The sequence below is a fragment of the Panicum virgatum genome, chromosome 2N, assembly GCF_016808335.1.
Source record: "Panicum virgatum strain AP13 chromosome 2N, P.virgatum_v5, whole genome shotgun sequence".
NCBI classification, from domain to species: Eukaryota; Viridiplantae; Streptophyta; class Magnoliopsida; order Poales; family Poaceae; genus Panicum; species Panicum virgatum.
The window spans coordinates 66932075-67002082 of NC_053146.1; the positions used below are offsets into that span (position 1 = coordinate 66932075).

At 50.2% G+C, this 70008-nt stretch overlaps 6 protein-coding genes across 6 annotated transcripts; 4 read left to right on the forward strand and 2 right to left on the reverse strand.

Moving 5' to 3' along the window:
* Positions 1-11219: 11219 nt before the first annotated feature.
* On the reverse strand, positions 11220-13122 carry LOC120659020 (peroxidase 2-like). The gene is made up of 3 exons (XM_039937101.1): positions 13061-13122; positions 12106-12247; positions 11220-11972 (listed from the first exon to the last, which is right to left on the reverse strand). The coding sequence occupies exons 1-3, from the start codon at positions 13120-13122 to the stop codon at positions 11220-11222; spliced, it is 957 nt and encodes a 318-aa protein (XP_039793035.1).
* Positions 13123-24158: 11036 nt separating this feature from the next.
* LOC120661974 (peroxidase 2-like) lies at positions 24159-25429 on the forward strand. The gene has a single exon (XM_039941008.1). It carries the CDS (start codon positions 24224-24226, stop codon positions 25208-25210), a length of 987 nt encoding a protein of 328 aa, XP_039796942.1. The 5' UTR covers positions 24159-24223; the 3' UTR covers positions 25211-25429.
* Positions 25430-30215: 4786 nt separating this feature from the next.
* On the forward strand, positions 30216-31809 carry LOC120661973 (peroxidase 2-like). Its single transcript, XM_039941007.1, has 2 exons — positions 30216-30903; positions 31421-31809. The coding sequence occupies exons 1-2, from the start codon at positions 30216-30218 to the stop codon at positions 31807-31809; spliced, it is 1077 nt and encodes a 358-aa protein (XP_039796941.1).
* Positions 31810-56409: 24600 nt separating this feature from the next.
* Positions 56410-57647, forward strand: LOC120659021 (peroxidase 2-like). The gene has a single exon (XM_039937102.1). The coding sequence runs from the start codon at positions 56410-56412 to the stop codon at positions 57436-57438; it is 1029 nt and encodes a 342-aa protein (XP_039793036.1). The 3' UTR covers positions 57439-57647.
* A 995-nt stretch (positions 57648-58642) lies between these two features.
* LOC120661975 lies at positions 58643-62115 on the forward strand. The gene is made up of 6 exons (XM_039941009.1): positions 58643-59011; positions 59277-59366; positions 59455-59688; positions 59832-59934; positions 60704-60933; positions 61449-62115. The coding sequence occupies exons 1-6, from the start codon at positions 58689-58691 to the stop codon at positions 61657-61659; spliced, it is 1191 nt and encodes a 396-aa protein (XP_039796943.1). The 5' UTR covers positions 58643-58688; the 3' UTR covers positions 61660-62115.
* A 791-nt stretch (positions 62116-62906) lies between these two features.
* On the reverse strand, positions 62907-65803 carry LOC120661976 (heat stress transcription factor B-4b-like). Its single transcript, XM_039941010.1, has 2 exons — positions 65149-65803; positions 62907-63815 (listed from the first exon to the last, which is right to left on the reverse strand). Exons 1-2 carry the CDS (start codon positions 65404-65406, stop codon positions 63159-63161), a joined length of 915 nt encoding a protein of 304 aa, XP_039796944.1. The 5' UTR covers positions 65407-65803; the 3' UTR covers positions 62907-63158.
* Between the last annotated feature and the right edge of the window lie 4205 nt (positions 65804-70008).

Here is a 70008-nt window from a genome sequence, read left to right on the forward strand (position 1 = left end):
CCTCGCTCGAGGGCTACCCGTCGGGACCCTCGACAGCGCCCCGAGTCTCCGCCTCACTTGAGGGTAGCGAGCCTACCCTCGAGCACGCGGGTCGACTCCGCCTCGCTCGAATCCACCTCTCGACAGAAAAGACAAATAGCCACCCGATCACCCGCCCGCCGTACGGAGGCGTTAAATGCTCACGACTCTGCCGCGGCGCCCGGGTTAGACGGCGTCAGGCCACCACTCCGCACAGTGGCAGCGACCAGGGTCTTCTCCACCAACTCCGGTCACTGCACAGCCATTCCTGGCGCAGTGGCACCACTGTGGGAGCCTGCGATGCACTGTGCGAACGTGCGCGGCGCTGTTCCGGCCACTGTGCTGCCAACTCCTAGTACTTCCCTCGTACTTTCCTCGCTGCAGGCCTCTCGAGTGGCATGGGCACGACCCTCGGGCACGGCCCGAGCCTTGACCAGATCAAGACCCCGACCTGCAGGACCCTCGGAACGCTGCCACGCCACGCCTGGAGGACGTACCCTCTACAGGAGCCACCATGCTGCTCGCTGGAGCTGCCAGGACGCCGGCGCGATCTCCGCAGGACCAAGGACGACACCCAGGACAACTGCACGCCCAGCGTCTCACTCTCCAGTGCGGCACAGTGTACTTTCTACAGTATTATGCCACTACACGCCCCCGATTCGGGAAAGACGACGACTTCTCCCCCCTCCCATACAGTACACCGCCCCTCCTTGTGTCTATAAAAGGGGGAGGCGGTCTCTGTCTTATCCATCTAGGCTGTTCTCCACACTTAGCACAAATCACAAGAGCACACATGCTCTTCTGAGCCCCGATATTGGCACTTGCCTCAATCACCTCCTCTAGCAGGGACTTGGGAGCTTCTCTTCCTCTCTCGCCTCGCTTGTATCCCCTACTACAAGCACCGCCGGTGCAAGATAATACAGTGCCCTCGCACACCCCCTTGCTGGACGTACGGCCCCGCGGCCGAAACCAGGATAAACCATGCATTCCTATGTTGCCTCTTGCATCAACCATCCAGGAAGAGAGATCACACAACAATTTACTAGTTGGTGCCGGACTACCGGGTCAAGACACCGACAGTTGGTGCGCCAGGTAGGGGACGCGCTGTGTGACATCTTGTCTTCGTTCCCTCTTGTTCTCTAGATGGCAGACGGGCCACGCCCACAACCGGCGGGCACGACGCTCCGGTTCGGGAGTCTTGACTTCGCCGCGACCGGCGACAGTTACGGCACAGACATCCTCCCGTCCGAAGACAACCTTGACACACGCAGCGAGTGCGCATGGCAAGGCGTGGAGCGGCTCGCCTTACCTCCCCCACATGGGTCGAGGCAAGCGGGTCGCAGTCTGGCGCCGCGACGGAGGACGTCGTCACCTCACCATCACCGATTGCCTCCCCCACACGGGTCAAGGCTGGTGGGTCGCAGCCCGTCACCGTGGCGGAGGACATCACCGCTTCACCGCCATCGACTGCAGCAATGGTGTCTCCCAAGGAGGGCGCGTCTGGGCCGTCGCCCCTTCCCATTGAGACGCACACCCCCGCTGCGACCCACGCTTCACCCGTCAGCCCCCACGTAGGCGTGTAGGAGGTCTCGTTGGGTCATCATCTGATCTCGATCCGCAACCTCGTCGCACCGCCACCTGACAACTCGTACCCCGACTCCACGGATGAGGGGTACATCTTCGTGCACGAATGTGTCCCCCGGACTTCTCCGGAGTTCGCGATCGCGAAGCATTTCTGGCATTTCAAGCTGCGACGGACTACTGTTTCGCCTGCTCCGACGACTCCAACGAGGGGGACTACGATCTCACCCGGGAGTTCTTCATGATCAAGCTGGCGAAACAGGACGACACCGCGACGAACGACGCAAAAAGCCCACCGGCGAACTCACCAGTTGAGCCACCGGCGAACTCCGCCGCAACAGCCACTCCGACGAACGGCGCCCAGAACTGATGCTTGGAATGTTCAGCAGCTATGTTGCTTCTATCCTTAAAATTCCAAGCTTTTTGTATATAGTTTGTGCTTGTATTTCAAATTTCCTGGAATAATAAAAGAGTATGCTTTATTTATTTATTATTTGGGAATCATCCGAGCCCTCGGGGGCTCGGGTGCGCACAAACACTAAGGTGGGCTCGGCTTTACCCTCGTCAAAGCCAAGCCTCCCTCGGGGGCTACTACGGGGGGAACCCCCGAACGTCCCCGAAAGTGCCACCATTTATCCGAAAAATTTTCGTATCTAAGATTCTCGTATACTTAGAAAAATATATGCGAGACGTAAACAACTACGGTACAGGGCCGGCCGAGCCGCGGGACCGCCTATGCCTCCAGGATACGGCATCTCCACTCACCACCCTACGCCTAAGTTGCTTATGAACGCGAAGCTCCTTGCAGAAATTTATCTAAGTCACATACGAGAACACGAAAGCTTAGTAACGAAAATGGTGCGCACGAACGCACAAGGCCCCGAGCGGCTACACTATTAGTTTACATTAATCTGTCTTCTCGCATAGGAACATGTTTAAGGTAAATTGCTAATCCAACTACATGGGCTCTATGAGCCACCGACTTTCTATAGGTCTCCCTCTCCGTCGCGTGTACCCTCGGGCCCCCCCTCGGGTGCTACACCCTCGATGGCCACCCCCGGGGGGGGGGGGGTTGCACCCACGAACGGGCTAGCTAACGGAAATGAAGAAGTCTTCACCAATGCTTGGAACATACAGCAGTTACGTTGCTTCTACCCTTAGAATTCCAAGCTTTTTGTACATATCTTGTAATCGTATTTAAAATTTCTCAAGGCAATAAAGAGTATGCTTTACTTGTTTATTTTTGGGAACTTTCCGAACCCTCGGGGGCTCGGATGCGCATGAACACTGAGGTACGCTTTGTTTTACCCTCGGCAAAGCCAAGCCTCCCTCGGGGGCTACTACGGGGGGAACCCCCGAACGTCCCCAAAAATCGCCAACATTTTTTCAATAAATTTCCGTATCTAAGTTTCTCGTATACTTAGAAAGGTTGACACAAGGCGTAAGCGACTAAGGAACGGGTCGGCCGAGCCGCGGGACCGCCTACGCCTCCGGGATACGGCATCCCCACTCACTTCCCTATGCCTAAGTCGTTTATGAACACAAACTTCCTTGCCGAAACCTATCTAAAGCATATACGAGAACACGGAAGTAAAGTAGAAGAAATGAAGGCCCGAACGCACAAGGCCTCGACGGGCCACACTGTCGATTTACAATAATAGATTTCTTAATCAAAAAATATGATTATGAGAAAGTACTAACTTATTTACATGGGCTCCGAGGCCCAAATTCCCTACAGGTTATCCTCCCCCCTCTGCGGATCTTCAACAACGTCGAAATCAGCTATCGGGGGGATGTCAGCCTCGAGCTAATTGGTCAAGGCAGCGGCGAACTCCTCGACGGCGGCGTCGGCATCGTTCATGATGGCCGATGCAGTGTCCGCATCGGCGCCAGTCAGGACGACGTACCCCGATGACACCAACGGGAGGTCCATGTCGTAATGCGTCGAGGCCACAGCGAGGGCCCGTTGGACACCGAGGCGGAAGGTGCTCTTGGCGTACTCGATGACCCGATCGCCCAGTGCTCGCAGGTAGCTGGCTACCGAGCAACCTGACAGAGCACCCTCCCCCTCGAGTTCCTGGCACACGACCACGGCGGTCCGCTCCAGCTCGGTGTATTCGTCCTGCACCGCTGTGAACGCGGTGTTGGCTGCTTCCTTCACTGCGGTCTCGTCCGCCACCTTCTTCCTCAGCTCTGAACAGGGGAACCAAGATAAGTTGCGATAAAGTAGAATCGAACAACAGCAAAATTTTGATACTTACCCGCGATATGTCCTTGCGCCTCTTCCTGCTGGACCCGCACGGCTTCCTCGAGCGTAGACAAGGAGTCCTCCTTCTCTTTGAGGGCGGCCTCCGCGTTCCGGACGGCCGTTTCCTTCTCCTCGAGGGCTTTACCCTTCTCCTCGAGGGTCCCGGTGAGCGTGGCGATGGTCGCCCTCTCGCGTTGGAGCTCGGCCTCCTTGCGCTAGAGCTCGGCCTCCTTCTGCTCGAGCGCCGTCCTAGCATGCTGCAGCTCGGCAGTTTGTGCCTCGGCATCACGGGCCCTTTGCTCCGCCGCGGCCCTCTGGGCGTCATGCTCGCCGGCGGTCTCCGCCAGCTCCTCCTCTAGCGCACGCTGGCGCGCTCCCAGGTTGGTCACTAGGGTGTTGGCGTCGATCGTCCGGAGCACCAAGTCGGCGTTGTACTACCCAAGCCAGCGCACCTGGGAGCTGCATAGCACAGATACGTGATGCACATACCGTATCACGTATCTGACCCGTATCCGATATGGATACGCATCAGATACGCCAGGGATATGTATCCACAATGAATCGGGAATAAAATTAAAAATACAAATTCATGATACGTCCTCCGATACGTATCATGCTCATGTGGTCGATACGGCTCACTGGCTCAGCTCAGGATGCCACTGGTGGAGCACGCGTAGCCGCCGGAGTTGATCCTCATGGCCATGCCTAGGCCACAAGCATCTTCACGCCGCGGCTAGAGCGTGCGGGCCGTGGCATTCGCGTGCCTCGTTGCCTCCGCTTGCCAAGCTTGTTCCCTGCCCTTCCGTGTGGCTTGCCCTGCATGCACCTCCATGCCGCTTCTGCTCGCTTGCCTGCCTGGCCAGCTCGCTTGCGCCGCTGCAGTTGCTTGATGCCTTGGACCGGAAGGAACAGAGGAAAGGAGCCAAGTGACGGGAGAGAAGGGGAAAGGAAGGGGAAGGAAAGGGACTGACGGGAGAGAGGAAAGGAAGGGGAATAAAAGGGACAGAGCAGCACCACTCGTCTAAGGAGATAAGGATCGGTTCTTTTTCATTTTACCCGTTCTATTTTTCAATTATTATAGGACATATGAATATATGAAGTTGTGACGCATTCTGATCCCTAAAACTTCTTTTTTCTCTCAATATAGTCCCTATAACTTCAATTTCTCTCAACCTAGTCCCTAAAACTTATATTCCCTCACATTTTAGTTCCTAGAACATTGTTGCAAGGTAATTTACTATTTTTACAAACTTAATTTGTGCCATTATTTATTTATTTAAAAAATAATAAAACATATCCGTGTATCGGGTTTTTTAGAAAATTACCGTATCCGCGTATCCGTATCCTTCCGATACCGATACGCGTATCGGTATCCGTGCTGCATAGCCTGGGAGTACAATCGGGTCAGCTCGGCGCTCTTGTTGCGCGAGATTTCCCTCAGCCGCTGCAAGTGGAAGGACGTGAGTAAAGCACTCGAAAACAAGACCGGACACGAGCAATAACCTGGGGAAAGGCACCTACCTTGCTCATCTGGAAGTAGGCACGGTCGAGGTTATCCTGAATCTGAGAGCCGACCTCGTACTGCGCCTTCCAGGCCACTTCCTCCTCCCGCTCGTTGCAGAGAAACTCCAAGGGGACCCCGGACTGGATGATCGCCCCATGACGGGGCCCCTCAGTTGTCCCTGCGCTAAGTACCTCCTCGGAGGCCGACACGAACTCGGTAATCCGGTCGGTGGCGCTGGCCGCAGCAGCGGGGTCGACGTCCCTCGAATCCTCGAACTCGTTGCTTCTCAGCAGCAGCTCCACCACCGGCTCCATGTTCCCCGGCGCCGTGTGCGCCGTCGCCGCTGCAACAGCGCCCTCGTCCCCGGCCCTCTCAGGCTCTGGCACGCGGGACTCACCCACCACCAGCGCCCCTGGCGCCGACTCCTCCTCCGTGACACCCTCGACCCTAGCCCTCGGGGGCTCGGGTCTCCTCTCTTCGGCCAGCGGGGCGCTCCGATGCATCCCCACCAGCTCCTCCTCCGGCGACTGGCTGGGCGGCACTATCCGCGTCACCCCGACCGGCCTCGACTTCGACGTCCGGCCAGGCGGCAGCATCCGTGCCGCCCCGGCCGGCCTCTTCCTCGGCGCCAGCCCGAGCGGCAGTTACGACGCCGCTCTGGCCGGCATCGCCCCTACTCTCCAGTGCTCGGGCCAGTTGGGCCTCCTGGGCCCCTCGAGCCACAGCCTCTCAGAGCTTTACGACCTCCGCCTCCAGGACCGGGTCCACTCCGATCGGGGGCTGCGGCGCCGAGTGTGGCGTCGCGTGCGCCACGGTCTTGAGGGCCTTAGTCGGCGTGAGGCGGGTCACATCTTTGGTGGTGGCCCTGCAGCCGGGCAATCAGGGAAGAAACATTGAAGTCAGCAGGATTAGAGGGTCGAGTAAACGAATGCAAAGGATAAAATCAAGATCACTTACCCTGATCGGGCGTTCATGTTGTGCTTGCCCGTGCCGCTCCTCCGGACCCGCGGCACGCTGACACCCCCATAAAAATTGACCCGAGGGCGTCGCCCTCGGATCGGCCTGGCGCCTCGAGGACGTCTGCGCGGGCGTCTCCACACTCGCCACGGACCCTCTGCCGCCCGTCGACACCACGAGCGCGGGCGACCCCCTGCTTGCTGCCGGCATGGGCGACCTCTGCCCCACCACCGGCGTAGGCGACCTCCGCTCTATCCTCGCGGCGGGCGGATCCACCAGCGACCCCGGCGTGAGCCTCGCTTGGCCCAGCGTCATCGTCGAGCCCTCGCCGCCAGCCCCTCGATAGACTGGCGGGGAACACGCGCCCGTCGCCGCCTCGTCGTCATCCGAAAAGTTGAGCTCACCACCCGAGGAGTCCTCCTCTTCGGTGGACTCGGGCGTGGCAGGCCACGGAGCGCCCTCCGCTTCTGCAGTCTTGCACTCTTAAGCGTGCTTTTCCTTCATCCCCCTCTTCCTGTCGGCGGCCTTCTTCACCGCATCCTTCTTCTTCTTCGCCGCCTCATCTCGGAGGCGGTTGGCCTGACGTTCCTCCGGGACCGGGGGCTTCGAGACATAGCCCTTGTGGCTCACCCCGTGCAAACGCGACCGAGTCAGGAGCAAGGAGTGGGGAGGAAACAGCACAAATCAACAACGAATTGAAATTTAAACTCACCACAGAAATATACCCCGCCTCGGGGCGCATCTTGATCTCCCAGAGATCGTCTGGGTTGTCAGGGAACTCCGCCACCGCACTCTTCGCCCTCCGGGCAGCGATGTCGTGGTGGAACAGCACGTTTGACGTCCTCGAGCCCGTGTACAGGGCCTCGGGGGGTGAGGTCAAAGATTGGCAGGTTCCTCTCCATGAGGGGAATCACCCTCTGCCGATGAAAATTTGGGATGACGGCAGCCGTCGTCAGTCCCTTCCTCGCCAGGCGTTGCAGTGCGTTGGTTAGCACTTCAAGCTTGGCCTGCTTGCTCTGGGGCGACACCCTCCAGCCCCACTTCTCCGGCCTCTCCCGGAGCACCTTGTTGGTGAACGCTGGGAGCCGGTTGCCGTAGTTGCGTAGATAAAACCACCCCCGGGACCACCCGACATTGTTGGTGGTCATCCTGTTGGGGATGTATAGGTTCGACCTGTTTGTGTGCACAAGGAGCATAAGGCCGCCGGCGCGAGCGTACCTCTTCGGCTAGCCGGGGACCTCCTCGATGTAGAGCTCGCCATGGAACAGGTGGATCCACAGATCCCAGTGCGCTTCAATCCCCAGATACCCCTCGCAGTGGGCGACGAAGACCGCCACCTGTGAGATGGAGTTGGGGCCGAAGTTGTGCAGCTCCGCCCCGTAGTAGTCGCACAACGCCCGCATAAATCTGCCAACGGGGACGCCGAATCTCCGCTCATGGAGCCGCACGAGGCTCACGATGTAGCCGCTCGGAGGGTTTGGCTCAGTCTCCTCCGGCCGCGGGGGAATCCACGCCGGCCGCTCCGAGTTGTTGTTCATCGGCAGCAGCCTCTCTGCGACCAGCTTCTCCAAAACCGCCGCGGTGGCGGTGGACCTCCCCCACGGCAACGGCTCCTCAACCCCTGACATCGCTTCAAATCGCCAAGGAACATGGGGAAGCAAGCTCTACGATGGCAAAGGTGCGCTCTCGCTCTCTCCTCCTTCTTCCTCCTCTCGCTCTCGGCTCTGGGCTCTGGACGCAGGGGAGGCAGAGAAGGCAGGGGAGATGAAGGCAAGATGGCCAGATGAGCCAAACAATCCCCCCTTCCCCGCTTTTATCCATCACGACGGGCGGTTTTGCCGCCGCAGCCCGAATCAACCGCATTGAATGTGGTAGATTTTGCTATCGCTGATAGCTGGGCCGTACGATCGCGGAAGTTTCCATGCGAGCACCCAGGCAATAATTACGGCGCAGTAACTGGCGGGGTGTGGCGGGACTGTAGCGCCGTCCCATCTGCTAGCCGCCGCCCGCGCCTCTCCGCCTACCCAAGGCAACCGCCTGAAAAGGCGCGCCCGCACAGCCAGTGCGTACTAGGCCACGTCAGCCACGATCGGCGGTAGACTCACGCACAACTGGCGACATCGCGCAGTTTAAGCGAACCGTTATGGTATATTCCCTTCAAGGATTCCTTACCGTCGAAAGAAGTCGATTTCAAGGCCTTACTGATCAGGGGGTTCGAAGCCTGGCCCCTCGAGGGTTCGACAGGCGCCCCAGATCACCAGATCCAGGGATTGCACGGATGTGCCGTACAAGCTACCCTCGAACACGGAGTTCGAGACATCCTACGCAGTGTTCAAGGCCAGTCGAGGGTGCCTAGCAGGGGGGTCCCATCGAGGGAGAGCACTGAGCCCTCGGACCCTATCGAATGGGTCCGAGCCCCACCTAGTGAACCCTTGCGAGCGTTTATGTGATGTGTCCACAGACCACAAGCCGACCCTTACCGAACGGGGCACGGATGTCCATTTGAACCACCCGATAACAGCTCACCGAAGCAGCCATGGCTCGCGGCCCGGGCATGGGTAGCATGGCGCATTTCACCCTCCTCCCTGCGGAAGGGCGACGAGGGTCGTAACGAAAGTCGGGGGTCCCTAGAACGCCTTCACGCAGGCAGGGCTCGGGGGCTCCTCGCACACCGCGGCTCAGGCCGCACTCTCGAATGGATCGGCAACCGTCAAATGCGGAATTCCACGTGTTTAATCAACCTCCCGCGCTTAACTCGCGCCTGCCGAATTGCTCGATCAAATCACAGGCTGCTGCACCAGCATGAAAAATGCCGAGGCCAACTGAAAGGAACGCCTAAGCCGGCTGAAAAAGACGCTGGGCAGTCACCCCAATCAACCAACCATGCAGGGCGACGTTTATAGCCGTTGGACGAGTGCAAGCACTGCTCCAAGGGCTCGGGGGCTACACCCGCGGGTGCACGACGCGTCCCTACGGAGGAATCTCACATATTCGAGGAGCAAAACCCTCCGCAGACCAGCTCGAATGCCCTCATCAGCACAACGGCGACATCCCCAGCGGCTACGCAATGGTGCTTGAAGCGACTATGATCTGCATAGACAACTCGGAGTGGCCTCCCCATTGTTTCTCCAACAACGAACCCCGATCTTGGAATAACCTTCTCCGACAAAGATTGCCGAAGCACCGTCGCTCCCCCACCGGGCAACCCAAAATCCTCACGGTCAGCACCCGGGTTACGCCCTCGAAGGGTCAAGCCACTGCAGGGCTGATGCTCATCCCCACAAAGGCTTGGGGGCTACTGTCGGGTACCATAATTAGGGGCACCCTAACTAGAGGACTAAATCACCCTTAAAATGCAAAACACATGCCAGACAATCTGGCCCACGAAGGTCCACGGACTCCCCCCAATCCAAAGGAAAGGAAAGGACTCAAAGAAGCACAGTTCACGGCCCAGGAACACAATGCGGCCCATCCGAACCCCCTCGAACCCGCGGGGCGAACTCCGCCTCGCTCGAGGGCTCCCCGTCGGGACCCTCGACAGCGCTCCGCGTCTCCGCCTCGCTCGAGGGTAGCGAGCCTACCCTCGAGCACGCGGGTCGACTCTGCCTCGCTCGAGGCCAACCCTCGAAAGAAAAGACTAACGGCCACCCGATCACCCGCTCGCTGTACGGAGGCATTAAATGCTCACGACTCCGCCACGGCGCTCAGGTCAGACGGCGTCAGGACACCACTCCGCACAATGGCAGCGACCAGGGTCTTCTCCACCAACTCCGGTCACTGCACAGCCATTCCTGACGCAGTGGCACCACTGTGGGAGCCTGCGATGCATTGTGCGAACGTGCGTGACGCTGTTCCGGCCACTGTGCTGCCAACTCCTTGTACTTCCCTCGTACTTTCCTCGCTGCAGGCCCCTCGAGCGGCATGGACACGACCCTCGGGCACGGCCCGAGCCTTGACCAAATCAAGACCCCGACCTGCAGGACCCTCGGAATGCTGCCACGCCACGTCTGGAGGACATACCCTCTACAGGAGCCACCATGCCGCCCGCTGGAGCTGCCAGGACGCCGGCGCGATCTCTGCAGGACCAAGGACGACACCCAGGACAACTGCACGCCCAGCGCCTCACTCTCCAGTGAGGCACAGTGTACTTTCTACAGTATTCTGCCACTACACGCCCCCGATTCGGGGAAGAACTTCTCCCCCCTCACATACATGTGCACCTCTCCTTCTTGTGTCTATAAAAAGGGGAGGCGGTCTCTGTCTTATCCATCTGTGCTATTCTCCACACTTAGCACAACTCACAAGAGCACACACGCTCTTCTGAGCCCCGATATTGACACTTGCCTCAATCACCTCCTCTAGCAGGGACTTGGGAGCTTTCCTCCCTCTCTCGCCTCGCTTATATCCCCTACTACAAGCACCCTCGGTGTAAGATAATACAGTGCCCTCGCACACCCCCTTGCTGGACGTATGGCCCCGCGGCCGGAACCAGGATAAACCGTGCGTTCCTGTGTTGCCTTTTGCATCAATCATCCAGGAAGAGAGATCACGCAGCACTTTACTAGTTGGTGCCGGACCGCCGGATCAGGACACCGACATATAAGTTCTGTAAAAAGCCAGAGAGTTCAGGTTTCAATCCACCAAATGGTGAAATAGCAAAAGAGTGACAACAAACGAAATACACCAAATAAAATCCCAGGCATTTAATAAAAAACTAATTAAATTTCATTAGAATTTGTATATGTGTGTTCTATGGTATGAACATGTACAGTTGGTGGCTGAAAAAAAATGTATACGCGGCGTTATATTATCCTCAATCACATGCAGGCACCATACTTTAATAATGTGGCATGCATGATGAAGTAGTAGTACGTGATCACAGCAAACCATCCGATTAGCAGTGGATACTTGTTAGTTGACCATCCAGCACTTCTTTCTGATCTCGCCGTCGGTGCTGGTCTTGACTCCGGCGCGGCCCATCTTCACCATCGCCGCCTTGAACTTGGCCTCCCACAGCCCCGGCGTGAACGCGTTGTCTCTCACCATGCCCGCCGTCTGGTTCGACGCCAGCAGCGCGGCGTCCGACCCGAACAGCACCTCGTGGTTGAGCACGTTCCTGTAGTACTGGCTGTCCAGGACGTTGGGGGTCTCGAAGTCCTGCGGCACCGTGTTGTCTGCGCCGGTCGGCGACGTGCAGTTAGCCTGGAGCTCGGCGGCGAACGCCGGGTCCATGTCCGAGGCGTTGGGCGGGAGGCGGTCGGAGAAGGACGAGCAGTGGGAGCGGCCGACGGTGTGCGCGCCGGAGAGCGTGACCATGTCCTCGGTGTCGAGCCCCTTGGCGGCGAACATGTCCTTGAGCTCCTGCAGGCTGGCGAACGGCGGCGGCAGGTTGGCGAGGGCCGCGCTGTCGAGCGACACGCGGCCGTCGTAGCGCCCCGCTGGCATGTCGAAGTCGACCGCCTTGCCGCTGAGGAAGTAGGTGGCGTCGCGGCCGGCGAAGGCGACGATGTCCGCGCACGAGACGACGCCGGGGCAGGCATCCTCGAGCTCCGCCTTGGCCGCGTCGATCACATCGAAGCCGCGCAGGCTCAGGTTGGGCGCGCAGGCCCTCTCCGTGGGTTGGGCGGAGCCGGTCGTGTTGAGGAGAACAGAAGCATCGCATCCCTGAATCAAATCAATTAATGCAGGACGTAAGAACAGAGAGATTCAGAACATGATGCTACATAAGCAAATGGATTGACACTAGCCATCAATGGCCTTTTCTCTAAAAATAATGAAAGAGATGAGGAATACCTACCTCAACGAAGCAGTCGTGGAAGAACAAACGGATGAGGCCGGCGCCCGTGCCATTGTTACTGGCTATGGCACTCTTCACGGCCTCCCTGACGATGCTTTCCGCGTTGGCGCACGAGTACATGTAGTAGCCGACACTAAGCCCTGATGGAGCAGGGCTTGGGCCAGGGCTTGGACTAGTAGGAGGGTAACTGGGCGGACTCGAGATTGAGCTAGACGGGAATGGGCTAGGGCTTGGACTAGTAGGAGGGTAACTGGGCGGACTCGAGATTGAGCTAGACGGGATTGGGCTAGGGCTTGGACTAGTAGGAGGGTAATTGGGTGGACTCAAGATTGAGCTAGACGGGATTGGGCTAGGGCTTGGACTAGTAGGAGGGTAACTAGGTGGACTTGAGATTGATCTAGACGGGATTGTGCTAGGACTTGGACTAGTAGGAGGGTAATTGGGTGAACTCGAGATTGAGCTAGACGGGATTGGGTTAGGGCTTGGAGCTGCTGGATTGGTGGATGGAATTGGGGTCGATGGGCTTGGGCTTGGAGAAGCATATGCTGGTGGGTTTGCACTCGTAGGGTACGTGGTTGGGCTTGGACTCGTGTTGGGAGGGTAAGTAGGTGGGACCAATGGGTTGAAAGGACTTGCACTGGGAGGATTTGCAGGTGGAGTCGAGGCCACCAGGCTCGGACAAGAAGGATAATAAATGGGTGGGCTTGAGTTGGGAGGATAAGCTGGCGGTGAAGTTGAGCTCGATGGACTTGGGCTTGGTGGATAAGCCATTCCCACTGGACCGGGGCTAGGCTGAGGAACAGTTGGCCGGCTTGGGCTCGGAGGATTGGTAGGTTGGTTAAGATCCAGTAGGCTCTGGCTTGGAGGATAGGAGATCCTGTTCGGGCTCGGTGGGCTTGGGCTGGGAGGAAGAGCAGGCGGCGGGCTTGTGGTCGGAGCATGGACGACGACGTTTTGGCACGCCACGGACCCCAGGAGCGCGAGCAAGGTTATTAATGGGAGCGCAAGGTTGGCCATGGTTGCTCTCGCTCAGCTGATCGATGATGGCCGTCTCTGTCTGTCTCGATCTGACACCAGAACTGAATACCAGATCGATCGTTTGTTTTGCCTTCGCGCGCTTTCCACCGGATTAATAGCCCTGATCGAGGCGAGGCGGCGAGGAGGAGAGAGAACGCGCAGGGAATGTTCCCGCGCGTCGCGGTGGACTCGAGAACGAAGTACAGTAGTTGAGACGAGGTGCATGCATGCATTTGCAATGAAGGGTAACATGGAGGACAGGACACAGGTGCACAGGCACAGCTCAGGCAGTTGACCCACGGCGTGTATGCTAATTAAGCTGGGCGGCACACCGCAGACGCACTGGGATTACGATCATCGATGGAATTGCGCGTCCGAACATGCATGATTGGCCTAGCTAGCCCGGCCAGAGCGAGGTTCTGAAATCGCGGCAGGGATTAATCGTTGTGGGGACTTAGTTTAAGTTCTAAAAAAATGGAGAGCAAGTATGATGTGGGCGACCATGCACAGCAGCTGATTGATCGATGATGGGCCATTATTTCCGCCAGTTCCATCTGATATTTTCTCGTTTGCGTAATTGATCGATCGAAATGCTAGCTGGTGCTAACGGCGGCGCATTGTTTTATGCGCAAGCACCATCGCATGTGATGTCGGTGCATGTAAGATTGTGTTGATCTGACATTGCACCGTACGTTTGCGGAAGATTGTGGGGACTTTCTTTTTTTAACTTGGTTCAGTACTAGTGTTGATCTCTACTGCGCGTAAGATTTTGTGGACTGATTTCCTCTTGGCCCTCTCTCCATTATCTAAAAAATTTAATATAATGTCGGTGCAATTAGCAAAGTACTAAACGCGAGGTCATGCAGATGGACCTGCTGGCAACACGCAAATAGCGCACCGGCCGGAGTACACTATGGCACCGTTTGGAAGGGCTCCTCCAACCGGTGGAGCTGGAGCCAGAGCCGGAGCTGGTGAAGCCATGTTTTCTGGCTCAACCAGCTCCGTCGAAACAGTCGGGAAAAAAAGATCCAGCTCTCTGGAGCGCTCCCCCTAGAGCCCGTTGTCAGCACACCCATTTGGCAAGGCTCCTGCCCGAGCCGGCGGTGGAGCCGCTCGCGGAGCCCTGCCGAAGGCGCCCTATATCTGCACCGGCCGGCTCGCTTCGGATCAGTTAATTACTTCTTGGATCGATCGCAGCAACACACGGTGCGTTGATGCTTGCTTGCACAAATCACCAAGCAGCGCCAAGCTTTCATTGGCCGCCGCCCCGCCGCATCTGACTTGTGCGCAGTAGACTAATAATTGTTTTTTTAAGTGAACTAATAATTGTTTTAGACAAGGATTGGAACAGTGGCGACCCTGATCGAACCACCGGCCGGTTGGTGCATGCAAATCTCCATACCGACACACAGGCATGAAGCAAGCCGGCGGTCTCCAGTCTTCTACTACTTTACTCCACTGAATATTCATATAATTCTAGTATGAAGCAATAAAAGAAAAAAATAGGTAAAGAAAGAGGCCCAAAATGATAAAAGGAGGCCAGCGAAGTAAAGCGGCCCAAAAAAAGCTCGAATTCGGGGGCCAGACACGTAACATAGAAGAGCGGCCTAAAATAAAGAGGCCCAGCCTGCCTTGTTCTTTGTTTTTATTGGCGGGCTGCTTCTCCCCGCCCGCGTGCCTTTGTTTTTCAGCCCACGTCTATGTTCCATTTTTTTTTACCTTTTGGTCTCGCCGCACCGTGCCACTGAAAAATAATTGAGTGGTCGTCTATATCATCGTGTGAATTTTTTTTTGACATATGTGTCATTCCATTCATTTTCTGTTATAATTTAATAGAGTTAGAGCCTTTACAGTGGGACCCATCAATGCAAATGACCATTATGCCCTGGCAAGAAGATGTCGCAGATCTCGCGCTCCCTATCCTCCTCCGGGCGGCGGTGAGCCCTCCCCCTTCTTCCAAGGCGCTCCTCCGAAAGGTCTGCCCTCTTCTCTCCCCTCCGCTACAGTGCAGAGGGACGAAAGGAGGGCGGCGGAGGTTCCAGGTGCTCTTGCCGGCGGGATTCGCGATTCCCCTAGCCTCCAATGGCCTGACGGCCTTGGGTGGAAGGGGGGATCGTGGATCTTCGCTCGGTATTGTAGATTAGGTCCTACGTACTGTAGGTGTTGGTGTCCAGGTGAAGCCGGCGAGGTGGCGGCGGTGGCTTCGCGTCAGAATAAGGTACTCCGGGCCTTCCTCCACCTTGATGGCGTCTGCTCCGGCGCCATTGATGGCCTTGTGAGGTCTGGGTGTTCAAGATCTGAAGCTTCTGTTCAAGCTTTGGATGTTGTTCGTCCTTTTGGAGTTTTCGGTGGTGTTTCTCTTCTGCGTCAGGGAGAAGCAACCCATCGATTTGGAGGGGTGGCTGAGGGGTGTGTGGCTTTGAGGCGAGGGGATCTGGTGTCTTGTTCTGGCTCTCACCGGTGGCCTCAGATCCCGGGCCAGGGAGGTACGGGGCGCGGCCCCAGCCGACGGACGACATCGGTGTCTTCAATCCCGTTCTTCGGGGCGGGTGATTTCTGCGGCTCCAAGCAAAGCTACGGTGCGATGGTGCTTTCCCTGGTCCTGGTGTGCAGTCGCTTGTTCTTGGTTTCTTCCGGCGTTGGTTTCGATGACGGAGGCTGGCGGCGGCGATGCACAGTGATGACGGCAAGGACAAAGACCTTGGAGGACCTTCTTGTTAATTATAATGTTTCTAGGGTCTTCTGTGCTGTTTGGTAGGGACAGCTGTCCCCTCGATATCCTCCTTGTACGCGTGTGTTTGTGTACGTGTCTACTATGTATGTTGTCCTTATCTTTTAATATAGATACGTCTTGCTAAAAAAAAGGCGCTCCTCCGAGCTCGGCCCAAGCTCTGCAGCTGCTGCGGCGGCGAGCCCGGCCAGCTCCGCCCACCGCCGCCGGCCCTCCTCGCTTCGCCTTTCGGCACCCGCGCCGGGACTTAGGCCGCGCAGACGCGCCGCGAGGCGGCCGCCAGGAGCTCGCAGGTCCGCCACCACCCCTGGAGCTTCCTAGGCTGCCGCAGGAGGAGGAGCTTCCGCGGGGCGCGCAGCGTGCGGAGGGGCGGAGGCCGCGGCTCTAGGCGGCGGAGCTCGAGGCAGAGGCCTGCGCGGCGCGTGTGTGGCGGGCGGCGCGGCGGAACGGCCACGGTGCGGGCGAGCGCGCGGTGCAGCGGAGCGTCCATGACGCGGGCGGGCGCACGGCGCGGCGGAGCGGCCGCGGCGGGGCGGCCGCGGTAGGACGTCCGCGGCAGGGCGGGCTGCGGTGCGGCGGCGACGCGCGTGGCCTGCCATGCGGCTTGCGCGGGCGGCCGGGCGGGGGAGCAGCGCAGGCTGGGGTCCATGGCTCTGGTGCTCCGGACCACGGGGGCCATGGCAGCGGCGGCGCCTCTCTCTCTCCCCCTCTTATGGTTCCGCGCGGCGTGGAGGAGCAAGGACGTGGTGTCTTGGAGGAGCTTGGCGGCCTGCTGCCATGGCGCCGCCGCTCGCCCTGCGCCGGCCGGTCCTCCGCCGGCTACTCCGGAGGTCGATCCGGCAGCACCGGGATGGCGGGGCTCGCTGCGGCCTGTCTCGCTCTCCTTCTCTCTCGAGCTCAGGCGGCCTGAAGTACGGGCATGGACGGCGGCGGCCTGCCCGGGCACGGGGAGCAACGATGGACGGCGGTGGCCTGTGCAGGAGCGGGGAGCAACGACTTCCCTGCAGGTGCAGGTAGCCTAACTAGTGCACATGCAAGGGAAAGCAGAAGGGCATTAGGGTCATTTTGCACCTCCGTTAGCCTCCGTTAAGTCTCTCCATCCGTCAAAAGTGGCACACATGTAAAGAAGTTCGCGCGATGGCACAAACGATCCACTCAACTTTTCAGTGGTATACACGGCACGACGAACTTTCTTAATGGCATACATGTCAAAGACTTTGAATTTTCGACCCTCCCAAATTGGTCCGTCCACCTCCTCCATTTTCGACGGCTCTGTGGCGGAACCACCCAAAACTACTGGGCCCGGGTGCACTGATCTTTGTTGCTAAGCAACTCTGACCCAAAATTGGCACTCACCGGTAGTTCCTCGAGTGAAGCCTCGATTAAAGCCACACTATTCCAGGATCAGCAGACAACACTCACACGAAGGTGAGCCCAGAGATTACAATACAGAATATTTCATACATCTCAGAGTGATTGCAGCGGAAAGGAAATTTATTACAAACTAGGTTCGGAATAGTAAAGTACCACAGAGTTCCATCTACTCAAATTATTCAAGTCTCAATGTCATCGGAAGCATTAAAAGATAACAAGCAAGATACGTGACGCATCGATAAAGCCCGTACGAAAGCGTCACTCAGCAGGGGGGTGATCAGCACCAGCTGAAGGACCATCCCACTCCACAGAAAAACCCGGAGGTAAGGTACACGGCCAAGTAAGACTCGCGAACAGATCTTCAAAGTTAGTACCTGAAAAACAGTGCCACAAGCAAGGCTGAGTATACTAATACTCAGCAAAACTGACCCGTCTCCGGATATAACATAGTCCGATAACTAGACATACAAGGCTTTTTGGTTGGTGGGGTTTGTTTTGCCAAAAATAGCCCCTAAGAGTTGGTCCTTATTTTCAGATTTTATCTAGCCATCTTTTAGTTAGATTAACCATTCTAAGTTTGCATCTAACTCTACACAAACATGGTAGAGCAACCATTTAATCAACCAGCAGTATTATCATCATCATGTTTCACTTGTTACTCTGTGTGACCGAAAACATTAAGCAATCTCATGCCGTGAGAGGCGGACGATTCTGAATCGAATTTCAACATGGCCAGGGGAACCTAGACCACACGCACGGGGATTGACTTCGCTCCCGCCCACGCTACAGTTCCCTTTCTTTCCAGTCCGTGGATCCGGCACACCCTCCCCGACTACAGAGCCCGACGTCTCTGCACCCGTACGTCGCGACAAAAATATAAACCCTACTTCTACCAGGAGGGTGCGAGATCGTTCCACTCGCCGGTCCAATTAGGTACTTAAGCTTGCCGATTACCATATTTCTCGGTATGTGGCTAGTACTTTCAAACGCTTAACGAAATGAGCCACACACCGCGACCTTAGCCATTTTTGACTACACCAGCGGGGTATCACAACTACACAACCCCGTCCGTTGTCCTTACATTTCAGCAGGAATTAAAGTCAGTGAAATTCCTATTTGCTCGCGAGAGGCAGGAAACCCCTCGACTTCTACTGTACCTAATTAGCATGGCAACTAGTCGATAAAAAGATCCGGGATCAAACATAGGTACCTAGGGATCATGCATTTAAGGTTTTCGATCAACGCCTAGAAAACTTAAATGCGGAAAGAAACTATTACAACACATTATAAGTAGATAGATGAATAATAACTCGGAAAATAAGACATAATGCAACAGGGCTTGCCTTCTTGGGCACTGTTAGGCAGAAAAGCCTCTGGGGCTTGGCCTAGATCTTGAGACAAGTTAGCACAGTTCAAAGAGACCTCCTGATCCATACGAGAGTCCGCGGGCACCAATTCGTAGTCCCCGTCCGCGAGATTAACCGCTTCTATATGCAATGCGAGATTATGAGTTACTCATGGATAAAAGGTTTTCTTTCCTTCACGATAAAGTTGTAGTTCAACAAAAATTAATTTAGTGATGATTTCAACATTTTATTTCATGGGCAGTCATTTATAGAGTAGTTTCTAATTTCACTTTACTTCATAAAAGAGTTGTGTGGTTTGGTTTTTATTTTATCATTATAACACATAGCATGCTTTCATTATTTCATAACAACAAATCTACTCATGAGCTAGTGATGAAAAACTAAAGCAACACAGATTCAACTTAAGTATTTATGGTATAATTTCATATTCTAACCATAGAGCAATTACCACAACTATTCATGTGAGTAGATTACTCTAGTTACTTCACTTTTTTACAGAACGTTTAACATGGGTTCTGGTACTACAAATTTTATGGAAGCATCTACTAAGTACTGTAATTTATCTAGATTTTATTCACTTATACAGCAGAGGTGACAAAAAGATAAAAAACAGCAGGCCATTAACTAAGATTAATTCTACAGAGAGTTACACTAGGAATATGGTTCTCAAAATTTTACCAGAGCCTATTCATAAGCTAAACATACTCCAGAAAAATTATCAAGCTTTATATCCACCAGATATATTAGTTATGTAATTAATTTAACATGAGTTAACATAAATTTCTCACAGTTCAAATGACATGTACTGCATGTGAACTTTTTATTACAAACAGAGAATACTCTAAACAAGAACATGTCAAAAGATCATGATCAGATATGGTGTATTTTACTCAGAACAAAAATGATAAATCTAACCATGATATACTAAGCATGACTATTAACCCAAGCTAAACTCAGTAACTGCAGCTCAAAATTTTTAGGCAAGACCACAGAACTAAAGTGAGACTTCAAAAATAAATATAGATTTTTCCGATCATAACAACTATATATGATGAATTAAGTCGATTAAACAAGCATAAAACATGGTATATAGAAAAAGAACTCTAATAAATCTGAAATTTTTGTATTAACAAGGTTTTAGTTACACATGTACGCAGTAAAAAGTCCAGAGCAAGTTCATGCATATGTTTTCTAGTATTAAATCGAGTAAGACAACAATAGATTAGAGAATCTTGATTGTTCCAACATGATAAATGTTTTGGTTGGTTGCCATATTTTTACTGTGAGCTTAAAATTCCAGTAGTGATAACATATTCAAAACTCAAGGTCAGTTGTTGAGTAGAACTTCCTGAACATGCATAGGGTGATTTTCTTATTCTTTTTCCCAGATTAAATTTGGTTGAGTTTATGCAGATGTGACTGTTACAAAATTTGTAGATCTTGTTACAAGGATTTCCAGATCCGTTGAGTTTACATTTTTATGATTTTTTTGTGATTTTGTCTGCATTTTAGAAGTTCACTGGTATACACTGGAATTCTTGCAAACACACCCTTGAATGAAAAAAAGAAATTACAACCGGGCCCTTCGCCGGCCTTCTCCGCCGCTGCAGCTCGCCCGGTGGTGTTCTGCTAGGCAGGGCTTACCGGGGCTGTAACGGGGAGGCGCGTGTGAGAGTAGGGATCGAGGAACACCTACCCTGGTCGGCGTTCGAGTGCTTGGTGCACGGAATCAAGCTCGTCGGCATCAATGGCGGAGCGGATGTTCGGGTCGCCGGCGTTGTAGGTGAAGGAGGGCTCGGGGTATGGGAACGGGGCGCGCACGAGCACCGCGAGAGCGTGAGGATGCGTCTGGGGTAGCTGTCGTGCTCGGTCTCCCTCTGGGCTGGCCGGTCCGTGGTGAGCCCGAGCTCGCCGGCGACGGCACAGAAGGGGGAACGGTGACGGGAAGGGTCTGGGTTCGATTCCGCGCGCGTGGAGCTTAAATGGAGGGTGGAGAAGCTTGTGGGGTGGTCGGATGGAGCAATGCAGGGCCGGGGTGGCTGGTCCGCGCGAGCTAGATCTCGCCGGCCATGGCGGAGCGGCGGGAGGAGGAAGAAGGAGAAGAAGCCGCGCAACGGCGGGGCTCCAGGGCTACTTATAGGCCAGAGAGCACCTGGGCGAGTGGAGTGGCGTCTGGGAAGGCGGATTCGGTCCGGGGTGGCTCGATGGCGGGCTGGCGGAGCGAGCGGGTGGCGCTGCGCATGGGGGGTGTCGTGGCGGCTCGGGAGGACGCCCAGGACGCGTGTGAGCGCGGGGAGGTGCCAAGGGGCAAGCCAGGTGGCGCTAGAGGGCTTCCCGGGTCCATTTGGCCATAGACGCACCGTGGACGAGGTCCACCGGCGGCGTACGGCGGGCGGCGGGCGAAACAGAGGAACCGGGAGGAGAGAGAAGGAGGTGAGGGCCTTTCTGCGATTTCTGAAATTCCAGGGACCTGTCGGTAAAATAAAAATATCTCCTCCTTAGAGGGCTCAAATGAAAAAGTGTTGAATACCAATTTTTCATAACTTTTCAAGATCTACAACTTTCGTGTTATGCAAATTTTCATTTGAAACTTACATTTTGAACTATTTGTAAATTTGCAAACTTACACAAAAAGTCTTTGGTTTTATTCTGTTTTTGATTGATTTTTGGCTGAAGTTCAATTGAGCACATGTCAATTGAAGTACCTCTCATGAGCCAACTAAAATTTTGTGCACAAATTTGAATTGAATTTTGAGTAGCTTTTCACTCCTTTTTCTTTCTCCTTTAATTTCTTTTGTATACTTTGACTTTTATTTGACCCCTTCTTTTCGAATTAATTTCCCACATTTTTCTTTTAAGTATAAAATGGGTACAGTGATTGTAGTTAAGTGTACTGACACCTGAGGTGTCATAGGCTCGATCCATCGTACATATGAATGCAGTGCTATTTCTAGTTCACAACCCTAACCAACCGTCATTAATCACTATACACCGATAGTTTATTACTACCTTAATCAAACAGAATGAGCCTCTAATAACATTGCTAGAAAAATTATCAATTGTACCGGTCAGCAACCACCTATTAGTACCGGGTAGCTGACCGGTAACGCTTGGCCGGTACTAAATAACGTGCCATTTAGTACCAGCCAAGCTGCCCGGTACTAAATGGTTCGGTGTTACCGACCGGTACTAAAAACCTTTATGTCCAAACGCAGCAGCTTTTCCTTTCGCGCCTCTTTTTTCGTTTTCGTTTTCATTCTCATTTTCTTTCTTTTTTCTTTCCCACCACACCGGTCATCACAATCAAAAAATCACATCACAATCACAAATATGACAATCACAATCACAAGAATATATTTCCCAATCACTAGAATACATCTCATAATCATAAATTTCAGAAAAATACATCTCACAATCACAAACTTCAGAAGAATACATTTCAAAATCACACATTTCAGAAGAATACTAGAGGAGGCAAAGATGGAGGCAGCCCCGCGCGCCGCCGGGAGGCCGGCGTAGCCCTGCATGCCGCCTGGCCCCGCGTGCTGCACGTTAGTACCGACAGAAAATATGACTGGTACTAACGTATTGGACGAATGCTCGTTTTTTCAGTAGTGTAAGCTTCTGTTGGGGCGACATTCATGTATTACCTCATCGACTTTTAGATTTGGTTAAAATCAATTATTTTTATTTTTGAACAATAATAACTTTTAGAATAATCATTTTCAAATAAAAAAATTTTAGTTGGTTTCATTACGAATAATCTAATATCACTTGTCAATCTTTATATCTTTTAACCATCTACAGTCAACGTTTGAAAGGTTTGGTTTGAAGAAAATTGAAAAGTTGCTATATTCTAAAATGGCGATAGCAGTATGAGATGCCTCTATTATGGCGTACAAAATGTTTCCGTTTGCTCCATTAAAACAAAAAAATTTCCACAGCTTCAATTCCCAGCTGCATCCTGCGTTAGTATATGCTATACCGGAAAGAAAGAAACTCGATCGATCTACGGAAAGAAGGGACACTGCACGTGCATATGCCATTATGCCCATGTATCGATCGAGTCTAGCTAACTACCGGTCGTTAAACAAGGGATGCATGCATGCAATTTGCATCGAGATGGTCGATATCATAGTACCACTTCTAGGTCATCTCTGCAATCATAGATCCAATCGGTCCAATAAATCCAGTAATGGTTAAGAGTTCATTTAGCAAAGTTGCGGATCCAGCTTTTTTTTTGTGGAGCGACTTTTTTGGTAGAGCTGAAGTCGTTTGACAAATGATTTCACCCTGTTTTCTTAAGTAGATCGAAGAAGAGGAGCCGATTATAAGTTATATGGCTCCACCGCCACAGCGGAAGCTGTTTTGAGCTTTATTACCAACACCTTCTTGCATGGAGCCACTCCACAACCACACCTTTGGTAGGGCTTCGATAGAGCTGGTTTTGGAGCTGTTTTTCAAACCCTGCAAGGCCTGAGGATTCGAGCTGCACTAATAGATTGTTTTCCTTTTTCCAAACTATCCTAGCTAGCTAGCTGTACATTGTTAAACGCTTGTCGGTGCACCACTACTGCTGGTTTCAGTTGTTAATTTGTTCTTCCGCGTTTCAAGGTAGGAGAACGCCTTTCTTTCGGGCAGATTCTAGTGTAAAATTAAATAATTCATCATCTGTTATCTTTCAAATTTGTCAAAATTTTCTCTGAACCTTTTTTTTCATGTTTGACAGCAACAGCTTAATGCTTAGATATGCATTTCTCAGCAGTAGTGCGTCGTCGAGCACCTTCCAATATTTTGGGGCTAGTAGCTATCTAGCTGGTTGAAAGCCTGAAGCCTGAAATACCTCGCACCAGCAGGTTCGCGCGAAGGAAGCGTCGTCTCTGCCCGGTCCTCGACACACATGCCAAGCTGTCAGCAGATGGGCTCCCCGGCAGGAAGCTAGCGAGGAGGCCAAATTGACATCAGAATTATTGTTGGAAATAAATGTGCGCAGCAGCGACCTGTCAGCTGAGATGTACGCCGTGTTTAATTCCAAAAATCAAAATTTCAAAAAAAAATTCCGACACCTGCACGGAGATTTAAATCTAGACGAAATAAAAAACGTATTGCGACAGCTGCCTGTAAATCGCGAGACGAATCTAATGAATCTAATTAAACTATAATTAGACGCGAAATTACCACAGTATACAATCTTTAAAGACGATTTAGAGTTTAAGAAACAAAAACAATGAGCAAACGGAATGCATGGCTCGCTTGTCAGATCACCACCGAACCTACCTGCCGCCACATACCCCCACATGCCATGGTTTGGCAGCCCCCCCCCCCCAGTCAGAGCTGAGCTGTGTTTTGGTTTCAGTTTCAGGAGACGCCGCCGAGGCATGTTCCCGGCGCGTGCATCCCGGGATGGCCTAGAGAACATAACATGCACTAAACTTTTTTATCTCCAGATTAAGAAACTCGCCAACAGCTAGCTTAGCAGTTAGCACTCTGCCCTCGATCTGACTTTCCCGTGTATAAATAGCTAAGCTACCCTCCAACTCAACTCACTACAGCAGCAGCAGCAGCAGCAGCTTGTTCTATCCAGCACACAGTGTGCCGAGCAAGTGAGCAATAACAGCTGCCCGAGAAGATGGCCAGGCTTGGCCTTGTCATCCTGCTGGTCGCGCTGCTTGGTGCCGCCGCCGTGGCTGCTCAAGCTCCAGGGTCCAGCTCTCCGCGGCTCAGGTTCGGCTTCTACAAGCGCTCGTGCCCCAACGCGGAGTACATCATCAGGGAGGCCGTGAGGAACGCCACCAGCGTCAACCCCGGCCTCGGCGCCGGCCTCATCCGCATGGCCTTCCACGACTGCTTCGTCCGGGGCTGCGACGCCTCCGTCCTGCTCGACCCGACGACGGCCAACCCGCGCCCGGAGAAGCTCGGCCCGCCCAACTTCCCCAGCCTCCGCGGCTTCGACGTGGTCGACGCCGCCAAGGCCGCGCTCGAGAAGGCCTGCCCCGGCGTCGTCTCCTGCGCCGACATCGTCCAGTTCGCCGCCCGCGACGCCGCCTTCTTCCTCAGCGGCTACCGGGTCAACTACAAGCTCCCCGCGGGGCGTTTCGACGGCCGCGTGTCCATCGACAACGAGACACTCACCTTCCTGCCCCCGCCGTTCTTCAACCTCACGCAGCTCGTCAACAGCTTCAAGGCCAAGGGCCTCAGCGTCGACGACCTCGTCGTGCTCTCCGGCTCCCACACCATCGGCCGCTCCCACTGCTCCTCATTCACCACCATCGCCACGCTACCCCCTAACACGGACCCGCGCCTCGCCACCATCCTCAAGGGGCAGTGCCCGGCCAACCCCAACATCACCAACGATCCCACGGTGGTGCAGGACGTCGTCACCTCCGACAAGCTCGACAACCAGTACTACAAGAACGTTCTCAACCACAAGGTGCTCTTCCCATCCGACGCGGCGCTGATGACGTCGAGGGTGACCACGAGGAAGGTGGTCGAGAACGCCGTCATCCGCGGGAGTTGGGAGAGGAAGTTCGCCAGGGCCATGGTGAAGATGTCGCTCATCGAGATCAAGACCGCCGCCAACGGCGAGATCAGGAAGAGCTGCCAAGTCGTCAACTAGATGACACTTAAAAATTGACCATTATTCCTCTAATCCTCTTGCAGCTATAGCAGGAGCATCTTAATTATTGGTATGTTATTATTACATCCGCTTCTTTGTTCGATTCTTTCGTTGCATCAGGTTGCATTGTTTTTTTTTTTACTGAACTCGCCAGAATATTAATGTACTCGACCAGAGACCAGATGATTCAATAAAAGTTACTTGTGTTTTTTGTCTGAATCTGGAGGTTCCCTTTTGAGACTGTGAATTGTGATGAAATGGAGTTTGATCCTCCATGTAATGCGCACTACTGAAATTATTTCAAAAAAAAAAGCGCACTACTGAACTAATTGGCTGACACATACGCTGAGAGAAAGAGCCAATTGCTTGCTAATATGAATATGATCCATGGTATTCCTGACACAATACTAGATTCTAGCACATTTTACTAACTAGCTACAGCAATGTGTTAATGAGTTTTTGGAGGATTATTTTATTGGCAATTTGCCAAAACTGTTGGAAATGGTACGAATCATACTAATAAAACCGTTGGCCACTCCACTAAAAATACTGTAATAATGGGTACTAATACAGTTAGTCACTTGTAAAATAAAATCGGATTTCTTAAAAAGATACTTCCTCCGTCCTGGAATGTAAAGTGTTATGGAGTTTTTAGGACAAATTAAGACTATGTAGAAAAGACTTTCCTACCTCTAATTATTAAGTATTTGATGCCCTTTCTCATGCACCTCCACATGCACCTCCACCTACATGGTTGCATGCACATCTTTCTATTGAGAAAGATATGAAAACAATGCACAATTAAGATGGTTGAGTCCACTCTCAACCTAGAATGCCTTATATTTAATCATAAATTTTGAATTACAGGATGTCTTATATTTGGGAATGGAGGGAGTACTCCTCTTTGGAGCTCTGTCTGTATTTATATGAGTCCGGAGACTGAGCTCTGCAACTGCAAGCCTAAAAGGCTGCAGCCAATAGAAAATGCACAATTTCCTTTTAAAAAATATAAATTGCATGCTTCTTTTACATACAAAAACCATATGAGGCTAGCCTTATTGACATGTTGGACTAGGAAATACAGGCATAAAACCATGTTACGCTCATCAGCACCAAGACAGTCTACTGTGTGGAATAATCCATGCTCATTATTTTCCGAAATACAATAAAAATGCAGTCGCTTATATACACGCACGCACACTTACGTACGCAATCTCACCCCTATAAGCATCTCCGAAAGACTGAACTGGTACATCCTTGAAATTAATTCACCATAGACACCTCGCTCTCGACGGATGCATCTACTACCACTAAAAGAATAGCGTCGCTTAAATACTGAAATAATCCAGAAAAATATGTACGAGCACATGTGTCGAGTCTACAACACGAATCCGGATGAACAAATTCCATCACAAAGAACCTTACCTGCTGCGCTACACTCGGGCTCAAATAACCTGCGCCTATTGCCGTGCGTATCTAGATCACGTTAACTACTACATATTCCTATTAACTTGATATTTATAACGTAGCATTTCTTATCTAAAAAAAATTTGTACATACTTATGCCCCTGAGTAGGAGATTCGATGGCACATTGATGAAAAAAACACGAACACATTATTTGGACATTGCACAATTTTATTATACGTGCTAGAAGAAAAACATATATAATTAGATTTGTCCTTGATGCCAAAGGATGCTAGCCCAGTTGGTTAGTCACTCCGGCGGCACCCCTCAGGTCCTGAGTTCGACTCCCCGTGGGAGCAAATTTCAGGCTGAGGGTAAAAAAAAATCCCCTCGCTGGCCCCGTGTGCCAAAGCACTGGTTGTGAGACGGTCCAGGTCGGCCTGAGGACCCTTACATGGCCCAGGCACAGTTCCCATGGGTTACGTCTCCCAGTGTCAGGGCGGGGCCAAGGTTCGGGGATTTTTTCGGTCGGGGAAGCCGATGCTTCTTCTTAAGTTAATACCGGTGGGGCGGTATTTCCCCACCCGGCCGAGTTTTTTAGATTTGTCCTTGATGTATTTAGTCAACTTGGGAAAAAAACACTTGCAGCTAATTTAGGTAATGTGCGGTATTCTATCTGAGAATAGCCACTTGAGTAGCTCTTCTTTTTAGCGTGTTTTGCCATAAGACACTATTGTTGCTGTCAATGCAAATGCATCTGATGATTCTACAGATAAGATAATGAAAAGTGTTACAATTAAAGAAAAGTTAGGTTCGCTAACATTCTATTTTTTTCAGTTTTTGTCCATTGTGTATTAGAAATAGAACTAAAATTTATTTATGTACTTCTAGATCTCGCCCATCTTCTAGCAAAGAAAAAAAACTGCCAGGGAGCTATTAACTGACAAAGGTGGTGGCGGAGATGATGATCGGGATAACAGTGCAGATGTCTATACTAAAATTAGGTAATTTGTTGCACCTTCTTTACTCATTAGTTTACACACATATTCTAATGTTTAGAACGAGATTTGGATAACAAGTCTTTTTTATGTTCTAATTAGGAAAAAGTCTACATAACCCCCTCAACTATCGGACCTGGACCACTTAACCCCCCAAATTACAAAACCAGTTATTCTACCCACTGAACTTTCCAAAATCGGCCAAATAACCCCTTAAGGCGGTTTTGGAGGGTGGTTTTGTCTTTTTCTTTTTTATTTATTTTAGCTGAATATTTAAAAAATCATAACACATCACAGAAAAAATCCAAAAATTAAAAATTAAATTTTGTTGGACTCTATATGAGTAGATCCACACAGTAAACATATAATATGGTTTGTTTTCATAGAAAGTTTTTGTTGTAGATTTAGATATATATTTTTTCTGTAATTAAATAGAATAATTCATAGCTGCATTTTCCATTGTCCAATTGTGGTGAAATTTTTATGGTGGACTAACTATTGTATGCTTGAACTCTAGTAAAAACTTCATACTCATTGGATCATGTATACCTTTGTTATAAATTTATTTATGTTCATACTGGTTAAATTTAGATAAATCTATAAATAAATTATATATCATCCAATGAGTATGAAATTTTTAATGTAGTTCAAGAATACAATAATTATCCCACCATAAAAAGTTCACTACAATTGGACAATGGAAATTGCATATATGAATTATTTTCATTAATTGCAAAAAAGTATAGATCTAAATCTACAACAAAAAATTGTACTAAAACATACCATATTATATGTTCACTATATAGATCTACTTATGCGGAGTCCAACAAAATTATATTTACAATTTTTGGATTTTTTATGATTTTTCAAAGATTCAGCTGAAATAAATAAAAAAGACAAAGACAAAACCACCCTCCAAAACCGTCTTGGGGGGTTATTTAGCCGGTTTTGAAAAATTCAGGGGTAGATAACCGGTTTTGTAGAGGTTAAGTAGTCCAGGTCCAATAGTTGAGGGGCCAGAGTTATGTAGACTTTTTCTTTCTAATTATATATATCACAAAGTGACATGATTCATATAGTCTTTTTTTTTTGGTTTACAGCCCAAGATAGGATGCATAGCTAGAAGGGGAGGTCTTATCCATCTTGCCCATAGCAGTGGCTAGCCTTTTTGTGGTTTGATCATCATCCGCTGAAGATCGTATCCATTTTGCATGTATCCATTGCAATCATCCTTTTATATGTCTGGTTGCTGGTGATTGAAATCTGATGATCTAAAAAATAGACTAATACATGCGTTTGTTAAGCTCATGGCTAGAAATAATTTGATTCACTATTCTTCTCATTTGTATCAGTATAGTTCAATTCAGGGACAAATTTTGATCATGATATATAATATGTAACGTATGATTATACAGAACGTTACAGACTGTATTGCCATACTTTTAGAATACTATAACCTCCGTTTCAAGATACTTGGCACACCTCATTTAGCGTGCCAACTTTGACCAAGCATTTTTTCTTAAAAATATTTATACATACTTAAAAATATCAAATAGTAATAAAGTGTATTTCATAACAAATCTAAAATATATAAATATCAAGTATTTATAAATATTCTACAGAAAAATGTTTGGTCAAAGTTGGAACTTCAGAAGTAGAATTACCTACTAGGTGTTTTGCTCCTTCTTTGTTGGGGGAGAGTTGTGTTTTGAACCTGTTGTCTACGCACTGCAACTTTGTCATATTTGACTGTAGCTTCTCAAATGTGGTAGGTCAAGGCTTTGTGTAGAACTATATATCTTTAAGGCTTTGTGTAGCCGTATTCTACTGATCATCGGTGTTGATTTTCTATATATATACTATATATACTATCCGATTGGAGTTGTAAATACACAATATTCTGATAGATCCATTGTAACCTTGAAAAATTTGTGCGAGTAGATATGGACGGTATGTGGCTCTAGAGGTGTGTTTGTTCAGAGCATTGTGGCAATAATCTTAGTTATTATTAATCACAAACTTTTGTTAGATCCAATCGACCTACTAGCTAGCTAACGGCCCAACCTTATTGTGGTCGGTGTGAGCATGTCGCTATAACAGCTGAAAGCGACTCCACTGAAAGACACCAGAACCATTTGACTCTCCGCAAGAACTGAGAATAAGTTACATGGGAATTATTGTTCTGAATGTGCGCGCGGCGCCGCGACACGCTGTCATGGAAGTAGATTAAGCACCGGCCGCGGCAGAAGATAATAAAGCTTATCCATGGAATAGTGATCGAGAGATGATGCCCACTACTCCACATGGCGCCTGCTTGAACTGCTTTGGTTTGGTAGCTAGCTATACCAACACAAGTCAGAGCGATCGACGATCTTCGTCAGATAGATGCTGAGTTGTGTTTGGGGTTTTCAGAAAATGCCGAGCTGTGCCAGCATGTTCCCAGCGCGTGCATCCCGGACCAGTTAGCTGTTGAGAACATGCAGTTCCAGCACTCATCATCAACCCTCTGCATGCCCGAAGATTTTGGTGTGTATAAGTAGCCGTGCATACGATCGAGTGTCACTCCCGCTCAGTGCAACAGCAGCAGCAGAAGAAGAAGAAGATGGCGAGCAGGCTCGGCGTTGGCGTCCTGATCTTGGCTGCGCTGCTGGGCTCCGCGACGGCTCAAGCAGGCTATGGCGAGTATACAGCTGCAGCTCAGGGCATGGCGCCGGAGGGCGCACCCACATCAGAAACTCCAGTGCCACCGGCCCAAACCCCTCCTCCCCCTGCTCCAGGGCTCAGGTACGGCTTCTATAGCCGATCGTGCCCGCCGGCGGAGTACTTCATCAGGGAAGTCGTCGCCAAGGCGATCCGGAAGAACCCTGGCGTCGGCGCCGGCCTCATCCGCATGGCCTTCCACGACTGCTTCGTCCAGGGATGCGACGCCTCCGTGCTGCTCGACGCGACGCCGGCGAACCCGCGCCCGGAGAAGCTCGGCCCGCCCAACTTCCCGAGCCTGCGGGGCTTCGAGGTCATCGACGCCGCCAAGGCGTTGCTCGAGAACTTCTGCCCCGGCGTCGTCTCCTGCGCCGACGTCGTCCAGTTCGCCGCCCGCGACGCCGCCTTCTTCCTCAGCGGGTACAAGGTCAGCTACAGGCTCCCCGCGGGGCGCTTCGACGGCCGCGTGTCGCTCGAGAACGAGACGCTCGCCTTCCTGCCCCCGCCGTCCTTCAACCTCACGGAGCTCCTCGACAGCTTCAGGGCCAAGGGCCTCGACGTCGACGACCTCGTCGTGCTCTCCGGCGCCCACACCATCTATTGGAACCGGGCCGCCGACGCACAGCATGCCCGCCACACACCCCAGGCCGTCGGGCCGCGACATACGCGCCCGAACGCATAGCAGCGGGTCTTAGGTCTGTTGGGCCACCACTCCCCCCAAAAAGCTAGCCCATTAGGGGGATGTGCCCTCAACCATATAAACCATACTTGCCCACTCACAACTCACCATGTGGGACTATTCCCAATAATCTCCCCCTCACACATGGTGAGCTCCCCTCACGCATTGGAGCCGAGATTCCGCTGGGAATGCACTGGGCCGACCTGAGCTCTGATACCAAATGTTGGAACCGGGCCGCCGACGCACAGCGTGCCCGCCACACACCCCAGGCCGTCGGGCCGCGACATACGCGCCCGAACGCATAGCAGCGGGTCTTAGGTCTGTTGGGCCACCACTCCCCCCAAAAAGCTAGCCCATTAGGGGGATGTGCCCTCAACCATATAAACCATACTTGCCCACCCACAACTCACCATGTGGGATTATTCCCAATACCATCGGCCGCGCCCACTGCTCGTCCTTCTCCGACCGCATCTCCACGCCGCCATCCAACATGGATCCCGGCCTCGCCACCGTCCTCAGGGGACAGTGCCCGGCCAACCTCAACTTCACCAACGACCCCACGGTGGTGCAGGACATCGTCACCCCCAACAGACTGGACAACCAGTACTACAAGAACGTGCTGAGGCGCAAGGTGCTCTTCAACTCCGACGCGGCCCTGCTGACGTCGAGGCAGACGGCGAGTAAGGTGGTCGAGAACGCCGTCATCCGCGGGAGGTGGGAAAGGAAGTTCGCCAGGGCCATGGTGAAGATGTCGCTCATTGAGATCAAGAACGCCGGCAATGGCGAGATCAGAAAGAACTGCCGTGTCGTCAACTAGCCTGACGACACAACTTTGGACTGTTTGACAAGTTATTGTTGTTAGATTGATCTCCACCGGGCCAGTCCAACGACTGGGCCGAACCTTGACTCGCATCCTGATCGGGGACGCCCAGCCCAAGATGAGGATGGTGGGCCCGTCGCGCAGCCCTATAAAGAGGAGTTGGGAACTAGCGGCTCAAGACACGAGGTTTGCCGCCGCTACTGTTCCACCGTCTAAACCCTAATCCGATCTAGAGAAGGGCTGTCAGCGATGGGAAGCGTCACCGGCGCCGCACTCCACAACTCCGGCGACCCGCTGCGTCAACGGCCCTCACCGACCTCGCCATCGCCACCGCGATGCCTCTGCGCCCCGCGTCGCTGCCTAGAGCAGTCCTTCCCCAACGAACCAGTGATGGCCAGGTCAAGTCCCTCAAGAATCAGTGAGTATTCCCAATCGATCTACTGCTAGTTGATCCAAAATATTCTAACAATGGTATCAGAGCCTACTCTAGTGAGTAAATTGAGATGGGGAAAAGTGGATTCGACCATGAATCGAAAGAGATCAGAAAGAAAACATAGTTTTTCGATGGAAATAGAAGAACAACAGAAAAGAACCCTAACAACAGATGAGTAAGAGGCGGCAGGACACACCAAGATCTTGCTGCCGGCACCACCGTCGGCTGTTGCCGTGCGGGAACATAACCCAGAGGCGCCAGCTTGCCGGCGTATCACCGCCATCGCGCAGGTCAGAGTCCCGAGATGGCTCAGCGCCGCTTGTGCGCGCGAACTCGGGCACTAGGCACCGCACTGGACTGCTCGACGGTGGCACGTTCACCCTACGATGAGCGTGCGCACTGGCGAGGGGACCGGCGGCGGTGCCGCCCCATCATCCTCCTGCGAGCTCACCCGGCCGTCCATGGCCAGCCGCCGCTCGGGACCGAGAGAGAGAAGGGAGAAAGCAAGAGGAAGAAAAGAGAAAGACAGCTCGGGGACGCCGGCCATGGCTCGGCCACCGGATCGAGTGGCGCGCTTGCCATCGGCGGCGGCGCCACCGCCGCCGGCTCGGACCGGGAAAGGGGGAAGGACGAGCTAGGGTTTGAGGACCCCGAGCCGGCCGCCCTTTTACCCCGCCGATCTGTGCGCTCAGCCATAGGATCGGCTTGGGCGGCTGAGATCGAGCCGGGAAGGGGAGGGTGCTGCTGGGTTTTTTGGGCCGCGCGAGTGCGCGCGTGGGCCGCGCGCGGAGGCGCTCCGCCGGACCGAGCTGGGCCACGGGCCAAATTTGCAATATGGGCTGCAATGCACAGTAAAGTTTTCGGTTTAATTTTATTCTTTTTTAGAAGCTGGTTTTGATGTTTATGAGTATAGTTTCATCTCTATTCAAATTTATACCAACGTGTATTTTGTTTAGAGAATACATTGAGTACAAAAATGCTTCTGAATAAAGATGATCTTAATGTTTCCGCTGCAAAGTAAAAGTCTCATCCTCTATTTAAATTCGAACCAACGGGAAAATTTAAATAGAGGTGTAAAAAGATATTGGTTTAAAGTTAAATTATGGTATTGTTATTTTCTGACCAACATTGATGATAGCAATATTATAATTATATTAAGAGTTAGTATTCAAGGTTAATTCTCTGACAAATTTTGCATCAAAGTGATCAATTTTTCATAGAGCAGCGAATGACAAAGAATTGTTTCTATATAAAAGAAAAGTTTTCCGCTGCAATAAAGAAAGATAAACTTAGATGAGTTTTTCCCTGTGGGAAAAGGCATCCTGTAAGTTTAAGGTTAAGAAAACCTTCCGCTGTTGTAAGTCAAAAAAAAGGTTGTTTTGGCAACATTTTGCCATTGTAAGTGTCAAGTTGAGCATTAGTTTGCTCTTAAAAGAAACGAAATTTAAAGTTTATTATGATGTTGTCATTTTCTGACCAAAGTTGATGATGGTAATATTATAATTTTATTCTAGTCATGTGTTCTATTTCTGCCCAACGGTGATATAGAATTGAAAGCAAAAAAAGTTGATTACGTTCAACGCTACAGACAAAGTTTTGAGTTTGTTCAGCTGCATTGTTGAGGTTAAGAAAGAAAAGAACTTGCGTCATTCCGACCTTTTGGTTGACAAGAAAAAGAGACGCAACTGCTTTGAAAGTTTTTCATGGTATTGTCATTTGTTAAATTTTTTTATTAAATTGGAACCAACGAGAAGATTTAATCAGAAAAGAAAGTATATATGCATGTTTTAGTCATTGTGACTAAAGTTTTGTCACTATAAAATAATTTTTTTTGTCCTTCAATAGTAAAGACAATGGTGGAAATGGATAAGATGCATGTTCAATTCGACCAACGTTGAATTAAACATGTGAATTAACAAAGTTGTTTATGTCCTGCATGGCAGGGAAAGTTTGTGATAACTCATGTACTACATGAGTATCACAGAAAAGAGAAAAAGTCTGGGGGAGCCTTTTAAGCTATCCCAGCAATACTCATGCACTACAATAGTGTCATATTGGATAGTGACTTGGAAAGAGTCGAAGGACAAAAGAAAGTTATATATGAACTAAAAGGTCAGGATTGCAAGCATGACTTGCAAAAATATAGCAATATGAAGAACTCTGATGAGTTCTTGAAAGTGTAATAGTGAGAAGAACTCTGATGAGCTATTGAAATGAAACGAGGAAAAATGTACTCCTGTTGTTTTGCATGACTTGATCATGTGAATAAACCAAGTAATAAAAGACTCCTCATTTGCAAGTGTTAGAAATTGTTTCGAAATTATGGCAGCAAAGTTTGTGCCATATTTTGAGGGGGGAGAAAGATTAGAAAGACAAAAAAGATTAAAATTTAAATCCCCCTCAAGGATGAATACGATGCATTTTAAAGCAAGAGTGATCTATTAAAGATGAATTTGACCATAAAGGGAGTACAACGGTCAGAACATTAATACCCCTACCATAGTAATAAGAAGAGATTCCTAAAGGTTTTCAGGTTCAGCAGAAAGAAAAGATAGTTGAGCCTCAAAGCAACAAAAAAAAAAAGATGGTACTTAAAACACCCTATGAGGCTTGGAAAGACCAAATTCAAACAAAAGCTAGAAAATATTTCATCTTTACAATAGATGGGATAATATGGGGGGAGCAAAGTATGTCGAGAACTAAGGCTTGAAGAGAAGTGGAACCTTACGTTCACTCCAATGTTTCAAGCACTACAATATGATAGAAGTTGATGTGACAATTGTCTTTTGTCATTAAAGAGCGGTAGTAGCCCCAGACAGAAAGCAATATATCTAGCCATATATTGTTAAAGGATAAGAAATGTACGTAAGTGAAGAAGTACAAATGAAGGTGATTCCACCTCATTTGGAGAAGTCATGAGAGGCGCTCATTCATCAAAGTGGCAAGAAGCCATGGAAGATGTCATGACGCAAGTTCCAAAATTATTTTGGAACATAGAATAAGTTCCTAACGGAGCCAATACAGTAGGCTATAATGGGTCTACAAGATTAGAATGTGACTCCAGAGGGAATTGGAAAGTTGCTAAGCGCGATTTGTAGCAAAAAGCTTTATGCAAAGAAAAAGGATAAGTTATGAGACATTCTTGTAGTCTCATGAAAGGATTCTTTTAGAATCATAATGGCACTGGCAGTATGCCACTTTTAGAATTGTATCAGATGGATGTTGGAGCAATATATCCCAACGGAGATTTGTACAAGAAAGTATACACATGAAATAACTAAATAGTTTTTGTTATGGAAAGAAAAGAATATTAGGATACCACCTGATGAAATCAGATCACAAAATAGTGGTAAGTTTTGTGAGAACAAAGAAAAGTTTTGGGTTTTAAATAAAGATAAATACAAGATGATAAATTGCAAATATGTAAAGATGGGAAATACCTTTCCCGCAAGGTTCAAAGAGGAAGGTTATTATGATCTCTAGTTTTGATAAGAAAAATCTCAGTGAAGACCCATTCGCTCTAGAAATGGAAACTCACTGGGACAAAGGAAAAGGGGTATTAGGAATATCGCAAAGAGTATACTTAGAAAAGAATTCTAAAGAAATATAGTATGCGTGCGAGGAAGACTACGCCTGTCCTATTGTCAAGGGTAATAGTTTTAGAATTTTCAGTATTCCAGAAACCAATATGAGATTGATCGAAAAAAGGGTTCCATGTGCTTCAGCTGTTGGAAGCAAAATTAGTGCTCAAAAGAATTTACCCTGACATAGCTCAAGTATCCGGGATATTTTGGCAGAAGTCGAGTCCAGCAATAGATCACTGGAATGGAGTTATAGAATGTTTTGCAATTTTGAAAAGTATTGTCAGCCTCATGCTGAGTAAGAAAGGAACATATGCTGAGTAAGAAAGGAACATGTACTATCAAAAGGTTGTGAGTAGAAATAATTAAGTTCTGGCGAGATGTTTAGTGACGCCCACAGTAGTAGCTAACACTCGCGCTTGGAGTTTTATTGTGGAAAAGCTCCAAAGCAAAGTAGTTGTGATATCATGGGTTATGTATACCCAAAGTTTAGCATAATATGAGGCTACAGGACAGGCAAAATGGTTGAGGAAACTTTTACCCGGAATTGGTAATGGTAGACAACAGCAATATACCATTTGAATGTTTTCACTCCTATGGCAATAAGTCAAGTGTGCCGTCAAACACATTGACCGTGAGTTATATGTTGCAAAGGAGAAAATCCAGAATCATATGAAATCATTAAGCACCAAAGTATCAAGCAAGTGTTTGCGGATCCGCTTACCAAAGGCCTACCGCCCAAGTCGACATGGGTTTTACGGGGGGCCTATGATTTCTGGATTACTAAAGGGCCCAAAGAAAGGTTAAGGTCTTGTTTCAATACAGAAAGGTGTATTGTGGCTGTTAATCTGAGAGTAAGTGATAACTGCCATGATGAGGCACGCCCTACGTACCGATCTGCAATGAGATGAGGACCAAGAGCAGAGCAAGTGAAGAAAAAGTAAAGAGTTAAGTTCAAGTTGAATAGTTTAAAGTACGAAGGTGAAACCAAGGGGGAGAATGTTAGATTGATCTCCACCGGGCCAGTCCAACGACTGGGCCGAACCTTGACTCACGTCCTGATCGGGGACGCCCAGCCCAAGATGAGGTTGGTGGGCCCCCATCGCGCAGGTGATTAAGCTAATTCATTTTGTATCGGTTGTTCTGTTTGTCTAAAAATTCTGAAAATTTTATAGTCCTACTCTTTGCACGTGTGGTCCACTGAAAAATTTCCAAGTACATGGCCTATGTGCATGTCTGAGAATCTATCATTGTTTGATTTCTTTGCTAGGGTTAAAATAAATAGTTTTGGTCATCATTAAATGTGGGAGAATTTATGTGGCATGCTTTATCAAAATCATGTTATGCTGATAAATTCTTGTGGCTTGATCATATCTGCAAGTTAGGTGCTTACTTTTAATTTGTTCCTAGATAGGCTCTTTTCTTTTATAATTGTTGTAATTAATTCTTTCTTGCATGTATGTGTTTTGCAACAAAACAAGCCCCTAGATAATTTGATACATGTTGTTCTAGGGTTGTGTTTAATCCTTCGAGTTTAGTAACTTTGGCTTGCTAGGGAACACTTCAGGCTAAAAGACTTTTGGGCCAGGAATTCATGCCAACGCTGAACCATCCCTTTTGAACCATAGTTAGGGCTGTTGTTATCGTTTTATCCCTGCATTCTTGTATGTTTACTGCATTGCCTTGCATCATTTCATGAGTCTCATGCATGACATATTTTTGATCGTATAGATGCGGAAACTGAAGTCGCCTGCGAGCTGATCGCCGAGCCGGTCCAGGAGCTGCAAGCAGGAGAACAGCAGGATGACGCAGTCGAGCACACTCCCAAAGAAGCCACTAACCCTGCTGACTGGCAAGGCAAGCCCCGGAGCATGGCCCTTATTTTTAATTACTCCATGTTCTATTAAAGTATTGTGCATTTACGTTCAAGGAATTGATTGGAACCATAGATGCATAATCTTGGCTACCCAGTGTCTCTACTAGTTCAGGTATCGCTAGTACTGCTATGCTTAAGTAAATCTGGTAGAAGTCGAGTGATTCCTGTCACTCGCGAGAGATAGGTCTTGTTGCTTATGGAAAAGTTGTTGGAGATTGAATCCTTGAGAAAAAGAAAGGAAAAATGGAGACCGGGCGGAGATGGATTTGGTTATGGATATGGAAGTTGTGAAAAGTGAGTCTCCGCCTATGTCGTTTGAGGACCGTACCGTTGTTAGCACTATTGATCGAGGATTGAACAGTACTAACCACATGCCGGAAGTAGGAGGTAGTCGAAACCGGTAAGCTCAATACCATATGTGCACCAGTAGCCGGACTTGATACTGTCTTCACCAGTGGAGCTAGTATACAAACTCATGGCTGACCCTTCGATGGTATCGGTGGGGCTAGCAGTCCCGGGTCGCAGGGCAGTTCGGTTATTCGGTGTGCATATGTGAAGGGTTGCCACGTTGGGTCCGACGGGGCCTATATGTGACGTGTGTGTTAGGTCCACTTTGCAAGGTTAAATCGAATCGATTCGCCGTGACTCGCGGATATGAGAACCTTGATCTCTCTGTCACATCGTAGTAAATGATGGAATTGGGAATGAAAAGTTGAGAATATGAGTTATGGCTGTGGTGCTCTGAAAACATAATGTGATCAACCATGTGTGCTCTATATGTTCAGGCAAATCTAGTCGGTTTTTGTATAATAAACTTGAGCTAAAATAATGAAAGTAAGGATCCACTATTAGTAGCTTTTCAGCAAAACAAACTCTAGAGCCAAAAAGCTTTTCATGTCTAGTTATTGGGCTAAGTATACCCATGGAGGGTAAGTCTTGCTGAGTATTAGAATACTCAGGCTTGTTGTTGCCATATATTTTAGCAGGTTGTGTTCCAGAGGACTTCGAGGAGATCTGCGCCTCGTGGATCGGTCAACCACTTCCTCCCGGTTGGTCGGTCGAGTGGGCCCCGTCTTCTCCGTGAAGTTCGGGCAGGTGAGCCTCACATCAGTGGGCAAGGTGTGAAGCTCGTCTTTGTCTGCGATGTTGGTTATCGTGCGGTATTTTGAAGCTTGTTTTAAACTCTAAATTACTTTTCGCTGCGTTGAACTCTGAGGTTTGAATTGTAAAGCTGGCTTGTAAACGCTTGTTGTAGTTTAAGTTGGCGTTTCTGTTAAACTCGGGTTGTGAATGACTTTGAACGCTTTTGTTGCCGGTAATCATCTGTGCTCATCTTTTGGCGAGAGTTCCTGTGTAATCGATCCTGGTTATAGTAGGCGGTCTGAGTGTACTGGTTGAGTGCAGTAATTCTGGTTTGAGTTTAAGTGTTAATTATTGCACTTGATTGGTATTATTTGGACTGTTTCGTGATAGCTGGCATCAGAGCTAATTGCACTGGGGGTGATTACTGGTGTACTTAATTACGTTAAGTAAACTTTGTTTTGCAAAAAATTCGGGTTTTCGAAAAGTTGACGCTAGATGCGCTAAGGAATAGAGTAGATAGTTCATATGCCCTAATTATGTTCTATAAGTTAGGTGGCATCTAAGTATCTATTTTATTCCAGCACTTCCAGCATTTACTTCTCGTTAAACCTTACTTTTATGCACAACTACTATTCTGTAACGACGCACCTACGCTGAGGTAAGCAAGGTGAGTATTCTGATAGTCCTTAGAATAGCCCACATGTTTCATACGTGCGTGGGTCCCGTATGTTGAGCATACGAGGAGGTGATAAGGCTCAATTCAAATGAGTCTGTCGCTATCTGCCGCCTGATATGGAGTGCGGATTTCTGACCGTGTGATTGTGATCACGGCCATCTCGTAAGGCAATGTTACGAGGTGAAGACTCGTTATGCAGTTGGTCATAACCGTGTACCTTGGGACACGTGTACCCTTGGGTGTCCCGTAAGGCGATTTGTACGGTAAGTGAATACGTTGCTTCGGTAACGTATGCAACGCTGCCCATTCAGCGTCGAATGTTTGGGTGCCATCTCTATAGTGGATGGTAATGTATGTGTGAATATGTAGGAAACTGCATATGCGTTACCCGTGTGGCGGAGGACACATGGGGGCCGTTCGTGTGTGCTGGCACGAAGGGTCCAGAAATGGATATTTATATCTCTCTCTTGTTGTCTTGGTTTGTTTGCAGGAACACTAACTACGTAAGTACGTTATGAATCCTTGATCGTAGGAACGACTAGTATATATAGGGAGAGTACGTAATTGTGCCACTGGTCGTCTTCGTATACCATAATTGGTAATTGTTTGGGTGAGAACGATAGAACGTGCATGCATCTTACATTCTCGAGTTGGTTGGTCGCTTCATAGTTAATAGTTGTGCAACCCTAAGACTGCAACGTTATAGCTAGCCGAGTTACCAACCTGATGTTCAACCCAATTAGATGCGGTTTCAACTGAAGCAAACCATTTTGTTCTCTTGGTGAACCATATCGCGAAGGGAATGATTCATGCTATGTGTTCATATTAATTATGCACATTCTTTACTTGCATGGATTAGTCCCGATAGCGGAATGGCTAACCAAGGGATGGTGCTTTTGCAGATGGGCAATAACAACACTGCTAACTGTGGAAGTGAGGGTCAAGAAGCACAGCCACCACCGTCTCCCTACTTGGCTCAGGCTATTGCAGCTCTTATCGCCGACCGCAATGAGCAGACCGAATTGTTGAGGCAACTAGTGCAAAGCAATGCTGGCAGAGGTCGACAAGCATCACCAGCAGAAACTGACTACGTCGGTTTTCTTGCCACCCAACCACCTCTGTTCCACAAGGCCGAAGATCCCCTTGAGGCAGATGCTTGGATTCGCACCATGGAGGACAAGTTTGGCATTCTTAATTGCACAGAAGTGGACAAGGCTGCCTTTGCAGCGCAACAGCTGAGAGGCCCGGCAAAGATATGGTGGGCCAATCATTTAGCTATGCAACCAACAGAGAGACAGATTCCCTGGTCAGAATTTAGAGAGATTTTTAGGGCACATTATATTCCAGAAGGTTTCATCAAAGTGAAAGTGGAGGAGTTTCTAAATCTGAAACAAGACAACAAATCAGTGATGGAATATGCCAATGTTTTCAATCATCTTGCACAATATGCGGCACATCACGTAGATACCGATGAAAAGAAGCAAGATTGTTTCCAGAAAGGGTTAAATACCGAGTTACTCATGCGTTTAGCAGCGAGAACATTTACCAGCTACAGTGACTTGGTCAGTAAAGCTATCCTCCAAGAAGATGCGATGCTGAAGCATGAAAAGGCGAAAAAGAGGAAGAAATCACCTATTGGGTCTTCTGGGAATGTTGTGCAACGCCTACGCCTGGGGTCCACTGGCTTTTGCCAAACTCAATATCAACTACGACAGGGGATTCCTGAACTTGTGGCTCCTCCACAGTTGGAGCAAAAGAAAACCGTATTTCAACATATTTTTCACTCCCACCCTGACCCGTGCAAGCATCACCTAGCCGAGGGTTGCCATCACTCGGAGAATATCTGTTACACTCCACCCAAGCCGAGAAAAGGCTCTAGCAGTACAAATAAGAAAAAGAAGGTGTCTTATATTAAGGAAGGCTGTGTGAGTTACACCACTTGTGAGGACGTGCCAGAAGGGGAAAACGTGATGGCAGATATATTTTCCCTCAATGATCATCCAATTAGGGTTCTATTCGACTCTGGTGCTTCGCATACATTTCTTAGTAAGGCTTGTGCAGATAGACACAGATTGAAAATTGAGTGCATGAACACTTCATATAAAATTCAATCCCTAGGTGGTCAAATAATCACAAACCAAATGGCAAGAAAGGTACCAATCAACTTGGCTGGGAGAATCTTTCCGACCAATTTTATCATTCTCCCACATCAAGGGATTGATATCATATTGGGTATGAATTGGATGAAGGCGCATGGAGTTGTGTTGGATACTCAGGCGCATGCTGTTCATATCAATTCACGTGCACATGGTTCTACGGTGTTACTTTTGACCAAGTACAAGGCACACAATACAACCATAAATAAATTGGAGGGTAAAAACTTAGAGGAGATACCTGTAGTGTGCGATTATTCAGATGTCTTTCCAGTGGATTTACCTGGACTGCCACCTGATCGGGACATTGAGTTTGTTATTGAACTCCAACCGGGTACAACACCTATCTCTAGAAGGCCATATCGGATGCCACCGAATGAATTAGCAGAACTGAAGGTACAATTGCAAGACCTACTGAATAAGGGTTTCATCCGCCCAAGCTCATCACCATGGGGATGCCCAGCTTTATTTGTGAAAAAGAAAGACCAAAGTTTGAGGTTATGTGTTGATTACAGGCCTCTAAATGCGGTTACCATCAAGAATAAATACACATTGTCTCGCATTGACATTCTCTTTGATCAGTTAGCCGAAGCTAAGGTATTTTCTAAGATAGATTTTCGATCCGGGTATCACCAAATAAAGATCAGACCTCAGGACATTCCAAAGACTGCTTTCTCCACTCGCTATCGTTTATTTGAGTACCTAGTCATGTCTTTTGGATTGACTAATGCCCCGGCATACTTCATGTATCTTATGAATTCAGTCTTCATGCCTGAGTTGGACAAGTTCATTGTGGTATTCATTGATGACATCTTGATATACTCCAAGAATGAAGAAGAGCACGCCAAGCACCTTCATATTGTTCTTCAACGCTTACGAGAGCACAAGCTGTATGCAAAATTTAGCAAATGTGAATTTTGGCTTAAAGAAGTTCCTTTCTTTGGCCATGTCATATCTGCAGAGGGTATTTCCGTTGATCCGGGAAAAGTTCAAGATGTGTTGGATTGGGAGGCTCTAATATCAGTTAAGGAAATCCGCAGCTTTCTAGGATTAGCTGGGTATTATCGTCGATTCATCCCAGAGTTTTCGAAAATTGCTAAGCCTATGACCGAGCTACTCAAGAAAGGTGTCAAGTTTCATTGGAATGACAAATGTGAAGAGGCTTTTCAAACTCTGAAAAAGTTTTTAACTTCTGCACCTATCCTGGCTCAACCCGATACATCAAAACCATTCGACATATACTGTGATGCATCTGGTATTGGTATTGGTTGTGTCTTGATGCAGGAGAACCGAGTGATTGCATATGCGTCTAGGTCACTCAAACGCCACGAGGAAAACTACCCAACTCATGATTTGGAATTAGCTGCTATAGTTCATGCTCTGAAGATATGGCGGCATTATCTCTTGGGTAGTCCTTGTCGCACCTACACTAACCACAAGAGTCTTAAGTATCTTTTTACTCAACCTGATTTGAACATGCGCCAAAGGCGATGGCTGGAAATGATCAAGGATCATGAACTTGAAGTGCATTATCATCCTGGTAAAGCGAATATAGTTGCGGATGCGCTAAGTCGCAAAGCTCACTGTCATTGTATCTCAGCTATACCATTAAGCGAGTCTCTTTGCTTTGAAATGGAAAAGCTGAACTTGAGCATTGTACCACATGGCATGCTGGCCCATCTAGAACTCACCCCTACTCTTCGTGATCTAATCATCACAGCACAAAAGAATGATAAAGGAATAAAGGAAATTCAGAGGAGATTATCAGAAGGAGATTCGAAAGTAAATTGTTTCCACCAAGATAGTGAGAATGTGTTATGGTTTAAGAACCGATTAGTGGTGCCTAAGGATTTTGCACTCAGAAAGCAAATTCTTGATGAAGCTCATACCTCTCGACTGTCAATTCATCCTGGTAGCAACAAGATGTATCAAGACCTCAAACAATAGTTTTGGTGGACTCGGATGAAAAGAGAGATTGCCAAGTATGTGTCAGAATGTGATATCTGTCGTAGGGTCAAAGCTAGTCATCTCAGGCCAGCTGGAATGTTGCAACCCTTGAGTATTCCTGAATGGAAATGGGAAGACATCAGCATGGATTTCATTGTCGGTTTACCTCGAACTCAAAAGTGTTATGATTCGATCTGGGTCATTGTAGACCGCCTGACCAAATCCGCACATTTTCTTCCAGTTAAAACAATCTATCGGGCAAGGAAATATGCTGAGTTGTACATGGATCGCATCTTATGTTTACATGGTGTGCCAAAGACTATCATATCAGATCGAGGGACCCAGTTTGTTGCTCGCTTTTGGGAACAATTGCATACTTGTTTAGGAACTCGATTGATCCGCAGCTCATCCAATCATCCTCAAACAGATGGCCAAACGGAGAGAATTAATCAGATTTTAGAAGATATGCTCCGCGCATGTGTATTAGCCTATCCACAGAAATGGGATCAATGTTTACCATTAGCGGAATTTTCTTATAACAATAGCTATCAAGAAAGCATCAAAATGGCAGCATTTGAAGCCTTATATGGTCGTCGACGCCGTACGCCTCTGAATTGGTCTGAAGTGGGGGAAAGAACTATCTTTGGACCCGATATGGTTCAAGAAGCTGAAGAACAGGTCCGCCTTATTCAAGAGAACTTGAAGATTGCATAGCCCCGTTACAAGAGTTATGCGGATAAACGGCGTGATCCACTTGTTTTTGAAGTCGGTGACCATGTATACTTAAAAGTATCACCTTGGAAAGGCATACAAAGATTTGGAGTAAAAGGAAAGTTAGCTCCCCGCTACATTGGTCCATACCCAATTGTGGAGAGATGTGGTCCTGTAGCTTACCGGTTGAATCTTCCAGCAAAGTTTTCGGCAATTCATAACATCTTTCATATATCACAACTCAAGAAGTGTCTTAGAGTTCCGACTGAAGTTGTTGAAAGTGACTCGATTCAATTAGAGTCTGATCTCACTTATCCTGAGCATCCTATCAAAATTATTGATCGCAAAGATTGAGTTACTCGTCGCACAATCAACCGATTCTACAAAGTTCAATGGAGTAATCACTCCGAAGATGAAGCTACTTGGGAGCAAGAGGAATTTCTTAAACCCAAGTATCCCGATTTCCTAAGCTCTCATCCAGGTACTTCACCTTTCAACCTTCTCACCCTATACATTCTACTATGCCTGAATCTCGGGACGAGATTCCTTTAAGGGGGGAAGGGTGTAACACCCCAGTGTTAATCGCGATGCTAATCATGTGCTTAAACCGCTAATTATGGACTTAAGCTCATCGTTGGCATTAATCGAGTCCGTGTGGTAAAACATTGTTTAGCCGTGTTCGATCCCGTTTTTCTCCATGATCCGAGCTTCAAATCAACTTTCGCCCAAAACAAAAGTTGTAGCTCTTATCGTTCTCTACAACTTCTATTTTGGCCAAATTTCACGTTCCAATGTAAAATTTGGAGTTTTGGATGGTCAAAGCCAGCTAAAAAACACTCAATCTCGGTCAACGGTGACTCCCCTGTTTTTGCTCAGTTCACCACCGGCCATCGACGTTGGCGTCGCCACGCGTCACGCCGATGACCATGACCACCGCTTAAGTGCTCTCCGATGCCGTTCAGCTCGCCAAGTTGGATTTCGCCTCCCCGTTCCCCTTTCATTGCTCGTGCGGAGCACACAGTGGAGCTCGAGGAACCCTAGCTCCGCCGCTCGCCGCGCCGGTGCCGATTCCGGCCACCTCACGCCGCCGTGCCTCGAGTCGCCGCACCCATAGCCCCGCAGCATCGCCCCAAACCTTCTCCGCCCCCATCTCGAGTTCGCTTGAGCTGCAAGCTGGCTGAATCGAGCCCGCGACCGCCGACCGCCATTGACAGCCCCGTCGAGCTCCGCCCCCTCTCGTCGGGTTCCACTTTCCGGCCTCCCTCCGCTCAAATTGAGTCGCCGGTGAGCTTCTCCGCGCGCCCCTTTTCCTTCCTGACCATTTCCCCGCACGAATTAGGCACCGCCGCCGCCGGTTCACCACCACGCCGTGCTCGCCCACCGCGGGCCGCTGCTACGCAGCCCCGCGTGCCACTGCCGCGCGCCCCAAGGTCACCTCTTCTCCCTGAACCTCGCGCCGCTCCCTCCCGCGGCCGCTTTGCGCCTTCGCCGTCGGAACGGCCGACCACCGCGCGCCGCCGCGAGCCGTCGTCGCCGCCTGGCTCCGCCCTGGGCTGCCCCCACGCACACCCCTGCGCGGCTGCGAGTGCGCTGGCCCCTGCGCGTGGTCCCGCTCGCGCTACCCCGCCGGCCGGCCGGCCCTTGGCCGCCGCGCTCGCGCTGGCGCACCGCCGGCGCGCGGCCGAGGCAGGCAGAGCATGGAAGCTTTTCCCCCTCTCTCTCTCTCTCTTATGCCACTGACGTGTGGGGCCCACGGCTCCAATTAGGGGTATGGTAGTTTTGTTTTGTTTTGTTTGATTTGAGTGAGATTTGCAAAATTCGTATAAAATCAATGAAAAATGCTAAAAATACAAAATAAATTTTGTTGGGTTTCTTAAGTCCAGATCTTCAGAATAAAAATTCTTGTGCAGGTGAAATGTCACTTTTGCCCCTGCTAAATTTATGGTTTGCATTTAAGCCTATTCATTTTGTATCGGTTGTTCTGTTTGTCTAAAAATTCTGAAACTTTTATAGTAGCCTACTCTTTGCACGTGTGGTCCACTGAAAAATTTCCAAGTACATGGCCTATGTGCATGTCTGAGGATCTATCATTGTTTGATTTCTTTGCTAGGGTTAAAATAAATAGTTTCGGTCATCATTAAATGTTGGAGAATTTATGTGGCATGCTTTATCAAAATCATGTTATGCTGATAAATTCTTGTGGCTTGATCATATCTGCAAGTTAGGTGCTTACTTTTAATTTGTTCCTAGATAGGCTCTTTTCTTTTATAATTGTTGTAATTAATTCTTTCTTGCATGCATGTGTTTTGCAACAAAACAAGCCCCTAGATAATTTGATACATGTTGTTCTAGGGTTGTGTTTAATCCTTTGAAGCGAGTTTAGTAACTTTGGCTTGCTAGGGAACACTTCAGGCTAAAAGACTTTTGGGCCAGGAATTCATGCCAACGCTGAACCATCCCTTTTGAACCATAGTTAGGGCTGTTGTTATCGTTTTATCCCTGCATTCTTGTATGTTTACTGCATTACCTTGCATCATTTCCTGAGTCTCATGCATGACATATTTTTGATCGTATAGACGCGGAAACAGAAGTCGCCTGCGAGCTGATCGCCGAGCCGGTCCAGGAGCCGCAAGCAGGAGAACAGCAGGAGGACGCAGTCGAGCACACTCCCGAAGAAGCCACTAACCTGCTGACTGGCAAGGGAAGCCCCGGAGCATGGCCCTTATTTTTAATTACTCCATGTTCTATTAAAGTATTGTGAATTTACGTTCAAGGAATTGATTGGAACCATAGATGCATAATCTTGGCTACCCAGTGTCTCTACTAGTTCAGGTATCGCTAGTACTGCTATGCTTAAGTAAATCCGGTAGAAGTCGAGTGATTCCTGTCACTCGCGAGAGATAGGTCTTGTTGCTTATGGAAAAGTTGTTGGAGATTGAATCCTTGAGAAAAAGAAAGGAAAAATGGAGACCGGGCGGAGATGGATTTGGTTATGGATATGGAAGTTGTGAAAAGTGAGTCTCCGCCTATGTCGTTTGAGGACCGTACCGTTGTTAGCACTATTGATCGAGGATTGAACAGTACTAACCACATGCCGGAAGTAGGAGGTAGTCGAAACCGGTAAGCTCAATACCATATGTGCACCAGTAGCCGGACTTGATACTGTCTTCACCAGTGGAGCTAGTATACAAACTCATGGCTGACCCTTCGATGGTATCGGTGGGGCTAGCAGTCCCGGGTCGCAGGGCAGTTCGGTTATTCGGTGTGCATATGTGAAGGGTTGCCACGTTGGGTCCGACGGGGCCTATATGTGACGTGTGTGTTAGGTCCACTTTGCAAGGTTAAATCGAATCGATTCGCCGTGACTCGCGGATATGAGAACCTTGATCTCTCTGTCACATCGTAGTAAATGATGGAATTGGGAATGAAAAGTTGAGAATATGAGTTATGGCTGTGGTGCTCTGAAAACATAATGTGATCAACCATGTGTGCTCTATATGTTCAGGCAAATCTAGTCGGTTTTTGTATAATAAACTTGAGCCAAAATACTGAAAGTAAGGATCCACTATTAGTAGCTTTTCAGCAAAAAAAACTCCAGAGCCAAAAAGCTTTTCATGTCTAGTTATTGGGCTAAGTATACCCATGAACGGGTAAATCTTGCTGAGTATTAGAATACTCAGGCTTGTTGTTGCCATATATATTAGCAGGTTGCGTTCCGGAGGACTTCGAGGAGATCTGCGCCTCGTGGATCGGTCAACCACTTCCTCCCGGTTGGTCGGTCGAGTGGGTCCCGTCTTCTCCGTGAAGTTCGGGCAGGTGAGCCTCACATCAGTGGGCAAGGTGTGAAGCTCGTCTTTGTCTGCGATGTTGGTTATCGTGCGGTATTTTGAAGCTTGTTTTAAACTCTAAATTACTTTTCGCTGCGTTGAACTCTGAGGTTTGAATTGTAAAGCTGGCTTGTAAACGCTTGTTGTAGTTTAAGTTGGCGTTTCTGTTAAACTCGGGTTGTGAATGACTTTGAACGCTTTTGTTGCCGGTAATCATCTGTGCTCGTCTTTTGGCGAGAGTTCCTGTGTAATCGATCCTGGTTATAGCAGGCTGTCTGAGTGTACTGGTTGGGTGCAGTAATTCTGGTTTGAGTTTAAGTGTTAATTATTACACTTGATTGGTATTATTTGGACTGTTCCGTGACATGACTGGTCTTCTATCCAAGCATCCGCCTTGCTCACATTACGACCTCCATTCTAGCAATCTAAATGGCAAATTAGTTGAATATCCAGTAATGAACCAATGCCATCCTCCGACCCTCCATGTCACCTCTCAGGATGATGGGAGTGGCGGCCCCGTCTCCGGCCACCAACCCACCCTCGACAACTCCCTCCAGCCAGCGCCGTTGCCGCAAACCATCGAGCGGCAGCCCACAACGGAGCCGAAGTCAACATCTATTCATGAAGTCTCCTCTCCCTTTATCCTTACCCAAGGGCAGAGCTGGGCCATTCCAGTGACTGGGGCCACTCCATGGACTGGTTAGTCTAATTAAGATGGGTCTCTTTGCAACAGTAGTCTTCAATATGAAAAAAAAAACTCAGCCCACGCCTAGGGCCATGGCCATAGTTGCCTGAAGCGTCCCCTCATAAGAGAAGACTTAAAAGTGATACAATATCAGTCCCAGGAGGCTGATAACACTTTTATTACATCAGATGGTACATCACCGTACAACTCTACGTGGAAGTGAGCAGTGAAGCGCCACTATCGCGAGGACAAAATAGGTTGTGTCTATAAAAACTAGGACAAAATATGCATCAAAGGGCGGGATTGAACTTGCCATCTTCAAAGCCTTCCGGGAGGTCCTGGTCGAAGTACTGTCCTTCAGGCTCGGGGTCGCAGAACTAGTCCTTGTTCGCTTGCTCGCAGTACTGCTCGTCGATGGGTTCTCCCTCGTTCACACCGTGATCTACGACGCATACAAACAAACACACAATCAAGAAAAAGAAATAAAAGTTTTATCGCTGAGCTCGATTCGGAAACAATTAAGATATGGATATAGAAGTAATATTTTTGGGCGTTTTCCTAATGGCATGGCCAAAACTATGTTAGTAATGGCGTGGGAAAGTTTCAGGTCGATCGGAGATTGTTTTGCTCATGAAATGATAAGTTAACGGGGTGTTTAGGGTCTAAACAAGGGTCCAGGGACTTGTTTGTAAATAGTGAAAGGACCTGATTAGAAATCTGGGGAATGTTTGGGTTATTCTAGGAAAGGGTAGGGTTTTGTTTATAAATATGTTTATATGGTGGAGGGTTTATTTAGGAATATAATAAAAGGAAGGGCTTAATTTGCAAAAGGGCCAAAGGGTGGAAGGGTTCTTAAACAAATAAAAGAAAGGGGAGGGAGTTATGGGCAAATTGCCCTTTCTTCTTCTCTCTCTCCCCGCAGAATAGGGGTGGAGGCCGGCGCGCCGGCGACGGCCCTGGGCCGGCGACCTGGGGGCTCGTCGGTGCTTGGGAAACGGGGGAAAAGGGATAGGGCGGCACGGGGAGTTGATTCCCAGCCGCGGCTCAAGCGGAGGTGCCCCGTGGGAGCTTGGCCACAGCGGCGGGCGGCGGCGGGCGGCAGCGATGGTGGTGGCGCCACTGGGGAGCTTAGCGGCGGCCCGGAGCTAGGAGAAAAGCACCAGGGAGTCCTGGGGACTAGATATGACCCGCTCACCTTGGGCGATGGCGGCCTGTGGACGGCTCCCCACGGCGGTGGGCGGAATTCGGCGGTTATGGAGGTGGCGGCACTGGAGAGCTCTAGGAGGAGGCTATAAGTGGCGGTTGGCGTCGTGGTGGCGAGGAAGCGGCGTAGGGGCCTATTTATAGGCTGCGAGAGGCGGAGGAGCGATGGTGGCCGGTGGGGAGGCCGGCGAGCGGTGCGGTGGCTTTAATGGTGCTTGGCGTCGTGGAGCGGAGCGGCGCGCGATTCGCGGCGGCGATGCGATGGCTCGGGCAGGGTTAATGCGCTGGGGAGGACGAGCACGTGGAGGGACCGGTTGCTCAGCGGCTAGGCGGCGGCGCTGTGCGAGCTGTGCGCGCGTGTGCAGGGCCGACGGCGAGGGCGGGCACAGGAAGGCGGTGATTGTGCTGACAGCGGGTGGCGCGACGGGCTTCGGGACCGCGTGGCAGGCGGCCATGGTGTGGCGCGGTGCGCCACGCGCGGTGAGCGCGTGCGTGCGCGCGTGCGCACGGCCCAGGGATGCTCGGCGGGGCGCGCGGGCGGGGCAGGTGCGTGCCGTGCGTGGGGTGGCCGGGTGCGCGCGCGCGTGCGTGGAACGGGGGGGCGGTGGCGGGGTGCACGGCCAAGGGGAGGCGCGCGGGGGGGCAGGTGGCTTGCCGAGCGGCGTTCGGGGGTGCGTGGCAGGGGAGAGGGAGGAAGGAGAGAGGGAGAGGGAAGGAAAAAGAAAAGAAAAGGGAAAGAGAAAAAGGGGGAGGGAAAAAGAAAGAGAGAGAGGGAGGGAGAGAGAAAAAGAGAGATCGACCGGCGGATCTCGCGGAGGCGACCGCGGCCGGACGCGCACACGCGCCGGTCGGGCGTGATGCGGCGGCTGGCGGTACGCGACGCGCGGAATTGGAAAAAGAAAGAGACGAGACCGTGATTGATTCGGATGTTAGGGCAGAGATCTGATGGGACAGGTTTCGGGGAAAAAGGGTTCAGGGGTTTAGGAAGGTTTGAGCTCAACGATGAAAATTTTTGAAGATTATTTTCCACGCGTTATTTATTTGTTAGATTTTCGGGATGTTACAATCTTCCTCTGTAAAAATTAAGAATGGGGTTAGTACAAACATACTCAGCAAGTCCAACCACACCCACGGAGGGGTATAAACAGCATATAATGCACAGGGTAAATCAAGGATAAGGCTAGGGTTTAATTTGCGGAAAGCAAATTTTATGCAGGGGTTCATTTGAAAGAAAGGATTTTCAAAGCAAGTTTTTCTTGTACCGGGTAACACGTAGCGTTGACCCACACAGGATCCAAGTTGTAAGCTGCTACCAGACTCCTCATCCGCCGTAGCACACGGCACAATTGGCGGACACTTTTCCAAAACCACTCACGCCAACCCGTCCATTCCCAGAAGAAACACTAGTTATATGACCACACCGTAACCCGCCCAATACCGTGGGCACGGCTATTCGAATAGATTTTAACTCTGCAAAGGTGTGCAACTTTACCCACAAGCGGGGTACCACAGCACGATCACCTTAGTGTCGGTGCAGATCCCAACAAAGCCATTACCCACCTTAGCTAGACCTGACTAGCCATCACGGGATCCACCAAGGGGTCATTGACCTATCACAGAGGTTTTAACCGGGGCATAAGTCACACAGAGCTAATCCCTTCTCCTTGATCACCCGTTGCTCTCAGCTCTCCTGATGGCTATCAGACTAACTAGTGGGGTTTATGCTAAGCTGTTGCCCATACAACGGTCGAGTGGTTTACACGATAGTGGAGTTAGGTGGGATGACACACCAACTCGGTCCTTAGTTGTGACAAGATGGATATCTCCCTTCCTTGCTCTACCACACAGGCACGAGCACACCATTCGGCAATTCACACAGAAGTGCCATCCATCTCGTCTAATCTCATCTTTCGAAATTCCACATTTTTTCTCTTCCCACACACTCACACATTTTCCCTTTATAAAACAAGTGGTATTGTGTTTAAGGTCCTAAGCGTTCTAGCAGCGATTAATGTCCAAGCAAATCACATTCAGACATTAATCTAGGTGGTCAAGGAATGGTTATAACAAATCAAAGGGTGGCTATCCAACCATGTTTTCAGCAGGCAAAACATATGCAGTTTTATAAAACAGGCCAATAGGTTGTGTTTATAAAACTGGGTCAAAATATGAATCAAAGGATGAGATTGAACTTGCCATCTTCAAAGCCTTCTGGGAAGTCCTGCTCGAGGTACTGTCCTTCGGGTTCGGGGTCGCGGTACTAATCCTCGTTCACTTGCTCGTAGTATTGCTCGTCGGCAGGTTCTCCCTCGTTCACACCGTGATCTACGACGCATACAAACAAACACACAATCAAGAAAAAGAAATAAAAGTTTTATCGTTGAGCTCGAATCAGAAACAATTGAGATATGTAGATAGGAGTAATATTTTTGGGTGGTTTCCTAATGGTATGGCCAAAACTATGTTAGGAATGGCGTGGTAAAGTTTCAGGTCGATCGGAGATTGTTTGGCGCATGAAATGATAGGTCAGATAGGGGTTTAGGGTTAAACCGGGGTTTAGGGCCCTCTTTGCAATTAGTTTTGGAAAGGGAAGGACTTAATTGTAATTTCTAGAAATACATGGGTTACTCTAAAAAGGGGCATGGGCATAATAAAAATTATGTTTATACAGTGGAGGGTTTATTTGTGAATATAATAAAGGGCAGGGATTCTTTTGCAGAAAGGTAAAAGAGTGGAAGGGCTCTTTACTAAAAATGGAAAAGTGCAGGGGGGTATGAGCAAAATTGCCCTTCCCCTTCCTCTCTCCAGCGACCAAAATAGGGAAGGGGGAGAGGGCGGCGCCGGCGGCCTAGGCCGGCGGCCCTGAGGGTTCGGCGGCGGTCGAGAAGTGGGTGGGAAGAGAGAGGAGAACGAGAGGAGGCGATCCCCTATCGCAGCTCGGGCGGTGGTGGCCTGTGGAAGCTTGGCCACGACGGCCGGCGGGCGGTGGCCGGCAGCGGCTGTGGTGGCGGCGCTGCAAGGCCCGGCGGCGGTCGAGGCTAGGGGAAAAAGCATGAGGGAGCCTTGGGGATTCGATTCCCCCGCTCACCTTGGGCGGTGGTAGCCTGTGAATGGCTCCCCACGGCGGCAGGCGGAGCTCGGCGGCGCTGGAGAGCTCGAGGAGAGGCTATGCGGTGGTGGTGCAAGTTGTGGTGGTGGTGGGCGACGGTGAGGACCCTTTTATAGGCGGGGTAAGGCAGTAGAGGGCTGGAACGCGGCGGTGGCCGGCCGGCGGGCTCGGCGGAGTGCCTTTAATGGCGTGGGGTTGGGTTGCTGTGCTTGTCGGTGTCGCGGAGCGGCGGCGCGAGCGGCGAGGCGGTCACAGGGTGACGGGACAGCTCGAGCAGGTGCGGCAAGCGGGGCAGGCGGTGCTGTGCTTGACGGCAGGCGTGGGAGTCCGGGCGTCGAGGCAGGCGAGCAGCACGGCGGCTCAGCAAGGCGGGGTGGCAGGGGACGGCCGGCGTCGAGCTGCGAGCGGCGCGGCCGCGTGGGGCACGCGTGGGCAGGGGCGAGCGCGTGCGCGTGTCGCGCGTGGGGACGGCCGGGAGCAAGGGTGCGCGCGTGCGCGTGGATAGGAGCGGGGCGTGGCGGTGGCACAGGCCGGGGTGAGGGCGGTGGCCGGCGAACGGCCCGCGGCGCGTCGCGCGTGCGGGAGCGCGGCAGAGGAGTGGAAGGAGAGAGAGGGGGAGGGAAAAGAAAAGAAAAAGGAAATAGAAAAATGGAGAGAAAGAAAAGAGAGAAAGAGAGAAACGGTGGAAATCGCGGCGGCGACCGCGGCCGGACGCGCACGCGCGCCGGTCGGGCGTGACGCGTGGGACGAGGGCGAACAGGAAGACGGGACAGCGATGGATTCGGATGTCGGTACCGGTTTTCCGGGAGATCGGGCGGGGAACGATTTTGATTGGACTGAGCTCAACGATTGAAAAGATATTTTGAAATTATTTAGCGCGTGATTTGATTTGGTAAATTTTCGGGATGTCACAATGCCCCAGGCTTTCCTCCGCCACTTCTCACCCTCATCTTCCCATTCTTTTGTTGAGCTTGGTGTTCCATCTGGTGGCATCCATAGCTATAGCTGCCTCTCGAGGTGGCAAATCTAGGCCACCTTTGGCCGGATCCAGTCCCTCGTCTACAAGATCTGTTCTTTGCGTAGCTTCGGTGGCGTGGGACCTTGCTGCAAGCGCGAGGTGCCACGGGGGCACAAACAGCAAGGCGCTACCTCTTCACCCCAACCACCGGTGCGGGGTTCTGGGTTGGGGTCCTACGGCTGCAGGCCTGATGTGGTGGCTTGCTGCAAGCGCGAGCTGCCAAGGGCTAAAGTAGCAAGGTGCGGCTCCTCGCTCCGGCAATGGTGGTCATGGCATGGCGGCGCAGACACCCCGGATGGAACTTCTGGGGTTGGTGCTCCAATCCAGTGGGTGCAGCATCCTATGGCTTCGACCGGCTGACCAAGCTTCCCACTGCACACTTGCTAATCGCGTGAACCACCAAGAACTGCAAGTTCCTTCGAATGAAAATCTAATTCCGATTCTACTGGCCCGGCGGGGGCGGCCTCAATGACGTCGTATCCTACCTGCAGGCATCATCGTGTAGGTACCTCGTTGGTTCCACGTCAAGTTCTCCAATCCACAAGGTTCATGGCTAAAATCCTTCCTTGATGGTTGCACAAGCTGATTGCCGGTAAGTGTTTGCTACCAGTGGTTTAACCCTATCGTCATCCATATTCCTTGATTGCTTTATCTCACGAAATGCTGGGTTGAGAGACCACGATCACCTCTCTTGGATCTCCTCCTTCCCCCATCATCGACTCTCCCCCTTTTGGAATTCCTCCTCTTAAATGCCGTTGGTGCTATGCACCCTCCGTTATAGCCCGTGGTGAATCAATTAAGGTGGGAATTGTTCGTCCCGGTGTTCCATAAAAAAATAATGAACCAATGCAGCTATAGATGGCCAAATGGCCCGGCACGACCCGACCCAACCCTAACCCTAACAGGAGCGGCACGACTAGGCACGATTGGTTGGTTGTGCCGTGTCGTGCCAGCACTGCGTGCCTCGCCTCAAACCCAGACACGACACTATCCACGCTCGATCGTGTCGAGCTGGCACGATAGGCACAGTCAGCACGACGTGCTCGTGCCGACCCGAGCCCGCCCCAGCCGCTGGACTGGCGGTCTCTGCCCTCCGCCACGTGCTTGCTGCCGTCGGTCGTCGCCCGCCCCGGCCACCGGCTGGCCACCGCCCTCCGCCGCGCATCCCGGCTGCCAGCACCGCCACGCGCGCCGGCTACCAACGCCGAGCCGCCGCCACGCGTGCCGGCTGCCAGCACCCACCGACCCATGCCGCGTCCCTGGCCGGCTGTCCTCCGCCGCGCCTCGACCATCAGCATCGCCATGCACCCCTGGCAAGTCTGGCCTCCGCCGCGCCCCTGCCAGCTGCTGTCCGCGCCCGCCGGATGCTGCTCGTGCCGTCCACAGCGCGCGGGCGCGCGCCCACCGGCCGCACCGCTCGCTCGCTGGTCGCCGGGGGAAGTGAAGGGGCGGGCCGGCGGGGAGTAGGCGTGACGAGAGGGAGAGAGAGTGGCCGCTGGCCGGTGGCGGAGAAAGAGACTGGCGGCTGGGTGGAGGCATGGAGCGAGGGAGTGAGGGAGAGATGGATGTGGATTAGGGATTTAGGGTTGGGTGGGAAGTATGGGCTACTAATGGATCAAATTGTGCTAGAAACAAAATTAGTCGTGTTTGATTGGGTTGGACACATTAGTCGGGTCGGGTCAGGGTCGGCACTATGGGTCTAGGTCCCGACCAAGACACGACCCTATGCATCGGGTCGGGTCGGCACTGACCATATTGGTCGTAGGTTGGGCTGGGTTAGGGTATGGTTTTTTTTCGTGTCGTGCCTAGTGTGGCACATATGACCCAACCCATTTGACCATCTATAAATGCAGCAAAAGGATTAGCTTGCGACCCTACATTATTGCTGCCAATGTGAGCCTGTAGTTAACTGAAAAGAACTTGACTCTGCGCAATAGCCGAGCATAGTTCAGATAGGAATTATTGTTAGGAATGTGCGCGACATCCTGCCAGATAGGAAGCACCGCGGCCCCCACTTTGTGTCCACATGGTGCCTGCCTGGTTTTGGTACCCCACAAAGTCAGAGGGTTCAAAATCTCGATCAAATGCTGAGTTGTGTCAGGTTCCCAAACACTGCTGAGTTGTGTCAGCATGTTCCCAACGCGTGCATCCCGGCCGGATGATCGAGCTATACAACATGCATGCCCTTCATCATCAACATTGTCAAGACAAGAAGACTTCGTGCCGTGTGTATAAGTAGACGTCGATGAAGTTCAGTTCTTCAAAGCAACGGCGTGCACGTACAGACACCAGAAGATGGCCGGGCTTGGCGTCTTGATCCTGGTTGCGTTGCTCGGCGCCGTGGCTGCGGCGGCAGGGGCTTCGTCCTATGGCAATCCTCCAACTCCAAGCCCATCCCCGCCCGCCCCGGCTCCTCGTCCGCGCCTCAAGTTCGGCTTCTACAAGAACTCGTGCCCTCCCGCCGAGGTCATCGTCCGGGACGCCGTCAGGGACGCCACCATGCTCAACCCCGGCCTCGGCGCCGGCCTCATCCGCATGGCCTTCCACGACTGCTTCGTCCAGGGCTGCGACGCCTCCGTGCTGCTGGACCCGACGCCGGCCAACCCGCGCCCGGAGAAGCTCGGCCCGCCCAACTTCCCCAGCCTGCGCGGCTTCGAGGTCATCGACGCTGCCAAGGCCGCGCTCGAGAGGTACTGCCCCGACGTCGTCTCCTGCGCCGACGTCGTCCAGTTCGCCGCCCGCGACGCCGCCTTCTTCCTCAGCGGCTACAGGGTCGACTACAGGCTCCCCGCGGGGCGCTTCGACGGCCGCGTGTCTTTGGAGAACGAGACGCTCGCCTTCCTGCCCCCGCCGTCCTTCAACCTCACGGAGCTCGTCGACAGCTTCAGGGTCAAGGGCCTCGACGTCGACGACCTCGTCGTGCTCTCCGGCTCCCACACCATTGGCCGCTCCCACTGCTCGTCCTTCTCCGACCGCATCTCCACGCCGCCGTCCGACATGGAACCGGGCCTCGCCACCACCCTCAAGGGGCAGTGCCCGGCCAACCCCAACTTCACCAACGACCCCACGGTGGTGCAGGACATCGTCACCCCCGACAAGCTCGACAACCAGTACTACAAGAACCTTCTCAACCACAAGGTGCTCTTCAACTCCGACGCGGCGCTGCTGGCGTCGACGCAGACGGCGAGGAAGGTGGTGGAGAACGCGTTCGTGCGCGGGAGGTGGGAGAAGAAGTTCGCCAAGGCCATGGTCAATATGGCCGCCATCGAGATCAAGACTGCCGACAACGGCGAGATCAGGAAGAACTGCCGCATGGTCAACTAAGGTGCAACCAACATTCCACGACTCCGAGAAGTCGCCACCTGCAGTTTTTTTTTCTTTCTTTCGATTAACCCGTTCATGTTGCAACTAGCATCTTATTGGCCGGCCTGTTGCGATTATTTCTTCAGAAGCATGCACATGCACGTGGCTTGATTCTTTCGTTGCAGTTTCAGATGATGAGGTTGTTGGATTTTTGTGCTGAATTATACTTCCAGAAGATGTACTGGAATAGTGGAATGGATCAAAGATGAGATGATTGAACAAAGTTCCGTGTGCATGCATCCACTTACATCTGATCTAATCGGCAGTGCCATCAACGTTTAACTCTGTAACAAATGAGCATCAATTTCAAGAACACAAAGCACAAATAAGCTACTCCCTCCGTTCCAAATTATAAGTCATTCCAAGAATCTTGGAGAGTCAAAAAATTTCAAATTTGACCAAATTTATACAAAAAAATAATAATAATTACGATACCAATTAAGTATCATTAGATTCTTTGTTAGTTATATTTTTATAGTATACCTATTTGATGTCATAAATCTTTGTGTTTCTTTCTATAATTTTGGTCAAACTTTGAAATAGTTTGACTCTCCAAGATTTTTGAAATGACTTATAATTTAGAACAGAGGGAGTAGCTAACATCATTATCAGATATGCTAATTTTTGAACACAAGAACTTTGGCCGTCGATTGGCCATTTCGGTTGTCTCTGAGCACAGAGATATTGGTTGCCAGCTTCAGAGGGATCGACTGAGTTCATTCCATAAAGAAATAAGTCCATTTTACCCTCTGAACTTGTCAAGGAGTCTGAATTACCCCCTCTGAACTATAAAATCAAACATCTTGCCCCCCCTCAGCTCCTAAAACCGAGCAAAACACCCCTGGCTGGTTTTCACAATGGTTTTGCTGATGTGGTGCTGACGTGGCGATGGACCCCACATATCAATCCTCCCTCTCTCATCTCCTCCCTTCTGCTCTTCAGAGTACTTTTACAAAGTGTGATTTTACTGGAACTCAGAGTAAATAAATGTCATTCTTTTTGACACGGTAAGGTATTTGGATGGATGCACGACTCTTTAGGAATGGAATTGCGCATAGGCTGCTGAAGGTGATATGGGCCAAAAGGTAGCCCCAAAAACTTCACTAGTGGGCCGTAGCGGAACCCATACGGCGGCCCATTACATTAGACACCTTCCTCATCTTCTTCCTCGTTTTTCTCCCACAAAAATAGAGAGCGGTTTCTCACCTCCCATGGCGATCCATCCCCGGATCACCGGCGGCCGCAGGCAGGGGCCGCTGCCGCTTAAGAGGGCCCTCCTGGCGGCGATAACGTTCGCGGTGGCGGTCTCCGTCCTGTGCCTCCTGTCCCTCACTGACACGTTGTCCTTCACGGACACGCTGACCTTCCTGGGGTTCACGCCCCGGGACGTCGACAAGCGGGAAGGCAACCGGAAGTACCTGTACTGGGGCACCCGCATCGACTGCCCCGGAAAGCATTGCGGCTCCTGCGCGGGGCTCGGCCACCAGGAGTCCAGCCTCCGCTGCGCGCTCGAGGAGGCCCTCTTCCTCGACCGGTAATTGGCTTCGTCGCTTCGTCCCCTTCTGCTCCTCCCGCATTGAGGTCGCTAGGTGGCTCTTGGCTCCAGAAATGGGTTCATGATTGTTGACTATCTCCTTATCTATTGGATTCCAAATTGCATCGAAATTTTAGGCCAGTTAGAAGATATAAGAGGCAGATTGCAATGAAACAGGGGGCTCTGTTCAATTGTAACTTTTTCAGTATGGCCAAATTATGTGCTATGTGGGTTTGTGCTCACGTTCAATGGCTCTCTTCTGCAGGATTCTCGTCATGCCTTCAAAGATGTGCCTTAGTTCAGTGCATAATACAAAGGGGATCCTTCACTCAAGCAACGCAACTTCAAAGCCAAGGTTTTGCTTCTTAAGCACCTTATCTACATATACAGTTCTGCTCTATAGTTGAAAGTGATCCTAATACTTGAAATCAATGTCTTCACAGATGGGAAACGGGTTCTTGTGCAATGGATTCTTTATATGATTTAGACCTCATGTCAAGAACTGTACCTGTTATTTTGGATAATCCAAGATCGTGGTACGAGATAATATCAAGAAGTACAAAACTAGGAGAGGCTGGTGTGGTGGATGTGCAGGGAGTTAGCAGAGTTGAGCTCAAAGAAAATCCAAATTACTCAAGTGCTCTCCTCATAAATCGCACAGCAAGTCCTCTTGCTTGGTAAGGAATAATTATACTAGCTCACTGTGAGTCCATACCATGTTACCTGCATCCGGGAATTAAGGTCATAGTAACAGTTAATCATGTCGATCATGTAATGCATAAACTTCAGGTAGTAGACTTTAATCATCATTGCAGTTCAGGTTTATGGAGTGCAAGGACCGGACCAAGCGTAGCTCTGTGATGTTACCATACACTTTCCTGCCGACAATGGCAACAAAGAAACTTAGGGATGCAGCGAACAAGGTAATGTCATTATGAGATTGACTTCTGTTTAGTTCAACGAATATTTTAACCAACCTACTAGGAAAATAACCTTGCCACTGTCTTTCTTAGCTCAAAATCTTATTCCTTACATTTGTTATGTGCTAATTTGTTGAATCATGTTGTTCTGTTAGCCCATCATTGACTGTCATGTGGAAATTCATCTCTTCATGACTGATGCCTGATTGAGAAAACAATAACATTAGTAATTCAATGTACCCAGTTACCAGAGTAGCTTTTTGTCAGATTCCCAGTTCGAAACACTGATGTTTCCACGTCGTGTTATGAACATACAGCTTTTTCTCCTATACTCTGCTGTAGTATAGTTATATCATTTGAATGTACCATGTTATGTGGCACAGGCAGCACCTGGCCTCTGCCAGTCTGCCTGTTTAAACTTGCTAGCAAGCTGCCGAATGGTTACTTCATCCAGTATATTTTCATTTGAAGCTATCATGACATGTCATGCTTGCTACATTTATTCTCAGAATAGGATGTGGCATGTTAAAGAAATTTTGAAAACTACTTTTATGTCGTACAACTTTTTTGTTTGAAAAACAAGGTTGTGTATTGTTTTTCTGAAATGGATTTTGTAGAAGAAACTTGCTACCTTCCTTTGGTGGTCTGTGCATGGCTTTTCAAGGAGAACTTAATCTCCCTTGTATTCAACATCCTTTTACTAATATTGACTTATTCAATACAGCATCGGAGCATCCTATTCTCTGCCTCTAAATTTTTGTACTTTCTTCAGATGAAAGAGATACTTGGTGACTATGATGCCATTCATGTTAGACGCGGTGACCTACTGAAGAATAGGAAAGATAGATTTGGTGTTGAGCGAAGTCTTCATCCTCATCTTGACAGAGATACTCGCCCTGAATTTATCAAGAAAAGAATTGCAAGATGGATTCAACCAGGTCGCACACTTTTCATTGCCTCGAATGAAAGGACCCCAGGCTTCTTTTCACCTCTATCAGACAGGTAAGAGTAACACATTATATGTACTCTTGCATATGCATCTCATACATTAAAAAATTGTTGAGACGTCACTCCGATGGTGTATATTCAATATTCCAGGGCATATCCCTCCACGCACTGACATATAGCCCCAGGACCCACATGTCAGTGATGTATTCCTGGTAAAAAAAGAACTAGCCATGGGAGAACCCCCCCCCCCCCCCCCCCCCCAGATTTAGGAATACCAAACCCTTTCGGGACAGGGTTTGAGCCTGGTGCTCATAAGTATTCCTGCTTGACCAAGGCTTCATGATTCCTGTTATTTCAGGAACTGCATTACTGAGTAATCACCTATGCACTATATTTCGAATGTTTAAATTTGTCACGTGTAATGGATGGTTTCATCTTTCGCATGGAAATCACCATGGACTGTCGATAAAAAGTAATATCTGCATAGCAGTGAGAAATACAGCATTTGCATGTGCTCCTGCGAGAATTACATTGCTTGTGTCTCTTATGGTGACATGTTGTGCATACAGGTACAGGCTAGCATATTCATCTAACTTCAGCAGTATATTGGATCCGATAATTGAGAACAATTACCAGCTGTTCATGGTGGAAAGGTTGATAATGCAAGGTGCCAGGACTTTTGTGAAGACAATGAAAGAGTTTGACAAGGATATTGCTCTCTGTGATAATCCTAAGAAGAATACAAAAGACTGGCAAAAACCAGTTTATACAGATGACTGACAGTGTTGGTAGATACAGCTTCATTGCAACAGTGTTACGATCTTAAAGGTTTCACAAAGATGACCGAGTACTTACGATTTGTGAGATGACATAATGACTTGAGATGGATGCATTATATACTATACTATGACAAAAGGGTAACAATATAAGCATATCTTATCTTAAGTCAGCTCGAAAATAGGTTCAGATATGACTGCTCTTGTACACACTGTTTTTTTTTTTGTTCAGTTATAGTGCCAGATTGGTTTGTTCATTTTCTTTTAAACTTTTAACTTGGTGGTGGGAGACTATGTTTATTAACATCTGTGTACCAAACAGTTGTGTATGTATAGCATGTTACTGCTAGCTAGCTGTCAACCATTGAGACACATTACCATGCATGTTGCTGGCTTGCTGCTATTGCACTGTACTTGTGTTATGATCAATTGTGCTTTGTCATTCCTGGAAGATAGAATAGAATGTTGAGCATCTTGGATCAATTTTTTTTTTGATATATATGATGTTTGTTTACCCTTGTTCAGTGATAGATGTACTTCCTCCGTTCCAAATTACAAGTCATTCCAAGAATCTTGGAGAGTCAAACCATCTCAAAGTTTGACCAAAATTATAGAGAGAAACACAAAGATTTATGACATCAAATATGTATACTATGAAAATATAGCTAACAAAGAATCTAATGATACTTAATTAGTATTATAAATGTTATTATCTTGTTATATAATTTTGGTCAAACTTGAAAAACTTTGACTCTCCAAGATTCTTAGAATGACTTATAATTTAAAACGGAGGGAGTACAAAAGTTATTTCAGCAATATAAAAAATTCCTGTCGACGGCAATAATATAAATATGATATGTAGCAGGGAGTGCCTTTCCTTTTCCCTTTTTCTTTTTTACCTGAGCACGGTGTGCTAGTGACTTACAGTGAACCCTAACTAAGCTCCCTCGAGCATGCATGCATCGCCGGAGCTGGAGGTGCATCGATCCGTGGGGGGTTGGCAATGCGTATCAAAAGTGATTAATTTGATTTGATACACCAGAAGGACTTTTGGTAGATTTTCATCAGCAATCGATTATTTCTTCCAGAAAGACTAACAAGAGACTTGAAATATTTATTTGGACACTGCCATGCATTTAGCAACTGAAGTAGCCTAATAACTAGTCCTTTCATGAGCAAGAGAGCATCAGCAAAGCACAGTCAATCCCATATTCCTCCACGCACGGCCAGAAAGACGATGAGCACATCAGGTGGTGCAAGCCTCTCCAACTACTTGATTTCATTCATCCATGAACGCCAAGCATGCATCCTTGTTAGTTTTACTCATCAGACTAATCAACACTTAGCTTGCATCCCTTGCAAATTAATCTCTTAGTACGCAGTACGCACTCAAAAGAAATTACCAAAGCCTAGCTAGCTAGCGAGCTAGGGATGCAACTACTCCTCTCTGATCTGATCTCTATATGTACACGAGAGCAAGCCGCCCGGCCGCCCGGCCGGCGGCTAGACCTCGCTGCTTCCCTGCTCATGGTCGTCGTCGCCGTCCTCCCTGTGCGCCCGCTTCTTCTTCTTACCCTGCAGCGCCACGCCGAACAGCTTCACCGTGCCGTCATCGGCGTCCGCCGCCTCCGGCCGTGGCGGCGGGGAGGGGGAGCCCGGGTCCAACTCCATCAGCCTGCAGGAGGACGCCGCGCCGGCGCTGGGAAGCTGGGACGCGTGCGCCGCCGACGAGGGGCTCGTCACCGGCGCCACGTGGTTCTGCAGGAAGTAGATGATGTCGTTGTAAAGCTTCTTCATGTGCGCCAGCTCCGACAGCAGCAGCGAGTTGCGCCGCCGCAGCTGGCGGTTGTCCTCCGACAGCGCCGCCAAGAAGTCCCCGCCGCCGCCGCTGCCGTCACTGTTGTTGCCGCCGTGGACACCGTGCGCGGTGGCGGGCTCTTCTTGGAAGTGGTACACCGGCTGGGTCGGAGGCGGGGGTGGCGGGGAGAAGGGGTTGAGGTGATGGTGATGGAGGTGGTGGTAGGGTTGGTGCGGTGGCAGTGGCGTCGGCAGCGGCTGCGCCGACTTCCTCCGGTGGATCTCGGCGAGGAGGTGCTTGGCTCCCTTCCTGAAGAACTCGTTGGCGAACTCCCACCGATCTGCCACGATCTTCCTGAAGCCCTGCAACACACACAGCAGCAAACAAAAAAAATCAGCATTTTTTTCTTGCAATAATGAGTTTGTGTTGGTACAAAATGAGGAATCAATTCAATTAGCTCGACGAAGACACTACTGTTGCACAACAGCACATTGCAATTGCAGCTACCATGCATGGCAGATGAACGTACACATCAAGAGAGGTGTGTGGTAGACGATGAATGCTCAAAGCTGCTGTGTGCATGTGGGTGCTACTGTGCGGTCAACTGCTAGTCACGTCATGTGGGGTGGTAATGCATGGTATATACTTGTTGGCACAGGATACCATAGGGTATCTCTCTCTCTCTCTCTCTGTATTTCATTTGTGCCAATCTTTTCCCAGTGATTGGGTGTGTGAGACTAGTACTGGTACAAATAAAGGATTCCATGCATGTATACATTCTTGATTCTTTGCATGTTCATAATTCATAAAACCCTAGTGTTATAAATGCATGCACATTTGTGATTTGCTACTAGCTCAAAGAAAATGGGGGAGAAGGTTATTCCCATCAGGTCAGTGTGGTTGCTGAGACTAGCTCAAAGAAAGTGGGGGAGAAGATTATTCCCATCAGGTCAAGTGGAGAAACAGATCAAGAAGTATACAAAAAGGACCAGCAGCAGGCAGTAGTACATACCCAAACAGTATCATGGTAGAATCAAATAAATAAATATTTTATTTTGATTTTAAGGCTCTAAATAAAGGATAAAACCTTATAGTTATTCCTTTGAATAATCGAAGAAAATTAAGGAAAGTCCCTTTCAGCAAGTCAACCAGAAATCCCAAGATAGAGAAGTGCAAACCACAAATTAAATGCATGCATGCTCGCTCTCCTGCCTCTTGTCACATGCTAGGGGAGCAAGAAATCGACGGGCTAGTTGGCAGGTCACACCAATGCATGCCTTCCCATCCTGCCGCAGAGTACAGCACGCAGTATAGACATTGCGCAACCAAATCCGGTGAAAAAGAGTACCAAAAGCTTTTGCTTGCTAGCTTGTCACTTTCTAGGAAACACTACACAAGCAATAACAATCTAGCTAGACATGCGGCAAATGCATTGACCAAACAAAAACCCAGCTAGAACAAATAAAATGAGACGAAGTCTCCGTCCATTATCTTGATTGTGTCATCAAGATGGATCGACACACACACACACACACACACACACACACACACACACACACACACACACACACACACACACACACACACACACACACACACACATATATATATATCAAGAAGGAAATAAAACAAAGTCAAATAACACACAGAGTAGTCAGAACAGAATCAAGAACAGATGCAGCAAGCAAAGCTTACATAGGTGTTGAGCTGCCTGACGAAGCTGGAGAAGTTGTTGTGCTTGAAGTAGTTTGGGAGGAGGTCGCGGGCGAACTCGGGCGGGCGCCACACCACGAAGGTGGTGTCGTCCTCGCCCCAGGACACGATGTGGTCGGTGCAGGGGTCGTCCACCAGCTGGTACGTCTTGGTCAGGAACGGCGCCGGCACCGGCTTGGCGTGCGGCGAGCTCTCCATGGACACCACCATCTCGCCGCACCGCTCCACCAGGAAAGCCATGGCCGCGGATCGGAAGCTATCGATCTGATCGATATATATGATTCTTCTCAGACGCCCCCGGCCGGCCCTCTCTCTCTCTCTTGATTTCTTTGTTTCAGCCGTGTGTAGCTCGGCACGGAGAAATCGAGGACGAGAAGAAGAAGAAGAAGAAGAAGAAGAAGAAGATGAGGAGGAGGAGGAGGTGAGCGAGGGCGCAGGGCCGAGCTGCAATATAAGCTAGTAGCTACCCATGGAGATGGAGCCGGCCGCGGCCTCAGGCTGCAGGAGTGGAGGAGAGAGAATGTGCGTGGTAGAGAGAGAGAGGGAGCTGAGACTGAGAGGAGAGAGAAAGGCTGCCGCTCTACCTCCAGTCTCACTGTCTCGCACTCGCACACATAAACACATGCGCCCGCACACACCCCACGAGCTCCTCCCTTCAAATATTCTCTCTCGTGTGGGTCAGGCCACTGCCTCTGCCTGGACCCCTGCCCTATCCCCTCTCTCTCACTCATCATTATATATGCATATGCATGGATATCTGTGCAGGAGCAGTGCAGGGTGCTCTGTCTGCTCCACTGTGATAGCCTAGCTAGCTAGCTGTGGGAGAGAAGAACGGAAGAAGATGCATCGTGGTATGGCTGCGGCCTGCGAGGAGAGAGAAGCTCATCACCAGCTAGTCTCTTCCATTGCTGCTTGCTGCTAGGTCGTTCTTTTGGCGTTACCCTCGCAGCCTCGCTCATGTCGCTCCGCTCCTCCTCCATCTGTGCTTGTTTACTCAAAGCTAGGGCATACGTGTTGCTTCGAGCCAGAAGATCTAGCGATGTACATTACGCGTTTATACTATTACAAATTGTGCATAAACATAAGGCGCAGCGGCACCTTCTCGATCGCCATTGGTTTTTTTTAGATACTTAATTTGGAAGAGAAAGATGTCATGACGCTGATTTAACATACAAAATCATTTTTTCGAGGGAAAAAGCACATCCATGCAACCTTCAGCTTAGCTCGATTTACCTTTCAACTTAACTGTCAGATGGTTCATATTTCAATCCTCGATACTTAAACAGTTCATTTCTAAATTTTAGCGTGAATAATAATCGAGAGTAATTTTATTAAGATGAAATGGTGCCGTTGTGTTGGTGTGGCCAAACAAAAAGCATTTTTCGTTTTGTTTCCTCATACTATGGATTTTGTACTTTGAAATAAACTATAACTCTCGTGACATGTTCTCAAAAATAAATAAATAAATTATTGTGTGTTGTTTATTTATAGGTTAATTTACATGATGAACTGCACGAGAGACAAAGAGGGGATCCAACAATGGTCTAGTTTGGTGATAATAAGCGCTATCATGTTCTACTTTACTTTACTCAGTATAAGTAAGACATGTTTAGAGATTTGAAGCTAGTTACGAATTGTTAGAATCAATGTTTTAAATAGCGAGCTATAGAATGTAGCGGCAGGATCCTCAAACAGCTATTAGCGCGCTATTTTCTACTAGGGTTGTCATAGTGGCGGCTTCGCAAAGCCGCTATAGCGCCGCTATAGCCCGCTGTCGTGGTGCTGCAAACCACGGCCGGGTGGCGGAAGGCACCCGCCCTAGCCCAGAGGGTGTGTACTCGGGGGTTAGCTAGTCTTAGATCAATCTTCCTCAAGAACACGATGAACACAGCAGGATTTAGAGTGGTTCGGGCCGCCGGAGCGTAATACCCTACGTCCACTGGGAGATGTATTGTCTTGGTTGTGTGAATGAACCTATCCTCTGCTGGCCTTGGCTCTTGCCCAGCCTGAGGTTTTCTAGCGGCGCTCCCTCCTTTTATAGATCAAGGGGGAGCGGATACATAGGACGTCGATGCCCCGACAGGTGGGCCCAACGTGAATGCGGCTACAGTGGTAGCGAATCTTTCCTTCGATATGCGTACTGCTGCTCTCCTGTCACAGGGGTCTTCTCTTGTTCCGTCAGCTAGGTGCCCGTTGGAGTAGCGTAGCTTGCGGCGTGGCCTGCTGAGGCTATTATGTAGCGTCATAATGGGTGAAGCCGAGCCGTCGTATCCGACTGTTACGGCAGACTGGCAGACGCGGCATGGGCGGCGCCATCGGCTCCACTGCCTTGGTAATACGCGATCAATAGTGCCCCCTGGTCAGTCAAACGCCTCGGCTTCCACTATATCAAAGTGGATGTCCACCTACTGCAATGAATGCGAAGGTAGGTGGACCTCAATATGGAGACCAAGGACTTCATACACGTGTCGGCCCCGGACCACCCTGAGGCGGGGCGTCCAAACTTTCCCTTGGAGAGGGGTCCGGTTGCTATCCAGGACCCTATGAGGGGTCCGGGACCCCGCGGGGGCCCGGATTCCTTGGGAGGTCCGGAGCCCTGGTTGCTTGCGCTTGAGCGCCTGTTTTTCCTGGGACACGTGGCGTTCCCAGACCTTCCCCGGCCGTGGAACAGGTCCGGACCTTTGTCGGGAGGACAGGACTTCGGACTGCAGGGGTCCGGCTGTTTGGTTGTAGTCAAGGATGACTACAAAGGCTCTTGCCTAGTCACAGCAAGAGGGGGTACCCCAGTCCTGGGGTACCGACGGTAACTGACAAAAGCTGCCCCGTGCCCAGAGGCAGCAGATCCCGCCTCAACCACTCGCACTTAATGCGGGTGGGTGATGGAGCTTCCAGCGGAAGGCTGGCGCCCGCGCCCGCGTCTGCGTGACGTGGCGGCTCCGGACCCCACCCGAGCAGCTTGCTGAGCCGAGAGCTCACGGGGGTCCGGGATGGCACGTGGAGGTCCCGGACCTGCCTGCGGGAGTCCGGATGGCACGTGGAGGTCCCGGACCCGCCTGCGGGGGTCCGGGTCCGCGGCCACAGGTGCTGAGCATTTCCACCTCTGGGACACGTGGTGACACCGGACCCGTCCCCAAACGGGAAGCGGGTCCGGGACCGTTGGTCCGGTGAGATGGAGTCGGAACCCAGGAGTCCGGCTGCTCAGCTCCTTAGGGCGTAGTTACGGATAACTACGCGAGTCTTGGCACAGTAGGAGTGGGTACCCCAGTTGTAGGGTACCGACAGTGGCCCCCGGGCCCGCCTCGGGAGAGGCAACGAACCCGCAGGTGGGGCCACTACTGTGAGCAACTTGGCTGCTTCTGGCACCCAGCGGTGCGCGCCGCAAGGGTCTTGCCCTGCATCGTCCATCCCTTGGGTCACCTGCTGCATCATCACGTTTGGACCTGCACATGACTCAAGGTAGATGCTTAGTAGCGTGCCCACGGGTCCCAAATCCTGTTGGCTGTAATCCTTTGAGATGGATAGCTAGGTTCAGTGAACGAAGCTCAAGGGGCCGGCCTTTAGGTTAAGAGAAAGTCCGGACCTCCAGGTTCCCAGTCCTAGGTACTACGGCACTCATTCACAGGAGGTGGTGCGTGCAGGCTTAGGGTACGGAACCAGGCTAAGCGGCTACACGGCTCCGGACCTCCCCGGAGAATGAGTGCGCTTCCCTGAACCTGCAGGTTCCCAGGGGTCCGAACCCCTCTCTTCCATGAGGGGTCTCGAGCTAAGTCACTAACTAGCCAACTCAATTCGGACCACAATCACCGCACAAGAGTAAGAAGCCACGTGGGGGTTAGCGCAAACAGAATGCGTAGATCGAAATTGGAATGTAACATCCTTAGAGGCGAACTGAGAATAAACTTTTCCTTTATAACTAGATGTACATGAGATGTGCGATGTAAGCCAGAACACGGGTTTATGAGGCCGGAGCTGTCCGGACCTCCGGGCCCCCAGTCTTAGGTACTACGGTACTCACCCTAGGGAGGTAGAGCATGCAGGCTTAGGGTACGGAACCAGGCTAAGCGGCTACACGGCTCCGGACCTCCCCGGAGGGTGAATACGCTTCCCTGAACCTGGTTCGCAGAGGTCCGGACCCCTCCACGGGGGAGGCTCACCGGACTGGACCACACGGAAGTACTACATAGTTACAAAGGAAAAGATTTTATTCCCTGCTGGGCCTCTAAGAGTAGGACTTACAGAGATGTAGAGTCGGGGGTACGACCGGAGTCGGCTTTCCGCCGGAGAGAGCCACTAGAGCCGGCTTTCCGCCGGAGCGGGCTTGGTGCGACCGGAGTCGGCTTTCCGCCGGAGCGGCTTGGTGCGACCGGAGTCGGCTTTCCGCCGGAGCGGGCTTGGTGCGACCGGAGTCGGCAGTCCGCCGGAGCGGGCTTGGTGCGACCGGAGTCGGCTTTCCGCCGGAGCGGGCTTCCTCTCATGAGTGAGGTATGCTGTGAGCTGGGATTTGTCGCTCCGCCGCTCGCAGCTTGTGAGGGGGCCCTTGACGGGTGCCCTGACTCTTGCCGGCGGGCGGCGCGCGCCGCCGCCAACGGTGGCTGCTCCACAAGCACAGTTGCCCCTGGAGCAGGAACGCGAGAGGCATGTGGCGTGGAGGACGCCACCCCCTCCGTCATCTCCACGTCGTCCACGCGAACCATGGGGACGAAGAAGATGATGAAATGCGACCAGCTAGCGCCCCTACCTGGCGCGCCAAATGTCGTGGTGCTGCAAACCACGGCCGGGTGGCGGAAGGCACCCGCCCTAGCCCAGAGGGTGTGTACTCGGGGGTTAGCTAGTCTTAGATCA

What these genes read in the sequence shown, in the direction of transcription:
- LOC120661975 (XM_039941009.1), top strand. Translation starts at nt 58,689, where the DNA reads ATGGCGATCCATCCCCGGATCACCGGCGGCCGCAGGCAGGGGCCGCTG. An exon ending in AACGCAACTTCAAAGCCAAG is followed by an intron (nt 59,367 to 59,454) that starts GTTTTGCTTCTT and finishes ATGTCTTCACAG; the next exon opens with ATGGGAAACGGGTTCTTGTG. An exon ending in ACAGCAAGTCCTCTTGCTTG is followed by an intron (nt 59,689 to 59,831) that starts GTAAGGAATAAT and finishes ATTGCAGTTCAG; the next exon opens with GTTTATGGAGTGCAAGGACC.
- LOC120659020 (XM_039937101.1), bottom strand. Translation starts at nt 13,122, where the DNA reads ATGGCCAACCTTGCGCTCCCATTAATAACCTTGCTCGCGCTCCTGGGG. An exon ending in CTGGGGTCCGTGGCGTGCCA is followed by an intron (nt 12,248 to 13,060) that starts AAACGTCGTCGT and finishes CCCTGCTCCATC; the next exon opens with AGGGCTTAGTGTCGGCTACT. An exon ending in TCCACGACTGCTTCGTTGAG is followed by an intron (nt 11,973 to 12,105) that starts GTAGGTATTCCT and finishes GATTTGATTCAG; the next exon opens with GGATGCGATGCTTCTGTTCT.
- LOC120661974 (XM_039941008.1), top strand. Translation starts at nt 24,224, where the DNA reads ATGGCCAGGCTTGGCCTTGTCATCCTGCTGGTCGCGCTGCTTGGTGCC.
- LOC120661976 (XM_039941010.1), bottom strand. Translation starts at nt 65,406, where the DNA reads ATGGCTTTCCTGGTGGAGCGGTGCGGCGAGATGGTGGTGTCCATGGAG. An exon ending in TCAGGCAGCTCAACACCTAT is followed by an intron (nt 63,816 to 65,148) that starts GTAAGCTTTGCT and finishes TGTGTGTTGCAG; the next exon opens with GGCTTCAGGAAGATCGTGGC.
- LOC120661973 (XM_039941007.1), top strand. Translation starts at nt 30,216, where the DNA reads ATGGCGAGCAGGCTCGGCGTTGGCGTCCTGATCTTGGCTGCGCTGCTG. An exon ending in CGTCGTGCTCTCCGGCGCCC is followed by an intron (nt 30,904 to 31,420) that starts ACACCATCTATT and finishes GGATTATTCCCA; the next exon opens with ATACCATCGGCCGCGCCCAC.
- LOC120659021 (XM_039937102.1), top strand. Translation starts at nt 56,410, where the DNA reads ATGGCCGGGCTTGGCGTCTTGATCCTGGTTGCGTTGCTCGGCGCCGTG.